This window comes from Pelobates fuscus, chromosome 3 (genome assembly GCF_036172605.1).
Source record: "Pelobates fuscus isolate aPelFus1 chromosome 3, aPelFus1.pri, whole genome shotgun sequence".
Taxonomy (NCBI): domain Eukaryota; kingdom Metazoa; phylum Chordata; class Amphibia; order Anura; family Pelobatidae; genus Pelobates; species Pelobates fuscus.
In genome coordinates, this window is record NC_086319.1 from 7,463,079 (window position 1) to 7,535,167 (window position 72,089).

The window sequence follows — 72,089 nt, forward strand, 5'->3', positions numbered from 1 at the left end:
CTCCCTAGTGCACAAAGTAACCAAACGTACAGGAGACATCTTAACCCCAAAATCACAAGTTTTGAATCCCTTTTTAAAATTCTTCACCATACAACCTAAGGGATCCGGAATCGTTGACTGCGACGCACCCATACTTAACAATGGAACGTCGTCGACAACGAATACTATACACGCGTACTATTCAACAGTCACACCCGTTTCCTCTGGCAACAGCACCACGTGGTACAGTTACCAAGTGAAACGTATACAATAACAATAAACACTCAGGGAATTCCCGTACACACACAGCTGTTACACCAGTCACTATATAATCAATATTATGCCCTTTGGCGTAACTATACAGTCACCCACGCTATAATTCTCTATATACGAATTACCCGTCTATAACACACCCCAGTAACATCGTCTTTTACAAATAGCGGTTACAGTACGGTTAGCATAGGTCAAAGCACAAGTTAAGGTCACAATACAATTATTAGTGGTTATGGTGTTAAAACATGCAATGGACGACAGTGATTAGTACTTATATACAGTGTCAGTAAATATACAGGGTTATGGTACCGTGCACTATAATACAGCAACACACTATTAACACTCTCGCTAGACGGCTGAGCTCGCGCTATCTAACAAGATATACACTTTACTAAAACAATCGTTAACACATTTACAATTCCCAACTAAACTATTGGCCAGTACCTTGAATGGACTACCTAAAAACAATCTACATATGTTTTGGTTAGCCACACTGCCCAATCACCACATATATAGCGAGCTAGAGGACCGAATTTACACAGACGCCTCTTAGTCGCACTATCAAAAGTCTAGTGGGTTCCAAATTTACACGCCTTCCCACTTAGCCCAGATAGGATGAGAGCTAGCGAACCGAATTTACACAGACGCCGCTTAGTCTCCCGGTCTCTCCGACCTAGCGAACAAAATGTACACCCTAGAACGCTAGTCTAGACAAGACACCGGTGTCCGGCTAGGGCTATTTACACCAGAGCCCCGCCTGACTAACAGAATCAAACGGTCTGACTAAAGAGCGTTCGATCGAGCGGTGCGCCTTCGCTCCTTCCCTCCGACAGAGGGGGCAGATACACAGATTCAAAACCCCTTTGGGCCTACCGCACAATCGGTATACCCCTAGTGGGTCCTGCCGTCTAAAACAGCAGTTGTCTTACCTCCTCGTTCCTGAACCTGAGTTCACACTCATCGACGGGGACACCCCAGCACTTCTCACGTAGAGGCCGATGATCTCCTGGACAACGGCCCAGTGGCGCCGAGACGAAGGGAGGTCCACGCAGAAGTTCAGGGGTGCAGCCGTAGAGAACGTGGGCAAAGATAGACCGTCTCACGCCTCTGCCTCTCAGCTACCGTTGAACGATGAGCTTCCCGGCCAATGCACCAAATGATACCGGAGAAACTGACGGAAGCCAAGCACAGAGAGATGGACACAGGTTTCTTCAGGAAGGAAGAGATTCTTTATTGGATCACCGATCGGGACTCAGAGGGACTAGCGTCACCAAAATACCACAAGTTCTGAGCCCCGGACAATAGTGCAGGCTCCTTATATAGGCATATAACTCCTCCCATATTAAGCTCCACCCGCACATTCTCTTAACCAATCAACACAAATAAGAATTAACTTCCTGTTTGACCGCATGGCTTGTCCAGCACAATGGAGGAGGGGAATACTATATCCTGTATTCTTGCACATGCTCCGTACACTACTGATCGTATCTTGCCTCGTGCAACCAACTGATCGATACGTCAGCATATGCACGTACACATGCCACGTGGTAATCTCGGCCTACTAAATTTATTTTTACCGAGATTCCACCACAATACAGGTCACATGGTGACTATATTATTATTATTATACAGGTCACATGGTGACTATATTTTTATTATTATACAGGTCACATGGTGACTATATTATTTTTATTATTATTATACAGGTCACATGGTGACTATATTATTTTTATTATTATTATACAGGTCACATGGTGACTATATTATTATTATTATTATACAGGTCACATGGTGACTATATTATTATTATTATACAGGTCACATGGTGACTATATTATTATTATCATTATACAGGTCACATGGTGACTATTTTATTATTATACAGGTCACATGGTTACTATATTATTATTATCATTATACAGGTCACATGGTGACTATGTTATTATTATACAGGTCACATGGTGACTATATTATTATTATTATTATTATTATACAGGTCACATGGTGACTATATTATTATTATTATACAGGTCACATGGTGACTATATTTTTATTATTATACAGGTCACATGGTGACTATATTATTTTTATTATTATTATACAGGTCACATGGTGACTATTTTATTATTATTATACAGGTCACATGGTGACTATATTATTTTTATTATTATTATACAGGTCACATGGTGACTATATTATTATTATTATACAGGTCACATGGTGACTATATTATTTTATTATTATTATACAGGTCACATAGTGACTATATTATTATTATTATTATTATTATAATACAGGTCACATAGTGACTATATTATTATTATTATTATACAGGTCACATGATGAATATATTATTATTATCATTATACAGGTCACATGGTGACTATATTATTATTATTATAATACAGGTCACATGGTGACTATATTATTATTATACAGGTCACCATGGTGGGTGCTGGCTGTATGTTGTGTGTGTCTGGTGGGTGCTGGCTGTATGTTGTGTGTGTGTGGTGGGTGTCTGGTGGGTGCTAGCTGTATATTGTGTGTGTGTGGTGGGTGCTGGCTGTATGTTGTGTGTGTGTGGTGGGTGCTAGCTGTATATTGTGTGTGTGGTGGGTGCTGGCTGTATGTTGTGTGTGTGTGGTGGGTGCTGGCTGTATGTTGTGTGTGTGTGGTGGGTGTCTGGTGGGTGCTAGCTGTATATTGTGTGTGCTGCATCTCTTACTCAAGCCAAATCTTTTCTAAACATTATCTGGCTCCAATACATGGAGCACATGCCTCAGACTGTGACATCTGTAGTTGCTCCTCATGGTTCCAGTATTCACTGAGTTAGCTGGGAGTCTGCAATGTAATGCTGTAACTTGGTAGAGTGCTCTGGAATTGATTGTCTAATGATATCTGCAAGTGTTGACACGCTGCGCACCAAACACTGTCCTTTCAATAGAAGCGGAAGGTCTAACCTCCCAAATAAACTGCCTACCCAGGTGTGGTGCGATACAAATTCCACATCCCTGAATCATAATACAGTTCAACAATTGATAACACTCTTCAATGATCTGAACTAAATCAATTGTGTAGCATTATCAACGAAAAATACATATTTACTTTGAATAGAGTAATATAGGATTAATTGATCAGTACCAGGAATGTATTTAGTGTGATACATAGCAAGTGGCGTGCAAGAGCGTAGAAAGTGACACAGCCAGTATATATGTCATCGGATTAACGCCTTCACAAAACAGTATAAAAAGACATTTCACAGCATTTCTACAAGATATCAAAACAAAATATAGAACTAGTCTGTACAATGCATGAACTTATATACTGTATTCCATTCTTCAATATTATTGACCTGATACAAAACAGGAACAGTATTCCTAGTGCAACATTATCGCTACAGTTGTGCTCATACCCTTGGAGAATTGGTAATATATGTACCATTTTTAAAGAAAACATGAGTGAGCAGGCAAAACACATTTCTTTTATTTCTTATGGGATTTATATTTAACGGAATAGCACAATGGCAAAAAATAAAATAACATATTAAATTACCCCTATTGATTCTTGTAAGGAAACCAAGGATATTTAAACCTCCTTCGGTAGTTTCCTCCCGAACCGCCAGAGCCTAGTGAATATAGCTCTCCGTTCGGTAGTTGAAGTAGACGAAATCCATACGAAATACAAATAGCTTTACAAGATAATTCCCTTAAAGGACCACTCTAGTGCCAGGAAAACATACTCGTTTTCCTGGCACTAGAGTGCCCTGAGGGTGCCCCCACCCTCAGGGACCCCCTCCCGCCCGGCTCTGGAAAGGGGAAAAGGGGTAAAACTTACCTTTTTCCAGCGGTGGGCGGAGAGCTCTCCTCCTCCGATCCTCCTCTTCTCCTCCCCGTCGGCTGAATGCGCACGCGCGGCAAGAGCTGCGCGCGCATTCAGCCGGTCACATAGGAAAGCATTCATAAAAGCATTCATAACATAGTTACATAGTTACATCTACCGAATGGAGAATGAAGAAATAATAAATAAAAAGGGTAATTTCTTCACAATTCTTAATACTGTGTATTGCCCTCTTTAGCATCAATGACAGCATTCAGTCTTTTGTAATAGTTATCGATGAGGCCCCCAATTCTTGCAGGTGGTATAGTTGCCCATTCGTCTTAGAAAATACCTCCAGGTCATGCAAAGTATTTGGTTGTGATGGCCACTCCAGAACTTTCACCTTTTTCTGCTGTAACCACTGGAGGGTCAACTTGGCTTAGTGTCATTGTCATGCTGGAAAGTCCAAGAGCGTCCCTTGTGCAGAAGAATGTAAATAGTCTGCCAGTATTTTCAGATAACATGCTGCATTCATCCTGCCATCAATTTTCACTAGATTCTCCGTGCCTTTAGAGCTTACACCCCTCCCCCCCAAAACATCAGTGACCCACCACCATCCTTCACAGTGGGGATGGTATTCTTTTCACTAAAGGCCTTGTTCACCCCTCTCCAAACATAGCGTTTATGGTAAGGGTATGTAAACTTTTGGGTGACCTGTTATCATTACGATTTAAAAAGGAGCCAAACAACTATGTGATAATAAATGGCTTCATATGATTTTTTTTTGCACGATCAGTCATATTTTCAAAATAAATGCCAAAATATCAAAAATGTCTGCCAGGCTATACATACTTTTGAGCATAAATATATATCTCTATAATTAAAGGGACACTGCAGGCACTAAAACAATTTCATCTCATGAACGTGGTAAATAGTGCCTGGAGCCCCTGGCGCTGTTCCTCTATTTTGTGCTAAACCATTCTGTGTAGCAGGATCACCGCTAAACCGTGAAGTATGGTAGTGTATTTGCTTATATTCCCCATGTATTCATGAGTACTTGTGTGTTTTACCTGCTCCACATTCGGGAGACCGCATACGAACGCAGCCCGTTCGTCCCCCGAACGGGGACCAGCCCAAAACATCCATTTAGAATGTTTAGTTAGAATGTTCACTCCTTGCTAACGAGATCTAAAAACCACAAACAGCAAGGGAAGCCTCGGTGCGTGGCGGCTCGTTCGTTAGACGAACGCCATCCATGGGGAGCATTCGCGGATTGCTTCCCACCTCGTTCGGCTCCCAAACGAGGACCGTCCCAGCGACCCTTGGAGTGTTCACACCAATCAGAACATTGTCAACTTGCAACAGAAGTGTGATTGTTATACACAACTTGCAACAGAAGTGTGAAACCGCAAGGAAAGTAATTAACCCCTTAAGGACCAAACTTCTGGAATAAAAGGGAGTCATGACATGTCACACATGTCATGTGTCCTTAAGGGGTTAAAGGGAAACTCCAGTGCCAGGAAAACAATTCGTTTTCCTGGCACTGGAGGGTCCCTCTCCCTACTACCCCCCAATCCCCGGTTACTGAAGGGGTGAAAACTCCTTCAGTCACTTACCTGAGGCAGCGGCGATGTCCCTCGTCGCTGTCTCCTCCTCCGCGACGCTCCTCCTGTCCATTGCGTCGGCCGGTGGGCGAGACTGATCCCGCCCACCGGCCGAGGAGACCTAATGCGCATGCGCGGCAATGCCGCGCATGCGCATTACGTCTCCCCATGGGAAAGCATTGAAAAATCATTTCAATGCTTTCCGATGGGGTTTTGAGCGACGCTGGAGGTCCTCACACAGCGCGAGGACGTCCAGCGAAGCTCTAGCACAGGAAACCTGTGCTAGAAACTAGGAAGTGACCTCTAGTGGCTGTCTAGTAGACAGCCACTAGAGGTGGAGTTAACCCTGCAATGTAATTATAGCAGTTTATGAAAAACTGCAATAATTACACTTGCAGGGTTAAGGGTAGTGGGAGTTGGCACCCAGACCACTCCAATGAGCAGAAGTGGTCTGGGTGCCTACAGTGTCCCTTTAATGAGTGCTTCCTTGGGCGGCCGCCGCTCGTATAGACGAGCGCCAGGTCAGGGAGACCCCGAGAATGGAGGCCGTTCATGCCAGTTACCGTTCTGGGGGTCCCTGAGATTGGTAGGGACAATGGCGGTTTGGCGGGCTTTCTGTGCCTGGGAGCCCAGGGGAAGGGAATCTTCCCTGCCCTGGGACTCCCAGGTACAGAAAATCCTGGGTAGAAGACCCCTCTGCCACGGGAAGTGATTATTAATATTAGATTTACCCCCAGGGTGCAGTGATTATAGTGTAACCCTGCGCTCTGTATATTAGATATCACTCTCTCCAGTCATTGCCCAGTTTGGGTTACATTTGGGATAGTTAGAGGATTAATGATATTAATATTAGATTTACCCCCAGGGTGCAGTGATTATAGTGTAGCCCTGCGCTCTGTATATTAGATATCACTCTCTCCAGTCATTGCCCAGTTTGGGTTATATTTGGGATAGTTAGAGGATTAATGATATTAATATTAGATTTACTCCCAGGGTGCGGTGATTATAGTGTAACCCTGCACTCTGTATATTAGATATCACTCTCTCCAGTCATTGCCCAGTTTGGGTTATATTTGGGATAGTTAGAGGATTAATGATATTAATATTAGATTTACCCCCAGGGTGCAGTGATTATAGTGTAACCCTGCGCTCTGTATATTAGATATCACTCTCTCCAGTCATTGCTCAGTTTGGGTTATATTTGGGATAGTTAGAGGATTAATGATATTAATATTAGATTTACTCCCAGGGTGCAGTGATTATAGTGTAACCCTGCGCTCTGTATATTAGATATCACTCTCTCCAGTCATTGCCCAGTTTGGGTTATATTTGGGATAGTTAGAGGATTAATGATATTAATATTAGATTTACTCCCAGGGTGCAGTGATTATAGTGTAACCCTGCGCTCTGTATATTAGATATCACTCTCTCCAGTCATTGCCCAGTTTGGGTTATATTTGGGATAGTTAGAGGATTAATGATATTAATATTAGATTTACTCCCAGGGTGCGGTGATTATAGTGTAACCCTGCGCTCTGTATATTAGATATCACTCTCTCCAGTCATTGCCCAGTTTGGGTTATATTTGGGATAGTTAGAGGATTAATGATATTAATATTAGATTTACTCCCAGGGTGCGGTGATTATAGTGTAACCCTGCGCTCTGTATATTAGATATCACTCTCTCCAGTCATTGCTCAGTTTGGGTTATATTTGGGATAGTTAGAGGATTAATGATATTAATATTAGATTTACTCCCAGGTTGCAGTGATTATAGTGTAACCCTGCGCTCTGTATATTAGATATCACTCTCTCCAGTCATTGCCCAGTTTGGGTTATATTTGGGATAGTTAGAGGATTAATGATATTAATATTAGATTTACTCCCAGGGTGCAGTGATTATAGTGTAACCCTGCGCTCTGTATATTAGATATCACTCTCTCCAGTCATTGCTCAGTTTGGGTTATATTTGGGATAGTTAGAGGATTAATGATATTAATATTAGATTTACTCCCAGGGTGCAGTGATTATAGTGTAACCCTGCGCTCTGTATATTAGATATCACTCTCTCCAGTCATTGCCCAGTTTGGGTTATATTTGGGATAGTTAGAGGATTAATGATATTAATATTAGATTTACTCCCAGGGTGCGGTGATTATAGTGTAACCCTGCGCTCTGTATATTAGATATCACTCTCTCCAGTCATTGCCCAGTTTGGGTTATATTTGGGATAGTTAGAGGATTAATGATATTAATATTAGATTTACTCCCAGGGTGCGGTGATTATAGTGTAACCCTGCGCTCTGTATATTAGATATCACTCTCTCCAGTCATTGCCCAGTTTGGGTTATATTTGGGATAGTTAGAGGATTAATGATATTAATATTAGATTTACTCCCAGGGTGCGGTGATTATAGTGTAACCCTGCGCTCTGTATATTAGATATCACTCTCTCCAGTCATTGCCCAGTTTGGGTTATATTTGGGATAGTTAGAGGATTAATGATATTAATATTAGATTTACTCCCAGGGTGCAGTGATTATAGTGTAACCCTGCGCTCTGTATATTAGATATCACTCTCTCCAGTCATTGCCCAGTTTGGGTTATATTTGGGATAGTTAGAGGATTAATGATATTAATATTAGATTTACCCCCAGGGTGCAGTGATTATAGTGTAACCCTGCGCTCTGTATATTAGATATCACTCTCTCCAGTCATTGCTCAGTTTGGGTTATATTTGGGATAGTTAGAGGATTAATGATATTAATATTAGATTTACTCCCAGGGTGCGGTGATTATAGTGTAGCCCTGCGCTCTGTATATTAGATATCACTCTCTCCAGTCATTGCCCAGTTTGGGTTATATTTGGGATAGTTAGAGGATTAATGATATTAATATTAGATTTACCCCCAGGGTGCAGTGATTATAGTGTAACCCTGCGCTCTGTATATTAGATATCACTCTCTCCAGTCATTGCTCAGTTTGGGTTATATTTGGGATAGTTAGAGGATTAATGATATTAATATTAGATTTACTCCCAGGGTGCAGTGATTATAGTGTAACCCTGCGCTCTGTATATTAGATATCACTCTCTCCAGTCATTGCCCAGTTTGGGTTATATTTGGGATAGTTAGAGGATTAATGATATTAATATTAGATTTACTCCCAGGGTGCGGTGATTATAGTGTAGCCCTGCGCTCTGTATATTAGATATCACTCTCTCCAGTCATTGCCCAGTTTGGGTTATATTTGGGATAGTTAGAGGATTAATGATATTAATATTAGATTTACTCCCAGGGTGCGGTGATTATAGTGTAACCCTGCGCTCTGTATATTAGATATCACTCTCTCCAGTCATTGCCCAGTTTGGGTTATATTTGGGATAGTTAGAGGATTAATGATATTAATATTAGATTTACTCCCAGGGTGCAGTGATTATAGTGTAACCCTGCGCTCTGTATATTAGATATCACTCTCTCCAGTCATTGCCCAGTTTGGGTTATATTTGGGATAGTTAGAGGATTAATGATATTAATATTAGATTTACCCCCAGGGTGCGGTGATTATAGTGTAACCCTGCGCTCTGTATATTAGATATCACTCTCTCCAGTCATTGCCCAGTTTGGGTTATATTTGGGATAGTTAGAGGATTAATGATATTAATATTAGATTTACCCCCAGGGTGCAGTGATTATAGTGTAACCCTGCGCTCTGTATATTAGATATCACTCTCTCCAGTCATTGCTCAGTTTGGGTTATATTTGGGATAGTTAGAGGATTAATGATATTAATATTAGATTTACTCCCAGGGTGCAGTGATTATAGTGTAGCCCTGTAGTCACCCAATGAAAGCTTAGTTTCCGGTTTCACTTACAGCTTCCGGTGTGTGACAGCTTCCGGTATGTGACAGCTTCCGGTCTGTGTGACAGGTCTCTGTGAGTGGCACACCCCGTTGTGACCCCGCCCTTTGGTGACGTTGTGATCAGGCGACTCCAGTGAGTGGACGGGCGGGGGGCGTGGCCGGACTGAGTGGAATTTTCCATCTGAGAAGCTGCAGCTCAGACTGTCTGTCATCATCCTCAGCGAGCACCTACCGGGACCGACCGACCGCCTGGCAACTCTACTCACTGAGTGCCCCCTCACAGACTGTACTCACTGAGTGCCCCCTCACAGACTGTACTCACTGAGTGCCCCCTCACAGACTGTACTCACTGAGTGCCCCCTCACAGACTGTACTCACTGAGTGCCCCCTCACAGACTGTACTCACTGAGTGCCCCCTCACAGACTGTACTCACTGAGTGCCCCCTCACAGACTGTACTCACTGAGTGCCCCCTCCCCCTCACAGACTGTACTCACTGAGTGCCCCCTCACAGACTGTACTCACTGAGTGCCCCCTCCCCCTCACAGACTGTACTCACTGAGTGCCCCCTCACAGACTGTACTCACTGAGTGCCCCCTCACAGACTGTACTCACTGAGTGCCCCCTCACAGACTGTACTCACTGAGTGCCCCCTCACAGACTGTACTCACTGAGTGCCCCCTCCCCCTCACAGACTGTACTCACTGAGTGCCCCCTCACAGACTGTACTCACTGAGTGCCCCCTCACAGACTGTACTCACTGAGTGCCCCCTCCCCCTCACAGACTGTACTCACTGAGTGCCCCCTCCCCCTCACAGACTGTACTCACTGAGTGCCCCCTCCCCCTCACAGACTGTACTCACTGAGTGCCCCCTCCCCCTCACAGACTGTACTCACTGAGTGCCCCCTCCCCCTCACAGACTGTACTCACTGAGTGCCCCCTCCCCCTCACAGACTGTACTCACTGAGTGCCCCCTCACAGACTGTACTCACTGAGTGCCCCGTCCCCCTCACAGACTGTACTCACTGAGTGCCCTCTCCCCCTCACAGACTGTACTCACTGAGTGCCCCCTCCCCCTCACAGACTGTACTCACTGATTGCCCCCTTCCCCTCACAGACTGTACTCACTGAGTGCCCCCTCCCCCTCACAGACTGTACTCACTGAGTGCCCCCTCCCCCTCACAGACTGTACTCACTGAGTGCCCCCTCCCCCTCACAGACTGTACTCACTGAGTGCCCCCTCCCCCTCACAGACTGTACTCACTGAGTGCCCCCTCCCCCTCACAGACTGTACTCACTGAGTGCCCCCTCCCCCTCACAGACTGTACTCACTGAGTGCCCCCTCCCCCTCACAGACTGTACTCACTGAGTGCCCCCTCCCCCTCACAGACTGTACTCACTGAGTGTCCCCCCCCCTCACAGACTGTACTCACTGATTGCACCCTCCCCCTCACAGACTGTACTCACTGAGTGCCCCCTCCCCCTCACAGACTGTACTCACTGAGTGCCCCCTCACAGACTGTATTGAGTATCTGCCAGATTATAGAAAGTGGATGATACCCCCTCAGTAGTGAGTGAGTGCCTAAACCTCCTTAACCCTAGACTGTTCTGACTTTCTCCCCCACCCAGGCTGCCTTGACTAAGGTTTTCCAAGGACTGCCAGGTACTTGCTCCCAAGTCTGACTTGCTCCCAATTCTATCTCATTACGTGTTCCCGTGCCTTGCTCCGTGGCTCCCGCTGTGTGGCCCCTCTGATGGCAAATTATATCCATGTCCCCCCTGGATCTCCCGAGGTTCCCCGACTAGAGCTGACCGTGCTGGAAGCTGGCTATCGGGAAGGTGCAATGAACCTGCTCAAGGAGCTCAGACCCCACTGGAAGCCTGAGGAAGTCACCACACAGGTAATGGGTACTTACCAGGATACCCAAATATTGGCTCTAGGGGTATTGTGCGTGAATCTGGTGACATTCTAGGGGAAATGGGGTCTTTACATTGCTACTTGTTTTTGGCTTTCAGGGTGGTGATTCCACGACCTGGGTGTCTCGTCATGCTCTGACCAAGACTCTCTGACTTTCAATTTGGTGATGTTGTGGGCTCTCTGGCTTTTAGTTTGACTCCGCCACAGAAGTACCTCTGAGTTTTGTCTTTTTATGGGTTTTATTTGCTAAATGCTGCAATGTGAAATAAAAGTTGGATTATACGATGTAGTCTAAAATACCGAATATGTGGTTATTATAGTTGGGTTGGCTAACTTTCCAATTTTTCAGCTTTTCACTGTTTGGCTTAAAGCAGCTCTGAATTTTTTTTTACTGAGGTTCTCACATTGAATGACTGTATTGGAATTTTATTAAAGCTATCAAAGATATCCAAATGGTGGATGTGCAAGTGTACAGCATTGATGTGGAGCTCCAGGAGCTAATGAGGATCCTCTCAATTGAAATGGTCCGCTTCAGATAATCAAATAACTACCTTCCTCGGTTCCCATGAGCCACCAAGCTGTGATGTCATCATCCCCCCGAAAGACTGAGTTGCTTTAAAAGGGTTACTCCAAGCACCATGACCACACACACAAATGTTTAGGCTTCTTGCCAGAGGTGTAAATCCACCTCCTGTAGCATCGTTTGCCAGACTGAAATCAGCGTTCCGGGCTGGTTAATGGAATTTATGTGTATATTCCACACACAGACTTTCATTGGCTGAGAACGCTCCATTGATGCTCTCAGCCAATGAATGAGTGGAAAGATTGGCACCCAGCTTCTGCAATTCACCCGCCATCGAGAGATGCTCAGCACCCGGCAGGACGAAGGTAGAAGCAAACCGTTGCAAAATGCTTCATTAACTCTTTAAAAATAAACCTGTTTCAGGTTCGGGGTTTTATTTTTAGGGATGATTTCAGCTCCCCAGTGTTTGTGTAGGTATGGAAAAATGTTACTGCACATGCTCGTTTAAAGATGAGGATTGCTATTGGATCTGCAAGTTTTAACTGGGTAAATACACGAAGTCTGTCCGTAAAGTATCCAACCATTGTTAATCGATGTGGTGGTGTCTGAAACTGACTGCTTGGCTAATTTGTTCCTTGTGCTTTCTTTAGAATTCTACAAATTTAAAAATTCTGTGTTTTTCTGCAGCTAAAGACATGTTTTGTTTTGCAGATGTCCAGTGAGAGCCACTTGCTTACCTGTCAGTCTTGCACACAATTGCCTAATCGCTGGATACCTACTTTATTTGTCTAGCTCATATGACCTGTCTTGCAGCTGAGTGTATTTAAAGCGAGCTCACTAGTTTCTTGACTCTAAATGGTTTCCTTTAAAGTCAATGAACATCAAAACGTGGTAGAATTTATTCACTAATCAAAACTAATAATTAAGACGAGTCTGTTTTGCTTCCCCAAAATTTTTTGGGGCATCTCGTGGCCGTTTTGTGCATTTGTTCACTAAACAACTAATAGTTGTGAATTGAAAACTACATTGGAAAACTCATGCTAATATAGTCAAGCTGTGACCTATAACAGTTGGAGAATTTAACTGAAACAGCAAAATTTTTTTTTTTTTTTTTTTTTTTTCATTTGCTCCAATTCTTTTTAGTGAACCTGTCTTGTGTTCTGTTTGCTTCACAATATACATAGGAGTCTTGCACTGACACATTAGATTCTGTCTCTGTTCTTTTCTCGTTTAAAGATAAGGATTGCTATTGGATCTGCAAGTTTTAACAGAGTAAATATACAAAGTATCCAACCATTGTTAATATAACGAGACTGGTTTGTGTGACATGGATGTAATCTGGCAGCCATGGAGAGTGGACTGGAATGTGCATGCGTGAACAATGACGAAGTAACTATACTAGTCAGTGGGGGCGCAAAATGACGTTTAGTGAGCATGTGTACTGTGTGTCGTTGCATTCAAAATCTGCCTCAAATTTTGCATTAAAGGACCACTCTAGGCACCCAGACCACTTCAGCTTAATGAAGTGGTCTGGGTGCCAGGTCCAGCTAGGGTTAACTAATTGTTTTATAAACATAGCAGTTTCAGAGAAACTGCTATGTTTATCAATTAGTTAAGCCTTCCCCTTTTTCCTCTAGTGGCTGTCTCACTGACAGCCACTAGAGGCGCTTGCGTGATTCTCACTGTGAAAATCACAGTGAGAGCACGCAAGCGTCCATAGGAAAGCATTATGAATGCTTTCCTATGTGACCGGCTGAATGCGCGTGCAGCTCTTGCCGCGCGTGCGCATTCAGCCGACGGGGAGGAGAAGAGGCGGATCGGAGGAGGAGAGCTCTCCGCCCAGCGCTGGAAAAAGGTAAGATTTAACCCCTTTCCCCTTTCCAGATCCGGGCGGGAGGGGGTCCCTGAGGGTGGGGGCACCCTCAGGGCACTCTAGTGCCAGGAAAACGAGTATGTTTTCCTGGCACTAGAGTGGTCCTTTAAGCTTGAACATTCCTCTGTGGAAACGGTTTGGATGATTCAGAATGCTTTCGGGGACGACGCAATGAATGCAGCGCAAATAAAATCACTAAAGTGACACAGCCCCCCTACAACCCAGATATGGCGCCACACACCCTCTCGCTTTTCCCAAAACTTAAATAATGTTTGAAAGGGAAGAGATTTTAGACCGTCTAGAAGATTCAGGTAAATACGACGAGGCAGCTCATGGCGATTCCAATAAAGGATTTCGCAGAGTGTTTTGAACAGCGGAAGAGACACTGGGAGAACTGTGTGAGGCCCCAAGGTGCCAACTTTGAAGGGGATTGAGGAGTCCTTGTCTAATGTACAATTTTGTCTATTTTTCATATTACATGGCTGGATACTTAATGGACGAACCTCAAATGTACTTTAATGTTGCTGTAGAACACAAAAGGATGGCGACGAAAACTAAACCGGTCTTCCTCGTATCCAATGAGATTAGTGCACTGGCTTATTTGGTGGGTTAGATTCCAGACCATCCCTGTAAAGCTAATCACAGTTTTTTGTTTTTTTTTTGCTAGTGCGTATAAAATACACGTTCATGCTACCATCATACATTATTTGCTTTTATACAGTGCCAGTGTTCTGCATTCTAGCTAACCCGTGCAATAGCAGCACCCTACTTTCTAGCTGAGCCTCGCATCGCCGGCGTCCTGCCTCCTAGCAATGAATGGATACTGGCTATTCAACAGAGCTGGGAATGACTTCAATTACGCTGACTGTTCATTGAGGATAAGTGCTATATCCTGTTTAGCCTGTTTTAATGCTAACTAAAGTGTTACAAAGTCTGATGGTGCTTTATCATATATCTGCCTTTCTGGAGACTTTGCATGCTGGACCACAGCTCTTTCTTCATATCCCTGCATGCGCTCCTCTTTTCCCATCTTGCCACGCAGTGCATTCTCTGCTTCCTGTGTACTCCTCAGGGAGTCTATTAACGTTTAATGCACCCCCAATTTATTCCGTTTCCTTTTTTTTTCTTTAGGGGTATGTGCAGTGAGCTTTAGCCTGTTTTAATGCTAACTAAAGTGTTACAAAGTCTGATGGTGCTTTATCATAAAAACATTTTTTTTAGGCAAATATTACATTTTGATGCCATACAATAAAGAAACTAAGAATACTTGACATTCATTCAGATGTATGATTTGTCATCACTCTTAGTGTACAGGTTTTTGGTAAAACATAACCATTTTAATATGCTGTTGGGTTGTGCTGTATAGTATTGAGATTGTAGAAGAGTGACTGAAATACACGGTTTCATCAAGAAAGCACTTTAAACATGGAATCAGTGAGTTTTACGATCCCCCTAAATCCAGATTTCATACTGAGCTATTTTACGGAGTTTAGGTTGTAAGCTTGCAGGCAAGCCTCTCCAGCTTATTAAAGTTATTTCACACTAGTCTGAGAAGTGTCACCTTTTCACCTTTTTTTTTCTTTGTATATTCTACAGTTTTTTTGTTTTTTTTACCCCCAGAAGTGTCTACCACTACACAGGAATATTGTGAATGTGTTTTTTTGTTGTTGTTGTTTTTTTGCTCTGCCCCTGATCCACCTCTTTGACTGAGATCATCAGAATTGACAATCTCAGCCAATCCAATGTTTTCCTAAGGGTGGACAATGCATCTCTATGGAGAAGGTTGAACGATCTGCAGCGCTGACCCAGGAAGACCCTCTAATGGCCATCTGAGTGACTGCCACTGAGGCAGCAGTGCAAACCGTGCCTTTTCTCTGAAAAGGCTGTGTTTACAGCAAATAGCCTGCAGGGACATTATATAGGCATCAGAACAACTTCACTAAGCTGTATCCCGTACGTTAAGCTGGATCCCATACGTTAAGCTGTAGTTGTTCTGGTGATTATAGTGTCCCTTTTAATAAATAGAATGCTGTACCGAAAAAAATAAATGTAAAAAAATAAATTAAAATAAAACTGTGAAAAAGAATCGTCAGACTTGATAATTCCTGACAGTAAAAAAAATTCACAAAAAGGGGCCAGATTATTCTACACCACTTTAATAAATCTCACAATTGGCAAATAACCCCAAAAATGTTTTTCACTTTGAAAGCTATTCCCGGACTTGATGATGTTTGTTCAGTAAATATCCCAGCCTTCCACGTTATTTGGTTATGTGATTTGCATGGCTGTACCTGGCAAAGACGTGGCTTTCTAGCAGTGTCTGATTGTTATAAAGAGCCTCCCTGCTGATTAGCTGTGTTTTTTAAATAACATATCTCAATCTCACACTGTGTGTGTCAGCTCTGTGGTCTAATAAATTCCCCTTTTATAGCAGATTTGGGAGGTACACTTCCCTCGCTGATAACAGATATTATCGCTCGTTGAATGAGACAATGGCTGCTGAAACTTGAGGGCAGTTGCTCCACCTTTTGTCAAGTTAGGTATTTACCATACGATAAAGTAGACCCTGATTTGTCTTATGAAATGTTTTCAGTGAAATTCCAAGGCCGTCTTTATGACGATTTTATCTTATATGTTCGGGGCTGGCAAAGTCACGTTTAATATATGGATGATGGTTTCTGTGTAGTCATTTGCTACAGAATAGCTTGGTGCTTTTATCAATGATAAAATGAATAGTAAGTGATCTGGGTACAGAGGGAGATTGGAGACTAGACCTGGCTCTGCTATTTCTCTGTTTGTTTTTGCACGTGCTCGCTTTCTGAGATCCAAGCTTCTTTTGGCTCTTTGCCCACTTCCTTCTACACTAAAAGGAATTATCGGACTGTGAGCTCTGTTTAGAAGCAAGTTTTCAATAGAGTCCTGTATTAGTGTTTTTTCTATGACCGAGAAAGAGGTGATGTGATCTGACTAGATTCTGAGCAAATTTTACGTATTTGGGAAATATTCAGTGCTTCGTCACAGGGTTTTGTTTTGTAAGTGTTCCTTAACAGTAGAACTCTGTGTGGTGTATAATTGGGTGTTGAAACGGTTGACTGACAGGTAGACCAGGAGAGATCTCCAACAGACAGTCTACTGGCTCTGCATGTATAGTGAACACCGCGCATGCACTGTGGATTCCTATGGTTACTGACAGCACTGATTGGGGAGTATAGGATGGAAGTGACATCACCCCATTCACACACCAGCATGCTGTCAATGAAACCTTGAAAAGCAATGTGTCTGTTTGGCTCCTAGGAGATGATAGCCCTGCCGGAAACTCTGCAATAAACTGTAGATATTATTCCGGCAACTGCGTGTTTGCCAGCAGTTGCAGGATTTTAATGCTCTCTGAACCCTTGTAGATTAGTTTCGGGTGACTGATTTCTTTTAAAAGGGAAGTAAAAACGTTTTAAATTGGAGACTTCTCAGGGAGAGATCTCTGCCTTGTACGACAGTCATCGACGTTTCCATACACCACCTGTATCATTTCTCGCCAATATGAGTAACATCTCAATGCTTTGTGATAAAGAATTAGGGACTTTGTCCTCAGGGACAATGCTGCACACGTGTTCAGAAATTGGACTCAAGAGGAATCTTGCCTGGTGTATAAACCTGCATATCCTGCGCCCGAATTATCTCTGTACAAACAGATATATCTGACGTGTATCACCTTTTTATAAACCTCCCCCCCTCCCCCCCCCCCTACAATGTTAGTGGATGCTAGTTTCATTTGCATGTACAATGCCTAGTGTTCAGTGATATTCTTAATTCAATTCTTTTTTTTACAGTATTTATTTTGTCTGTAGAATTCTTTTTCCTATCTGATGCACAGTAAAGGATGTCCCTGTCTGATCTCAGTGGTTGCAGAGGGATTCTATGTAGATTGCAACACTTTCTCCCTGCGCACCGAGGTTGACTTGTTGAATGTCAGATGGCGAGGACGTGTCCCTGGGACTGAGCTGGTGGGAGTATAGGCATTCTTCTGCAGGCTCACAAACAAAGAACTTGCATTCTTTAAATGAAAGCTTTGCAAATATATTTTTTAAAAATCTGCAAAACTCAGATTAAATACTTCAATGTCTGTGCAATAATGAGTCTTGTAAGTAAAATTGTCACCTTGTCGCAGGTCTTCAAGGGGAGACTGAGTGTTTCTGGTCCCTCAGACTGGCTGAAGTGCTGAACCTGGCACTGTTATTATGTATCTAAATGCACTTATTCTTATCCTCGCATTTGGGACAGTAAGTAATCAAAGCTTTTGAGAATTTACTTTCCGAGTAAAGTGTTTGTTATGAAGGGTTGTGAAGATAATTATTGGGATCTTTTTCCCGTTGAGATAGCGTAGTTTGTCCATCCTTTATTATTTTGGAGATTATTTTGTGGATGCCAAAAGGATTCTACTATAATAAAGGTGAGGCGGCCATTTCTAGGTCTGTTTTAATCGAATGCACTTGTGGGATTTATTCGCTCAACCCATAATTGTGGGGAGCAAACAAGGGGATTGTACATTTTAGGCCAAAATAATCAAAGAAATTCTCTAGTTCACAATTTTGAGCTAAGCTTTGCAATTCCTTTATCCGTTCTCCAGAATTGACTGTTCTTTGAATAATCCCATTCGTATATCAATACTGTACTTTTATGCAGCTATTTGGCCCAGTTATTAAGATTCCCATGGGCTATGATTAATTGCTGCCTAACTGTTTGAATCTGCTTCTGGTGGCCATCTTGGAGGAGGCAGGATTGACCTCCAGTTAAGTATCTCTTTTGGGTACACATTCACCACTGGTTCTTTCTTTTCAATGTGTAGATTATGTGGACACCTACCCAAAGCTGACACATTACATGGATGTCAATGTTCCTTTTAATGCACTGGCTTTTGGATATTAACATATTTTACTGCTAGTAAGTGTTTCAAATAAAAGTATTTTACACAATCACTTCAAGGGGGGATTGGAGATCTGTATATTGAGCAATTGTAGAACAGGCCATAGGAACAATATCTTTGTTTCCATGGAGCTTGCTCTACTTCCGGACTGTTTCATGCATCAATCCCAGTTTATGGGTTGTAGAGCCCTGTACTGGAGGCACCTAGCATCCCATGTTGGCTTCCCCCAGCTACCGTATCCCAGGCAATAGCACAATGAAGTGTAACGTCTAGAATAATGTCAGTAGCATTTATTGCTTGGTTTGGAGCTGTGGGAGTGGTGTTCTGGATTCCTGGGAAGGTGGTGTATGCTGAAATAGTTGTATGCAGTTTTTTTTCATTCTTCATCTAAACTCTCCTTTGCGTTAGGAAATCTTTCACGTTCTACTACTTGTGTGTTTGTCTTGTGATTACTCTGACTCGTGACATCTGTTTGTCTTCTCAGGTTTTCACAGATGGAATTACAAATAAGCTTATCGGTTGCTATGTTGGTGACAAAATGGAAGACGTTGTCTTGGTGCGAATTTATGGGAACAAGACTGAGCTGCTTGTCGACCGCGAAGAAGAATTGAAAAGTTTCCGGGTGCTTCAATCACACGGCTGTGCGCCCCAACTTTACTGCACCTTCAATAACGGCCTGTGCTATGAATTCATGCAGGGAGATGCCCTGGATCCAGAGCATGTCTGCAATCCTGTTATTTACAGGTACGCAGTGTTTGTTACCCAACCGGCCTTTATTCTGCACTAGCACTCACTTTATAAAATGGAATGCTAAATGTATAGGTTATGCTGGGACGTCGGCAGGGGAGGAGCGAGGGACATCAGACTTGGAATCTGGTAAGTGACAGAAGGGGGGGAACTATAGGGAGCTATAGTGCCAGGAAAACAAATTTGTTTTCCGAACACTGTAGTTTCCCTTTAACAATACTTCTAATACAACACAAAAAGGTGAGCGGCTCACTCTGTGTAAAATGTATAATTAAAAAGAAATGCTTTGTGACTTAGTGCAACACATCAAATATATGGACTATATACAGGGAGTGCAGAATTATTAGGCAAGTTGTATTTTTGAGGATTAATTTTATTATTGAACAACAACCATGTTCTCAATGAACCCAAAAAACTCATTAATATCAAAGCTGAATATTTTTGGAAGTAGTTTTTAGTTTGTTTTTAGTTATAGCTATTTTAGGGGTATATCTGTGTGTGCAGGTGACTATTACTGTGCATAATTATTAGGCAACTTAACAAAAAACAAATATATACCCATTTCAATTATTTATTTTTACCAGTGAAACCAATATAACATCTCAACATTCACAAATATACATTTCTGACATTCAAAAACAAATCAGTGACCAATATAGCCACCTTTCTTTGCAAGGACACTCAAAAGCCTGCCATCCATGGATTCTGTCAGTGTTTTGATCTGTTCACCATCAACATTGCGTGCAGCAGCAACCACAGCCTCCCAGACACTGTTCAGAGAGGTGTACTGTTTTCCCTCCTTGTAAATCTCACATTTGATGATGGACCACAGGTTCTCAATGGGGTTCAGATCAGGTGAACAAGGAGGCCATGTCATTAGATTTTCTTCTTTTATACCCTTTCTTGCCAGCCACGTTGTAGAGTACTTGGACGCGTGTGATGGAGCATTGTCCTGCATGAAAATCATGTTTTTCTTGAAGGATGCAGACTTCTTCCTGTACCACTGCTTGAAGAAGGTGTCTTCCAGAAACTGGCAGTAGGACTGGGAGTTGAGCTTGACTCCATCCTCAACCCGAAAAGGCCCCACAAGCTCATCTTTGATGATACCAGCCCAAACCAGTACTCCACCTCCACCTTGCTGGCGTCTGAGTCGGACTGGAGCTCTCTGCCCTTTACCAATCCATCCATCTGGCCCATCAAGACTCACTCTCATTTCATCAGTCCATAAAACCTTAGAAAAATCAGTCTTGAGATATTTCTTGGCCCAGTCTTGACGTTTCAGCTTGTGTGTCTTGTTCAGTGGTGGTCGTCTTTCAGCCTTTCTTACCTTGGCCATGTCTCTGAGTATTGCACACCTTGTGCTTTTGGGCACTCGAGTGATGTTGCAGCTCTGAAATATGGCCAAACTGGTGGCAAGGGACATCTTGGCAGCTGCACGCTTGACTTTTCTCAGTTCATGGGCAGTTATTTTGCGCCTTGGTTTCTCCACACGCTTCTTGTGACCCTGTTGACTATTTTGAATGAAACGTTTGATTGTTCGATGATCACGCTTCAGAAGCTTTGCAATTTTAAGAGTGCTGCATCCCTCTGCAAGATATCTCACTATTTTTGACTTTTCTGAGCCTGTCAAGTCCTTCTTTTGACCCATTTTGCCAAGGGAAAGGAAGTTGCCTAATAATTATGCACACCTGATATAGGGTGTTGATGTCATTAGACCACACCCCTTCTCATTACAGAGATGCACATCACCTAATATGCTTAATTGGTAGTAGGCTTTCGAGCCTATACCGCTTGGAGTAAGACAACATGCATAAAGAGCATGATGTGGTCAAAATACTCATTTGCCTAATAATTCCTAGATTTTACTAGTAACATGACGTAAAGTCATGATTTTATTAAAGACACGGAGGCGAGTATTATGCATATCTCTTTCTTTATTTCCTCAGCAGCAAAGATAGAGGAATATAAATATTATCAAAAATGAAAGAAAAAACTGTACAGGCATAACGAGTAGCCAATCACATAACAGAGGAAGTAGCTATATAAGTCCTGTGTCTCCCACAATCCCCCTCTTTCTTGCGCAACCGAAGACCAGGTAAGATAAACGATGTCCCACTTGATCCAAACAGGAAACGGGAAACAAAACGAGAACTTCAAGCTAAAAAAGATAGAAAAATATGGTAATTTCCAAACTCAAACTGTAGACTTACCAAACATAAACGTGAGGGATCTACATGAAACATGATGCTGAAATAGAATATATATACATGATTAGAAATCAATATAAAACTGTCAAATCATCCAAGCATGATAAAAACTACACAGTACAAAAAACATGAACTCAATACAGACCCAATTGCCCACGTACTCGTATTGCATCGAAGCATCTCCAATCCCAAATCCACACCGGGAGGGTGGGAGGGAATAATACTCGCCTCCGTGTCTTTAATAAAATCATGACTTTACGTCATGTTACTAGTAAAATCTAGGAATTTTATTAAAGACACGGAGGCTCCTATTATGCAAGTTTAAAGCTGTGCTATCACCTGAGATGCGACGTGTTCAATTGGTCTGAAATAGAAGTCTCTGAAGGTCGACTCTCGGGACCAGTCCGCTGCGCGCATGATGTCCTCTAGGCGGCAACCAACTGTGGATGCCTTCGAGGCCATAGCACCCCTTACAGAATGAGGCGTAAAGACAGATGTGTCTATACCCGCTAGGGATAAAAGCCAACGAATCCAACGCGCCAGCGTCGGAGTCGATACTGGGCGATGAGGAGCCTTAAACGAAATGAATAGGGGATGGCGTTCAGATGAGCGCACCGCACGTGTAGCCTCTAGATAGGCCTTCAAACAATCCACCGGGCAGAGCGCCGGACACAACGGGAATCTAGGATATACGAAGGATTTGGACGCCGACTTAGTTCTCCTAGATATGGTGAAAGTAACGCCATCCGGCGTAAACACAAAGGCACCCCAGTCAAGAGCCCTAACATCGGAGACTCTCTTACAAGAGACCAGGCAAAACAGCATAACCATCTTGGAGGATAGTTGTTTAAGAGTCAAGTCCTGGTTAGGGTACCAATCCGACAGAAAACGCAACACAATGTTGACGTCCCAAAATGTCGAAAACCGCGACCTAGGCGGACGGACGAAGCGAATACCCTTGAGAAGACGGCATACAAAAGGATGTTTGCCGATGGGTACACCTTCCAACCCACCATGACCGGCCGATATGGCCGATCGAAAAACATTGATAGTCCTGTACGCCTTGCCTGAGTCGAACAGGGCTGTAAGAAACCCCAGTATCAAATGGAGAGGGGCAGATATGGGATCCACTGCCCGTTCCATGCACCAATCAGACCAAGACTTCCATGCAGCTCGGTAAGCTGATCGTGTGCCCGGAGCCCAGGCGTTATCGAGGAGCAAGAGAGTCGACTGTGGAACGTCAGGGACAAGCCAGCGTCCCCTGAAAGGAACCATGCTACCAGGGGCAATTGGTGCTGGAGCACCAATTCGTGCGAGTTCCCATCCGGATCCAGAAGGAGGTCCTGGAAGTTCGGCAACAGACGAGGGAAGTCTATGGACAACTCCATCAGACGAGGGAACCACGGCCGTGATCTCCACAGAGGGGTGATCAGGGTCAGACAACAGTCGTGACGAACCAGCTTTGAGATCGTACGAGCGATCATGTTGAATGGGGGAAAGGCATACAGGTGGCCTGGAGGCCATTCTTGAAGAAAGGCATCCGTCGCCACTGCCGCCGGGTCCGGTCTCCAACTGAAGAACCTCGGTAACTGAGTGTTCAGTCGAGATGCGAACAGATCCATCTCGAACCGACCCCACAGCCTGTTTAGGCTTTGGAAGACCGAGGCGTGCAAATGCCAGTCTCCCGAGTCTCTCAAATGTCTGGAGTTCCAATCCGCACCTGAATTGTCCAGACCCGGAATATGTTCCGCCGTCACCGAGACGTTGTTTAGGAGGCAGAACTGCCAAAAGTCCTTCGCCAGCAGAGCCAACATTTTGGACTTGGTTCCGCCCAAGTGATTTATGTATCGGACTGCCGATACGTTGTCCAATTTGAGGAGAACACAACAGTTCGCCTTTCCAGGGGTAAGGCTGCGAATCGCAAAGGCCCCCGCCAGGAGTTCCAGGCAGTTGATGTGTAACGACTTCTCTGCGTCGGACCATCTGCCCCCCGTGGAGATGTCGCCACAACGAGCCCCCCAGCCGTGCAAGCTGGCATCTGATTCTATGACCACGTCCGGAACGGAACCGAAAATTGCTTTTCCGTTCCAGGCTTCCATGTGTGCTAACCACCATACCAGCTCGTCTCTGGACTCCTCGTCCAGACAAAGTCGGGATTCGTATGATCGACCCGAACGTAGGTGTGACCCCTTGAGCCGTTGGAGAGCCCGGTAATGTAAGGGGCCTGGGAATATCGCCTGAATGGAGGAGGCCAGTAGGCCGATGATCCTCGCCAACTGCCGGACTGACAAGTCCGAAGCGCGAAGAGCTTGACGGAGCTCCTTCTGGATGGCTTTTATCTTGGATTCTGGCAAGTACAGGAACTGCCGCACGGAATCCACCTGGAACCCCAGGAACTCCATAGACTGGGCGGGTGTCAGGACCGACTTGTCCCAGTTTACCAGAAAACCTAGGTTCTGTAAGAGGTTGATCGTCCAGTCTAAATGCAACTTCAGGCATTCCAACGACTGTGACATGATCAGGATGTCGTCCAGGTAAATAATTAGTCGAACCCCTCGGGTACGGAGGAACGACACCACCGGCTTCATAACCTTGGTGAAACACCAAGGAGCCGAGGAGAGGCCGAACGGAAGGCATGTAAAACGCCAACGCCGTCCGTGCCAGGTGAAGTGCAAGTAGTCCCTGGATTCTATCGCTATTGGAACCGTGAAGTATGCATCCTTCAGGTCCAATTTGGCCATCCAATCCGACTGTCTCAGGAGGTCTCTGAGACAATGGATGCCTTCCATCTGGAAATGTTGGTAGCGTAGGAAGGCGTTGAGAGGGCGAAGGTTTATCACTGGGCGGACACCGCCCCCTTTCTTGGGTACAAGGAAGAGATTGCTCGTAAAGCCTGGAGTGGCGAACGGCAATTCTTCGATGGCGCCCTTTGAGAACATCTCCGCGACTTCCGCGGAGATCATCGCGTCCTGCTCCCGTGGGAGGGACAACTCCCTGGGGGTATACGTTTGGACAGGCAGGGAAACAAAATCTAGTTGGTAACCCTTTACGCATTGCAGAACCCAAGCATCTGAGGTAATAACTGCCCACCTTGGGTAAAATAAGGCTAGCCTCCCCGCCACCCGAACCTGATCGAGAAGGGAAGAAGGGGTACTCACCATAAGGGCGTCTGCCCGACGACCCACCACGGGGGTATCTAGAGCCCCACGATCTCCCTCTGGCCGGGAAGAAAGGAGGCGTTTTCGGGTCCTGGAGCCCACGAGAGGGGAAAAAGGAACCTCTGTTGGCCCTGAATGAGCCACGGAAACCACGGCCGGGAGGACGGTTCCTGCTACGCCCGGCCCCACCGAAAACCTTGGGCGCGAAGACGCGCTTCATATTAGCTTGCGCCTTGTCAATAGCCGTAAAGGTTTTTACATAGGACCCCATGTCCTTCACAAAGGATGTGCCGAACAACATCCCCTCATCGGCTGAGTCAGGTTCAGCTACGGTCATAGCAGCCAGTTTAGGGTCTATTTTCAAGAGAATAGCCTTGCGTCTCTCGGAAGACATAGCCGTGTTGGCATTCCCCACAAGGCATATAGTTCGCTGGACCCACCCGATGGCCACGTCCATATCTAGAACTGAGTCGCCATTACGGGCTGCCTCGAGGAGCTCGTACAGTTTAGACAGGGGGCCCAGCGTATCCAGAATTTTATCCTGGCACCCTTTTAGTGAGTGATCAAGACCCTTTTTAGGCTTCCACCCAGATTTATTAAGAAATTGGGCAATTTGAGGGTCCACTTCAGGGGTCTTACAGGCAGCGCCAGGGAGGGAGGGTCGTGGGCATTCGGCACGCAATTTATTGCGGCCTTCCTTTGACAGAGGTGTGCGAATCCTCTTAGCCACATACTGGGCGATATGGTCCGGAGGGACCCATTCGGCAGACCGCGGGTGACGCAGGTCGTCCGGGTCAAACAGGGGGTTCCCCTGTGGGTCTAAAAGCCCTTTATCATTATCCCCAGCGGGGTCAGGCACTTTTCTACGGGGGACGGCAGAGGACCCCGAAGGGGTGACACCCGTAAGGGGTTGATCCTCGCCAGACCCGTCCTCCCCATAGGAGTCATATTCCATAACATCGGAATCATTGTCCACACTCCGGTCGGTATCCGACCCATCATCCAGGGCTCTAGCCCGTTTCCACAATCTAGCCTTTTTAGCCCGGCCAGGGGCTCTTGTGCGCGTGGGATGCGCGCTATCTGCGACCGCCAAAGGCGTGTCAGTCATGACAGGCAAAGCCTGCATCGAGGAGTGGGACCCGAGATGTCTAGCCTTTGCCTTCGCCTTACGGGCACCCGGCACAGTCAGGGCAGGGGAAGGGGACCCCGCACCCAGGGGGTTAGGGGCAGCCATAGAAGGCAAGAGCACAGACTGAAGTGACTGGGCAAAGGAGGATGAGACAGTCCCCATAGCGGAGGCAATAGCCTTTTCAAGGGAAGAAGCCATAGTAGCTTCCAACAAGGCCTGGAGTTCCTGAGAGGCCATAGCGCCCTCGGGGTTATCTATCGTAAAATCCCCAGAAGGGACAGTAGGCCCATCTTTGCAATCTTGCATAGTGAGGTACAACAGAAGCAAAATTGAATACTAGAAAAAAATGGGTTGATTAACCCAGTAGAACAGAAAAAAATGGCTAAACCTGATCGTTGGTGTAGCAAGGGGACCCGTAGGAAGGGACCGACCGCCCGGCACAGCAGGGTGAAACGAATGATCGCCCAAAATGGCCGCCGCACGTGTCAGGGTGTGCCCGTGGACCGGCTCCAGGCGGGGGAAGGGGCGCGTGCACCCACCCGCGTGGGCAGCCCGCGAGAGTGGAAAACGAGCACACTCAGTCGCGTCCACAGAGAAAGGGGGCACGCGGCTGAGATAGCGCCGAGAAGCGGCAACAGGGGCGGTATGAGGGAAAACAGCCCGCGGCGGCGGGCAAAGCCCCTAGGGGAAACCCCCAATACACCAACGATGTAGGTACTAGATAGTAATCAACAATAAATAAAAACGACAATAATGAAACAAGCATAAGCAAAACATGAATCACAAGTAGACAAAATGCAATGAGTAGGAGAGCTCAAGTAAAATACTTAGCTGTCTGAGGAAGCAGCAAAGAAAGAGGGGGATTGTGGGAGACACAGGACTTATATAGCTACTTCCTCTGTTATGTGATTGGCTACTCGTTATGCCTGTACAGTTTTTTCTTTCATTTTTGATAATATTTATATTCCTCTATCTTTGCTGCTGAGGAAATAAAGAAAGAGATATGCATAATAGGAGCCTCCGTGTCTTTAATAAAATTCTGCACTCCCTGTATACCATATTCACTTTCCTTCTGATTGTAGCTGAAAGAAACTGCTAGTTAAAAGGTACCTTACGAAGATCTAAGAATTGATTTGTTTTTTGATTTTTTTTTTTTTTTTTTTATGTGAATCCAGGAAAGAAAACCATTTTGCATCACTCCTATGCTGATATACTTGAGCCAGTATCATACGTGCTCATAAAAATGTGAGTGGGATGTGATCAAACTTTAAATCCATTGTATCACGTATACTGTATTGACTGTACTACCCTATATAAGTGTTTGTCTTTCAGCTACAATCAGAAGGAAACATTTTTATATAGGGTAGTACAGTCAATACAGTATACGTGATACAATGGATTTAAAGTTTGATCACATCCCACTCACATTTTTATGAGCACGTATGATACTGGCTCAACTATATCAGCATAGGAGTGATGCAAAATGGTTCTTTCCTGGATTCACATAAAAAAAACTAATCAATTCTTAGATCTTCGTAAGGTACCTTTAACTAGCAGTTTATTTCAGCTACAATCAGAAGGAAAGTGAATATTGTGTGTATGTATATATATTATAATGTTGCACTGAGTCACAAAGCATTTAACTACAAATTTTACACAGCGTGTGTCACCCACCTTTTCATGTTGTATTTGATGTATCCACACTTGTTGAGCAGTTTCACTGGCACTGCAGCCACCTGACTGGTTGTGCAGTGGTCTGAACATGCACTGCTCTCGGATCTGATAGGAGTAATCAAATCCCTCTGCATCCTGGCAAACTCAGAGGTTTTATACTGTGTACCACCAAACCATGGCATGCCGAGTGTCTGTACACTTTCCACGTTTTATTATTGCTGTCTTTATATATGAGAGATACGAAGTCTACCTTTCAACCTTGCTGTTAAAGCCAAACCGTAACACAGGTGGCAGATCTGTAAACTTCACCTCTATATAAACATGAACCCGTACTGAATATAATGTGCCTCTTCGTCTTCAAAAAGAGAAGTGAAACCTCTGGTCACAAGTATTAACCCCTTCATTGGCTAGAGGGATGGATATTTTTCAGTGCTTTTCTAATAAAACACACAAATGTCTGAATAAGCTAATAACATGCTCCACTTGATATGACGGTTTCTCTGGATTTTATACTCCTTGTCCTGGATGTATTCTGGTATTGGGTAAAATACTGGGGGCTGTTGTTACTGTGAATTGCACACTTTCAGTATTGCCAACATAATCCTAAACAGTCAGAAATTCTATAAATGGAGATTCCGCGTCTTAACCCAGGGCGAGATTATAAATGAGCTCACAGTAAAAATGGAAAGAAGTTCTCCTTATAACATATGACCAGTCAAAACGATTTCTTAGAAATCAAAGCTTTAAGCAGACCCCCCATTCTGGAATCTCCATATTCTACAAATGGTGGAAAATGCATGATTTATTTAAATGAAAGGGCACAGGACCCTCGGATTTCTTCCTTGTTGTCGCGTCTGTTTTCTCTGGGATTTAAATGGTGTTTGGCCCAGCTTACAGCCCAGTCCTGAAGGTGATGGAATTAATGCATAGTTGTAATTCAGCCAGTGCTTACACATGGAAATGGCTAGTAAGAAGATTGTGGCGTATTACAATGCTTTACAGTGAACGCTACTCTCCGTTCCTGCCTGACTTTTACTGTGCACTTACATGGAAGGGACTTGGAATCAGCTGGAACCAGTTACCCAGCCACTGACCTACTTTACTTATTTTATGTAATGGTAAATCTGGAATAGTCCAATCCAGTCCTTTTATATGTTTAACACATTGCTATTTTCTTCCTTCATTATTATTTAAATTTATTTTCATGGTGCACTTCCATGCATCCACTGTGTATGTTTTGTGTTTATTAGTGCCAGAAAATGGCTCTCTAATTATGTTATAAAGGCCTGGATAGAATGTGTTGTGGTGGGAGCTCTGGATTACGTGGGTTCACCCCTTTTTATAAAGATATTGCTTTACTCTACAGAAAAGGGATCATCCCTATTCTCACGACGTCCAAAAAAAAGGTTCTCTTCCCCTTTTTCTTTGAAAGGGGCACTGTAAATGATTCATCTCATTGAAGTGGTTATAGACTGTATAACCTTGCATTCAGTGTTAAACAATTTTTAATGTTTTAATACTAATCAAGAGTTTCCAGCAGCCTATCCCCTCTGTGCTGCTTGGACTCCTGAGGAAGAGAATGGATGGGGAGTGTCAGCTGCCTGCTTTTAGCCTGTTACGTGCTGAGCGATTTTATTTATGGTATGAATCGGTATGGCTAGAAGGAAGTGTGTAATCTCTCTTAGCCACACCTCCAGTAGGGGCCGGGGCTGTGGGTGGCTAGAGACACTCATTCAGTGTTCATAAATGGAGGACAGCGCCAGAACACTACAGACACCATAAACACTTCAATGATCTGAATTGGTTGTGGCACCTTTAAATTTTAAAGCTGATGACAAGGGTAGCGATATATTTAATTTAAAGGCCAAAGACTACAGCTCCTTTTAATCCAGGAATGCTGCAGGAACGCAGCACCGACACCAGCCATCTTCCCACCGTCCCATTACTAGTGCGTGCGTGCTTGTGCGGACAGATTGAGCTGAGATGCTGGCATGTAGTATTAAACACGCTCATTCTGCATGTGAAACAAGCTGCTATTTTACAAGATGCGACCAACGTGACCAATAACATCACTCCTGGAATGGGAGTGTCTGCGGTATCTTCTCAGATGTAGCAGCCTGATTGTTGGCTGCTGACTGCACATTCCTTCAAGGAAAGGGCAGGGAAAATGCTATTTCATACTTTAACATTCAATACATTCTGTCTCACATTGCATACTTTATCCCATCTTTTTTATTTCTAAGCAAAACTGTTAATGTTCTTTTCAGGTTAATTGCGCGGCAACTCGCTAAAATCCACGCCATCCATGCACACAATGGATGGATCCCCAAGTCAAACATGTGGTTTAAAATGAGAAAATATTTCTCCCTTATTCCTACGGAATTTGAAGACGAGTTAATCAACGAGAGGTGAGGTTTCCTCGTTCAGTGCCCTGTAATCTTGTCACCCTATCCTTTGGCTTCTTCTCCATCATTTTTTTCGTTAACCACCTTTTTTATTTTTTTTTGTTCCTTCTGGTTTAACCCACAGGTTCCTGCGTCATGTACCAAGTGCACAGGTCTTACAGGCTGAGATGTCATGGCAGAAGGATACCCTCTCCAGTTTAGGGTCACCCGTAGTACTTTGTCACAATGACCTATTGTGCAAGAATATAATCTACAACAAGAAGAGAGGTAGGTCTAGCATGGTCTACCGGCGCAGACTGACATAAAAAAACAAAACTACTTTTAACTGTATTCATCTTTTTGATATGAATTGTGCTCTGCAAGCTTGTCTTTTTTGGTGCTTTGTTCATTCAGTATTAGTATACTTTTTCTATGTGGAAGATATCCAATGCACTATTATCTATAGATAAATTGATGGTTTTCATTTTATTTATCTTTTACATAATCCCCTACCCCAGTGCAACATTAAAGTGGGTACACAGCGGGCATAAGTCACATAATAATTCAGGGGGGAAAAAAACCTACTTGTGTGCCACGGCAGTTTGTGTTTTAAGGTTTATTGTGACAATTCAACACCTGCCATATTTAGTCCTGGTTCCTAAAAGAGTAATGACTCCCCTTCCCATAGCCTGATGTACCCGTAGATGTCGTTAACTGCTTGTCTCTTATTTCTCACTTATTTCTTGTTTTATTGAATAGAAGTATAATTAAGACCCTTGCAAACAAGGACATACCCAACACATTTCTTCTTTTCATTTTGTGGGGGCTGTTTCTCCTCACATACAACTTTTGTTGAATTTGAATTGCTACAAATGCAAACACCATGCAAACCATTGTAACACATATCACACAATGAATGCCAACAGCATAGGGGGAGGAAAGGGAAATGAGAGAACTACTAAAGAGGAACAGGAAATTAAAAAAAAAATGACTCATACCTCTTACCTTCTCAGATAGCAAGCTGTTTCCAATCATTGACTGAACTCTGTGTGTAAATATTACTCTTAGCTTGAGGTTTAAGCTATATTTTTCCAAGTTAATCTCTCTCAAATTGAAGCCATCTAGCAATAATGAAACAATTATTGCACTAATGGAATTAAGGGCTTGAAGACCATTTACTTAGAGAGAGAGAGAGAGTGTGTGTATGTATGTATGTATGTATGTATGTATGTATGTATGTATGTATGTATGTATGTATGTATGCATAAAATAAATAAAAATAAAAATAAAATAAAATATACATAAAATAAATAAAAATGCCTAATCATAATGTCCTGGACATTAGCATTGAGAAAGGGCTGCTGCCTGAAACGTTTGCTGCTTTAACTTTGTCCTCAAATAAATTGTGGCAGCACCTGGGTGTGCACACCTATACTGGATACGCAGGACTCTTATTTGTTTTTTGGTGATATGTATTTTACATGTGCTTATAATCATAAGTCCAGGGCTACTAGTGGGGGCTTACAAGTTTCTCACATCTTCACGCCTTGAGAACTCATTGAATACTCCAAATTTTTTCTAGCAGACTGACTAGTGGTGAGTTAAAATTTTGAGTCCTCCTTATATAACTCCAATTTTACTTGCCACGGTGCATCACAAACATGACGTATATCCCCTGAAGGTGTGCACTCAGTAGACTAACTAAGCGCAAATTAAAGGAATACTCCACGTACTATAAGAACTTAATTGGATTGAAGATATGATTCCAGGGGTTTCCTGGGATCAGCTTACTTTTAGTTAATCCACCCTCCGAGCACCATAACAACATAATTGAAGTTAAGTTGTTATGGTGCAAGAAGCCCCTTTGCTCGTTATTATCTTTTAGGGGTTATATCGTTCATGAAGTTGGCTCCCCAGTGCTGATTCTTCCTGTAATATCCACATCCTCGAATTCTGATCTAGGATACGGCCTGCCGCCAGGCAGAGTTGACACTAATTGGATTAGAGTGGTCAGACAACATTCTGAACCAATCATTACCTCCCGTTCATTAACAAAAAACACCAAAAAAAAGGGTATATACTTTTTCTTTTTACGCTTGTTGGCTGAGGCGGTAAACAAGGTAAAACTATCCCTGTTACCAGCTTTTACATAAGTTTTTATTCTGTGGCCATTTAAAGTGGAACGGTCATTTTCTGCCAACTGCCCCTTAAGCAATGAATATATATTTTATCGTTGGAGGAATTAAATTATTTCTACGTCATTAACCAACAGCTCAGCTCCTTTACACCACTAGCACCATCTCGTTGGGTCTGTGGGCATTACACTGATGTGCCTGCTCCCACCAATCCTGGGAACACTTCCATAATTTGCAATGTGTGCATCAATTGCTATATTCTCTTAACCCCTTCTTTACCAGAGGGTAGGATAATCCCTTGGTAAGCAAACAAATTAGTATAGTTTAAAAAACATATACCACCGGGGGCGCCACAATCACACACGTGTGAATATATTTACCATATGTTGGACACAGAACGTCATGTAAAGAGATAAAAGTAATACAATATATAGTGAAGTATTTAATGATACAAATAAAAATGATAAAAAGATAAAAAGTCACACTCACAAATGTATTGGCACAATAGGGACATACGTCTATATTGTGCTGTAAAAGCTTGTCAGCCCCTTCTTGGGCTAAAATCCCCTTTGCAAGGTTGCAGTAAAGGAGTTTAAGCATGCGTGGGATAGGCATAAGGCTATCCTAACTATAAGATAAGGCCAGGGACTAATGAAAGTATTACTAGATGGGCCGAATGGTTCTTATCTGCCGTCACATTCTATGTTTCTATGATCCAATCTTCCAGATACAGTGGTGGTCAGTCTGTGTGTAGCTGAACTCCAGATCTGTGATATGGTCCAATACAGTCTGTGGGGGTGCTGGCAGGCTTCAAACCGCTCGACGCGTTTCGCCTTACCGACTTTTTCAAGAGCTATACTAATTTGTTGGCTTATATTGTTTGGGATTGGGAGTGATCCCTTATTTGGAGTGGCTAGCCTGCACTATTATAAGCACTTTTGTTCCCACTTACTGCCCCCTAATCCCTTGGTAAGACTGTACTGCGGGTGACTGCTTTCTCGTGGAATGAGACCATCTAGTGCTTGCTTACTCTGCAGATATTTTAGTGTGTTCATTAAAAAGGGTCCCCTGCAGCCACTGGTGGACTGTACAATTCAGGCTTTTATTCTCTGTTGTAGCTGTGCAGTAAATAACATGTTTGCCATGGCCACAATTTACTTGTCTTCACAAATGTGGTGCCCAGGATTATATTATATAGGTTTAATCATTGTTATTTATTCATTAAGCTGTGCTGGGCCTCAGTTGGATCAATTTGCCTGATTTAAAATGGATTAGTTTTTGATCTATATAGCAAAACTAATTCCGTATCCATACGAACACCGTATCTTCAGAAGGATATTGATACCTTAGAGAGAGTTCAGAGAAGGGCTACTAAACTGGTTCATGGATTGCAGGATAAAACTTACCAGGAAAGGTTAAAGGATCTTAACGTGTATAGCTTGGAGGAAAGACGAGACAGGGGGGATATGATAGAAACATTTAAATTCATAAAGGGAATCAACACAGTAAAGAGGAGACTATATTTAAAAGATTACTTTACTGAGAGGGTAGTGGATGCATGGAATAGCCTTCCAGTCGAAGTGGTAGTGGTTAGCACAGTAAAGGAGTTTAAGCATGCGTGGGATAGGCATAAGGCTATCCTAACTATAAGATAAGGCTAGGGACTAATGAAAGTATTTGGAAAATTGGGCAGACTAGATGGGACGACTGGTTCTTATCTGCCGTCACATTCTATGTTTCTATGTCCTTGCAGTCTCTGCTTAATTCTGCCATTTAGGAGTTAAATCACCTAAATCACTTATGCAGCCCTAGTCACAACTCCCATAACTGTGACTGACACAGCCTGCAAGAAAACAAAATGGATTAATCTTCAAAAAAAGATGTAAACTTGCTTTAGAAGTTTTTATCTACTGTTCTGTAAATTTGCATTTTAATCATACAATGGAGGCTCCTGCAGGCTATGGAAGGCTATTAACAGAGCAGAACAGAAATAAATTCTAAATTAAACAGAATTTGCAGCAAAGGAAGTGTAAACATTAGATGACTCTTTACAGGAAGTGTTAAGGAAGGCTGTGTAAGTCGCAGGGAGGTGTGCCTAGGGCTGCATAATCAAAGTGATTTAACTCCTAAATGGCAGAGAATTGAGCAGTGAGACTGCGGGGGCATGATCTATGCACCAAAACTGCTTCATTAAGATTAAGTTGTTTTGGTTCCTATAGTGTCCCTTTAAACCAGGCTTCCCCAAACTCCAGCCCTCCAGATGTTCCTGAACTACAACTCCCATGATTCTATGAATGAAAAAGGCTGAGAATCATGGGAGTTGTAGTTCAGCAACATCTGGAGGGCCGGAGTTTGGGGAAGCCTTCTTTAAACCAATGTAGGTGTACTCTGTATAGATTCAGGGGCACAGTCTCCCCAATTCTGTACATGTGCACATCCCAATGAACCGTGGTGCACACCTATTATTACATTACACAGAGCATTACTGACTCTTACAGCAGCCTCCGGCTGTGAAAGGGCCTCTCAATAAAGCTTACTTGTTAAAGTGAAAGCTGTCAATGATTACAGAAAATACTGACCTCCACACTTTAAGTAATCCATTTATAGAGGGCTTTCTGCAATGTGGTTAGATAATAAATTAATTTCTTTAAAAGATTACATAGATTACAATTATTGCTTCTAGAGGCTGCTTAGCTGAGGAGTATTAAACAGTTGGCAAGTTTCTATGATAAACGTTGCATTTCATTGAGTAGATTTTTTTTTTTAAATGCTCACAGAACAATGTAGCTAACTTCAGCTTGATCAGGAAGCACGTCTGTTAAACGTACATTTACATTAATACTGTTAGAACAGGTCAGGTTTCCACCCTTTACATTAATACTGTTAGAACAGGTCAGGTTTCCACCCTTTACATTAATACTGTTAGAACAGGTCAGGTTTCCACCCTTTACATTAATACTGTTAGAACAGGTCAGGTTTCTACCCTTTACATTAATACTGTTAGAACAGGTCAGGTTTCCACCCTTTACATTAATACTGTTAGAACAGGTCAGGTTTCCACCCTTTACATTAATACTGTTAGAACAGGTCAGGTTTCCACCCTTTACATTAATACTGTTAGAACAGGTCAGGTTTCCACCCTTTACATTAATACTGTTAGAACAGGTCAGGTTTCCACCCTTTACATTAATACTGTTAGAACAGGTCAGGCTGCCACCCTTTACATTAATACTGTTAGAACAGGTCAGGCTGCCACCCTTTACATTAATACTGTTAGAACAGGTCAGGCTGCCAGCCTTTACATTAATACTGTTAGAACAGGTCAGGCTGCCAGCCTTTACATTAATACTGTTAGAACAGGTCAGGCTGCCACCCTTTACATTAATACTGTTAGAACAGGTCAGGCTGCCACCCTTTACATTAATACTGTTAGAACAGGTCAGGCTGCCACCCTTTACATTAATACTGTTAGAACAGGTCAGGTTTCCACCCTTTATATTAATACTGTTAGAACAGGTCAGGTTTCCACCCTTTATATTAATACTGTTAGAACAGGTCAGGTTTCCACCCTTTACATTAATACTGTTAGAACAGGTCAGGCTGCCACCTTTTACATTAATACTGTTAGAACAGGTCAGGTTTCCACCCTTTACATTAATACTGTTAGAACAGGTCAGGCTGCCACCCTTTACATTAATACTGTTAGAACAGGTCAGGTTTCCACCCTTTACATTAATACTGATGTAGATTAATTTAGAAATAAACAAATATGTTTAAATGTCTATCTGTTCCTGTCCAAATCTGAGATGATTAAATTGCGTATACGCAGAAGTAAGCTCACACTGACACATGGAGTTCAGGTTAAAAGCACTTCAGAAAATTTAATACAATCTGGTTGGAAAACAGTTGTGCAGATCTTTTTAAAAGCAAAATGACATCATCATTGAATATCAGATAATAACAAATAAACATCATTGATTGGATTAAACATTATGTGACTAACTTCGTGTCCACCCACCAATATTATTAATTGGCTCAGGGGTTTGAGTGACCAGCTAGGTGTCCTCCCACCGGGAGGTGGTATTGTTCTGGACAAGGGTGTGGACAGAAGGCTCAGGCGCCATCTTTCCCAGCATGAGGTTTACTCGGTGGAAAGGGGGGCTTGAGCGTCATTTTACACAGTCAGTGATATCAGGCCTCATGTCCAGGTGCAAGGTCTCTTATGAATAGAACATTTCATTACTACTGTGTTCTCGTGGCCTTCAAACTATACTATCTTACAAGTCCTAAGGAGTAGCCGGCAAGTCTTAAGGAGTAGCCAGCACCTCCTGGTACTTGTCCTTGTAGGAAACACGGTCTTTGTCTACTGTATTAATTGGGTTGGGAAATTCAGTCACGTAAGGTAGTTTTAAAATGAACAAGTTAAGTCATGAGGACAAAATGGAGGATTTGAAGAAGTCAGGTTAGGAGGACAAAATGGAGGATTGTCACAATATAAGGTTAAAATGGAGTTAGTACAATAATTCAATACAAGTACAATAATAATTTTTAATAATTCCACATCAATACTGTTAGAACAGGTCAGGCTGCCACCTTTTACATTAATACTGTTAGAACAGGTCAGGTTTCCACCCTTTACATTAATACTGTTAGAACAGGTCAGGCTGCCACCCTTTACATTAATACTGTTAGAACAGGTCAGGCTGCCACCCTTTACATTAATACTGTTAGAACAGGTCAGGCTGCCAGCCTTTACATTAATACTGTTAGAACAGGTCAGGCTGCCACCCTTTACATTAATACTGTTAGAACAGGTCAGGCTGCCAGCATTTACATTAATACTGTTAGAACAGGTCTGGTTTCCACCCTTTACATTAATACTGTTAGAACAGGTCAGGCTGCCAGCCTTTACATTAATACTGTTAGAACAGGTCAGGCTGCCAGCCTTTACATTAATACTGTTAGAACAGGTCAGGTTTCCACCCTTTACATTAATACTGTTAGAACAGGTCAGGCTGCCAGCCTTTACATTAATACTGTTAGAACAGGTCTGGTTGCCATGTTCTGAATGCTCTGTAAACGGGCTCACCTTGTTCCTTGATATATTGGGGTGAAATGGAAAAACACAGAGTACAATACGTATAAAGAGAAATGCACCTAGACATGCAAACTGCAAAATCTCATCTGTTTCATGATAATGTTTCTACCTGCATGTTTGTAGAGGGAGTTTCTATCTGTATGTTAGCGAATAGAATGTCCTTTTTGTTGTTGGTTAATGTTATGTTTTTTTTATTTTAGTATTTTTTGCATTGTACCCAGTTTTTGTGGGATGAGTATGAATGCGGTGGGCTGTGGGGCTATGATCTCAAACAAAGGGCCATGGTGGGCCAATGGTTTTCACTGTGGGATATAACATGAGTCTGACAGCTGGAGGTCACAGGAAATTTCTTAGAGTCCCAGAGAGCCTGTGGCAAGCAGATCCAAAGAATCAGTTCTGTGAAATCACTATTGCCGTGTACTCTAAGGTGCCAGCTGTCGGTTAAAATGTTTGCCTTACTCTGTATTTGTTTGTGCAGGAATTGTGAAGTTCATTGATTATGAATACTCTGGGTACAACTATCAAGCGTATGATATTGGAAACCACTTCAATGAGTTTGCAGGTAGGTATTTCATTGACTTGTCTGTTTTTGTGTTTCTTCTCTATTCGGCTGGTCTGTAGGAGGGTTAGAGGGTAAGTTTATATACAGAAATCCAGTGGTAGAGACTGGTAATGATTGGTTGCCTCTACAACCGTTACATGTAAAGTATATTGTAATCTAGTGACTGCGTGGATTGCTTCATGTACAGAGATTCAGTGTATGAATGATGGTTACGTGTAAAGTATATTGTAATCTAGTGACTGCGTGGATTGCTTCATGTACAGAGATTCAGTGTATGAATGATGGTTACGTGTAAAGTATATTGTAATCTAGTGACTGCGTGGATTGCTTCATGTACAGAGATTCAGTGTATGAATGATGGTTACGTGTAAAGTATATTGTAATCTAGTGACTGCATGGATTGCTTCATGTACAGAGATTCAGTGTATGAATGATGGTTACGTGTAAAGTATATTGTAATCTAGTGACTGCATGGATTGCTTCATGTACAGACATTCAGTGTGAATGATGGCTACGTGTAAAGTATATTGTAATCTAGTGACTGCATGGATTGCTTCATGTACAGAGATTCAGTGTATGAATGATGGTTACATGTAAAGTATATTGTAATCTAGTGACTGCATGGATTGCTTCATGTACAGAGATTCAGTGTATGAATGATGGTTACGTGTAAAGTATATTGTAATCTAGTGACTGCATGGATTGTTTCATGTACAGACATTCAGTGTGAATGATGGCTACGTGTAAAGTATATTGTAATCTAGTGACTGCATGGGTTGCTTCATGTACAGAGATTCAGTGTATGAATGATGGTTACATGTAAAGTATATTGTAATCTAGTGACTGCATGGATTGCTTCATGTACAGAGATTCAGTGTGTGAATGATGGTTACGTGTAAAGTATATTGTAATCTAGTGACTGCGTGGATTGCTTCATGTACAGAGATTCAGTGTATGAATGATGGTTACGTGTAAAGTATATTGTAATCTAGTGACTGCATGGATTGCTTCATGTACAGACATTCAGTGTGAATGATGGCTACGTGTAAAGTATATTGTAATCTAGTGACTGCATGGATTGTTTCATGTACAGAGATTCAGTGTATGAATGATGGTTACGTGTAAAGTATATTGTAATCTAGTGACTGCATGGATTGCTTCATGTACAGAGATTCAGTGTGTGAATGATGGTTACATGTAAAGTATATTGTAATCTAGTGACTGCATGGATTGCTTCATGTACAGAGATTCAGTGTATGAATGATGGTTACATGTAAAGTATATTGTAATCTAGTGACTGCATGGATTGCTTCATGTACAGAGATTCAGTGTGTGAATGATGGCTACGTGTAAAGTATATTGTAATCTAGTGACTGCATGGATTGCTTCATGTACAGAGATTCAGTGTGTGAATGATGGTTACATGTAAAGTATATTGTAATCTAGTGACTGCATGGATTGCTTCATGTACAGAGATTCAGTGTATGAATGATGGTTACGTGTAAAGTATATTGTAATCTAGTGACTGCATGGATTGCTTCATGTACAGAGATTCAGTGTATGAATGATGGTTACGTGTAAAGTATATTGTAATCTAGTGACTGCATGGATTGCTTCATGTACAGAGATTCAGTGTGTGAATGATGGTTACGTGTAAAGTATATTGTAATCTAGTGACTGCATGGATTATTTCATGTACAGAGATTCAGTGTATGAATGATGGCTACGTGTAAAGTATATTGTAATCTAGTGACTGCATGGATTGCTTCATGTACAGAGATTCAGTGTGTGAATGATGGTTACATGTAAAGTATATTGTAATCTAGTGACTGCATGGATTGCTTCATGTACAGAGATTCAGTGTATGAATGATGGCTACGTGTAAAGTATATTGTAATCTAGTGACTGCATGGATTGTTTCATGTACAGAGATTCAGTGTATGAATGATGGTTACGTGTAAAGTATATTGGAATCTAGTGACTGCATGGATTGTTTCATGTACAGAGATTCAGTGTGTGAATGATGGTTACGTGTAAAGTATATTGGAATCTAGTGACTGCATGGATTGCTTCGTGTACAGAGATTCAGTGTGTGAATGATGGTTACGTGTAAAGTATATTGTAATCTAGTGACTGCATGGGTTGCTTCATGTACAGAGATTCAGTGTATGAATGATGGTTACGTGTAAAGTATATTGTAATCTAGTGACTGCATGGATTGCTTCATGTACAGAGATTCAGTGTGTGAATGATGGTTACATGTAAAGTATATTGTAATCTAGTGACTGCATGGATTGCTTCATGTACAGAGATTCAGTGTGTGAATGATGGTTACATGTAAAGTATATTGTAATCTAGTGACTGCATGGATTGCTTCATGTACAGAGATTCACTGTATGAATGATGGCTACGTGTAAAGTATATTGTAATCTAGTGACTGCATGGATTGCTTCATGTACAGAGATTCAGTGTGTGAATGATGGTTACGTGTAAAGTATATTGTAATCTAGTGACTGCATGGATTGCTTCATGTACAGAGATTCAGTGTGTGAATGATGGCTACGTGTAAAGTATATTGTAATCTAATGACTGCATGGATTGCTTCATGTACAGAGATTCAGTGTGTGAATGATGGTTACGTGTAAAGTATATTGTAATCTAGTGACTGCATGGATTGCTTCATGTACAGAGATTCAGTGTATGAATGATGGTTACATGTAAAGTATATTGTAATTTAGTGAATGCATGGCATTACGTTGGATAAGTCTTCCTGTCTGTCTCTTAGGAGTGAACGAGGTGGACTACAGTTTGTATCCTGACAGAGAGCTGCAGCAGCACTGGCTGAGATGGTATCTGGAAGCTTATAAAGAGTACAAAGGATTTAGTACGGAGGTTTCAGAGAAGGAAGTGGAGATACTTTACGTACAAGTCAATAAGTTTGCTCTGGTGAGTAGCTGTAATTATCTTCACATTCTGGGTCTGTCCGTCATTATAGGAACCAACCGGAATCTCCTTTTTGGAGAGAACCCTCTTCATACTGTGTATATATGTAGATATCATACAAGGGATCCTCTTCATACTGTGTATATATGTAGATATCATACAGGGAACCCTCTTCATACTGTGTATATATGTAGATATCATACAGGGAACCCTCTTCATACTGTGTATATATGTAGATATCATACAGGGGACCCTCTTCATACGGTGTATATATGTAGATATCATACAGGGAACCCTCTTCATACTGTGTATATATGTAGATATCATACAGGGGATCCTCTTCATACTGTGTGTATATGTAGATATCATACAGGGAACCCTCTTCATACTGTGTGTATATGTAGATATCATACAGGGAACCCTCTTCATACTGTGTGTATATGTAGATATCATACAGGGGACCCTCTTCATACTGTGTATATATGTAGATATCATACAGGGAACCCTCTTCATACTGTGTATATATGTAGATATCATACAGGGGACCACCCTCTTCATACTGTGTATATATGTAGATATCATACAGGGGACCCTCTTCATACTGTGTGTATATGTAGATATCATACAGGGAACCCTCTTCATACTGTGTATATATGTAGATATCATACAGGGGACCCTCTTCATACTGTGTATATATGTAGATATCATACAGGGAACCCTCTTCATACTGTGTATATATGTAGATATCCTACAGGGAACCCTCTTCATACTGTGTATATATGTAGATATCATACAGGGAACCCTCTTCATACTGTGTATATATGTAGATATCATACAGGGAACCCTCTTCATACTGTGTATATATGTAGATATCATACAGGGGATCCTCTTCATACTGTGTGTATATGTAGATATCATACAGGGAACCCTCTTCATACTGTGTGTATATGTAGATATCATACAGGGGACCCTCTTCATACTGTGTATATATGTAGATATCATACAGGGAACCCTCTTCATACTGTGTATATATGTAGATATCATACAGGGGATCCTCTTCATACTGTGTGTATATGTAGATATCATACAGGGAACCCTCTTCATACTGTGTGTATATGTAGATATCATACAGGGGACCCTCTTCATACTGTGTATATATGTAGATATCATACAGGGAACCCTCTTCATACTGTGTATATATGTAGATATCATACAGGGGACCACCCTCTTCATACTGTGTATATATGTAGATATCATACAGGGGACCCTCTTCATACTGTGTGTGTATATGTAGATATCATACAGGGAACCCTCTTCATACTGTGTATATATGTAGATATCATACACGGGACCCTCTTCATACTGTGTATATATGTAGATATCATACAGGGAACCCTCTTCATACTGTGTATATATGTAGATATCCTACAGGGAACCCTCTTCATACTGTGTATATATGTAGATATCATACAGGGAACCCTCTTCATACTGTGTATATATGTAGATATCATACAGGGAACCCTCTTCATACTGTGTATATATGTAGATATCATACAGGGGATCCTCTTCATACTGTGTATATATGTAGATATCATACAGGGGACCCTCTTCATACTGTGTATATATGTAGATATCATACAGGGAACCCTCTTCATACTGTGTATATATGTAGATATCATACAGGGAACCCTCTTCATACTGTGTATATATGTAGATATCATACAGGGATCCTCTTCATACTGTGTATATATGTAGATATCATACAGGGAACCCTCTTCATACTGTGTATATATGTAGATATCATACAGGGAACCCTCTTCATACTGTGTATATATGTAGATATCATACAGGGGACCACCCTCTTCATACTGTGTATATATGTAGATATCATACAGGGAACCCTCTTCATACTGTGTATATATGTAGATATCATACAGGGAACCCTCTTCATACTGTGTATATATGTAGATATCATACAGGGGACCCTCTTCATACTGTGTATATATGTAGATATCATACAGGGGACCCTCTTCATACTGTGTATATATGTAGATATCATACAGGGAACCCTCTTCATACTGTGTATATATGTAGATATCATACAGGGAACCCTCTTCATACTGTGTATATATGTAGATATCATACAGGGAACCCTCTTCATACTGTGTATATATGTAGATATCCTACAGGGAACCCTCTTCATACTGTGTATATATGTAGATATCCTACAGGGAACCCTCTTCATACTGTGTATATATGTAGATATCCTACAGGGAACCCTCTTCATACTGTGTATATATGTAGATATCATACAGGGAACCCTCTTCATACTGTGTATATATGTAGATATCATACAGGGAACCCTCTTCATACTGTGTATATCTGTAGATATCATACAGGGACCCTCTTCATACTGTGTATATATGTAGATATCATACAGGGAACCCTCTTCATACTGTGTATATATGTAGATATCATACAGGGGATCCTCTTCATACTGTGTATATATGTAGATATCATACAGGGAACCCTCTTCATACTGTGTATATATGTAGATATCATACAGGGGACCCTCTTCATACTGTGTATATATGTAGATATCATACAGGGAACCCTCTTCATACTGTGTATATATGTAGATATCATACAGGGGATCCTCTTCATACTGTGTATATATGTAGATATCATACAGGGAACCCTCTTCATACTGTGTATATATGTAGATATCATACAGGGGATCCTCTTCATACTGTGTATATATGTAGATATCATACAGGGATCCTCTTCATACTGTGTATATATGTAGATACCATACAGGGAACCCTCTACATACTGTGTATATATGTAGATATCATACAAGGAACCCTCTTCATACGGTGTATATATGTAGATATCATACAGGGGATCCTCTTCATACTGTGTATATATGTAGATATCATACAGGGACCCTCTTCATACTGTGTGTATATGTAGATATCATACAGGGAACCCTCTTCATACTGTGTATATATGTAGATATCATACAGGGACCCTCTTCATACTGTGTGTATATGTAGATATCATACAGGGAACCCTCTTCATACTGTGTATATATGTAGATATCATACAGGGACCCTCTTCATACTGTGTATATATGTAGATATCATACAGGGGACCACCCTCTTCATACTGTGTATATATGTAGATATCATACAGGGGACCCTCTTCATACTGTGTATATATGTAGATATCATACAGGGAACCCTCTTCATACTGTGTATATATGTAGATATCATACAGGGAACCCTCTTCATACTGTGTATATATGTAGATATCATACAGGGAACCCTCTTCATACTGTGTATATCTGTAGATATCATACAGGGAACCCTCTTCATACTGTGTATATATGTAGATATCATACAGGGGATCCTCTTCATACTGTGTATATATGTAGATATCATACAGGGAACCCTCTTCATACTGTGTATATATGTAGATATCATACAGGGAACCCTTTTTATACTGTGTATATATGTAGATATCATACAGGGAACCCTCTTCATACTGTGTATATATGTAGATATCATACAGGGGATCCTCTTCATACTGTGTATATATGTAGATATCATACAGGGGACCCTCTTCATACTGTGTATATATGTAGATATCATACAGGGAACCCTCTTCATACTGTGTATATCTGTAGATATCATACAGGGAACCCTCTTCATACGGTGTGTATATATGTAGATATCATACAGGGGATCCTCTTCATACTGTGTATATATGTAGATATCATACAGGGGATCCTCTTCATACTGTGTATATATGTAGATATCATACAGGGACCCTCTTCATACTGTGTATATATGTAGATATCATACAGGGACCCTCTTCATACTGTGTATATATGTAGATATCATACAGGGGACCCTCTTCATACTGTGTATATATGTAGATATCATACAGGGGATCCTCTTCATACTGTGTATATATGTAGATATCATACAGGGGATCCTCTTCATACTGTGTATATATGTAGATATCATACAGGGAACCCTCTTCATACTGTGTATATATGTAGATATCATACAGGGGACCCTCTTCATACTGTGTATATATGTAGATATCATACAGGGACCCTCTTCATACTGTGTATATATGTAGATATCATACAGGGGATCCTCTTCATACTGTGTATATATGTAGATATCATACAGGGGACCCTCTTCATACTGTGTATATATGTAGATATCATACAGGGAACCCTCTTCATACTGTGTATATATGTAGATATCATACAGGGAACCCTCTTCATACTGTGTATATATGTAGATATCATACAGGGGATCCTCTTCATACTGTGTATATATGTAGATATCATACAGGGACCCTCTTCATACTGTGTATATATGTAGATATCATACAGGGGATCCTCTTCATACTGTGTATATATGTAGATATCATACAGGGGATCCTCTTCATACTGTGTATATATGTAGATATCATACAGGGAACCCTCTTCATACTGTGTATATATGTAGATATCATACAGGGACCCTCTTCATACTGTGTATATATGTAGATATCATACAGGGGATCCTCTTCATACTGTGTATATATGTAGATATCATACAGGGAACCCTCTTCATACTGTGTATATATGTAGATATCATACAGGGAACCCTCTTCATACTGTGTATATATGTAGATATCATACAGGGAACCCTCTTCATACTGTGTATATATGTAGATATCATACAGGGGATCCTCTTCATACTGTGTATATATGTAGATATCATACAGGGACCCTCTTCATACTGTGTATATATGTAGATATCATACAGGGACCCTCTTCATACTGTGTATATATGTAGATATCATACAGGGGATCCTCTTCATACTGTGTATATATGTAGATATCATACAGGGAACCCTCTTCATACTGTGTATATATGTAGATATCATACAGGGAACCCTCTTCATACTGTGTATATATGTAGATATCATACAGGGGATCCTCTTCATACTGTGTATATATGTAGATATCATACAGGGAACCCTCTTCATACTGTGTATATATGTAGATATCATACAGGGAACCCTCTTCATACTGTGTATATATGTAGATATCATACAGGGAACCCTCTTCATACTGTGTATATATGTAGATATCATACAGGGAACCCTCTTCATACTGTGTATATATGTAGATATCATACAGGGGATCCTCTTCATACTGTGTATATATGTAGATATCATACAGGGAACCCTCTTCATACTGTGTATATATGTAGATATCATACAGGGAACCCTCTTCATACTGTGTATATATGTAGATATCATACAGGGAACCCTCTTCATACTGTGTATATATGTAGATATCATACAGGGGATCCTCTTCATACTGTGTATATATGTAGATATCATACAGGGAACCCTCTTCATACTGTGTATATATGTAGATATCATACAGGGGACCACCCTCTTCATACTGTGTATATATGTAGATATCATACAGGGGACCCTCTTCATACTGTGTATATATGTAGATATCATACAGGGAACCCTCTTCATACTGTGTATATATGTAGATATCATACAGGGGACCCTCTTCATACTGTGTATATATGTAGATACCATACAGGGAACCCTCTTCATACTGTGTATATATGTAGATATCATACAGGGAACCCTCTTCATACTGTGTATATATGTAGATATCATACAGGGGACCCTCTTCATACTGTGTATATATGTACAGATCATACAGGGATCCTCTTCATACTGTGTATATATGTAGATATCATACAGGGAACCCTCTTCATACTGTGTATATATGTAGATATCATACAGGGGACCCTCTTCATACTGTGTATATATGTACAGATCATACAGGGATCCTCTTCATACTGTGTATATATGTAGATATCATACAGGGGACCCTCTTCATACTGTGTATATATGTAGATATCATACAGGGGATCCTCTTCATACTGTGTATATATGTAGATATCATATATGGGATCCTCTTCATACTGTGTATATATGTAGATATCATACAGGGAACCCTCTTCATACTGTGTATATATGTAGATATCATATATGGGATCCTCTTCATACTGTGTATATATGTAGATATCATACAGGGAACCCTCTTCATACTGTGTATATATGTAGATATCATATATGGGATCCTCTTCATACTGTGTATATATGTAGATATCATACAGGGACCCTCTTCATACTGTGTATATATGTAGATATCATACAGGGGACCCTCTTCATACTGTGTATATATGTACAGATCATACAGGGATCCTCTTCATACTGTGTATATATGTAGATATCATACAGGGAACCCTCTTCATACTGTGTATATATGTAGATATCATACAGGGGACCCTCTTCATACTGTGTATATATGTACAGATCATACAGGGATCCTCTTCATACTGTGTATATATGTAGATATCATACAGGGGACCCTCTTCATACTGTGTATATATGTAGATATCATACAGGGGATCCTCTTCATACTGTGTATATATGTAGATATCATATATGGGATCCTCTTCATACTGTGTATATATGTAGATATCATACAGGGAACCCTCTTCATACTGTGTATATATGTAGATATCATACAGGGGACCCTCTTCATACTGTGTATATATGTACAGATCATACAGGGATCCTCTTCATACTGTGTATATATGTAGATATCATACAGGGAACCCTCTTCATACTGTGTATATATGTAGATATCATACAGGGGATCCTCTTCATACTGTGTATATATGTAGATATCATACAGGGGACCCTCTTCATACTGTGTATATATGTACAGATCATACAGGGAACCCTCTTCATACTGTGTATATATGTAGATATCATACAGGGGATCCTCTTCATACTGTGTATATATGTAGATATCATACAGGGGATCCTCTTCATACTGTGTATATATGTAGATATCATATATGGGATCCTCTTCATACTGTGTATATATGTACAGATCATACAGGGATCCTCTTCATACTGTGTATATATGTAGATATCATACAGGGGATCCTCTTCATACTGTGTATATATGTAGATATCATACAGGGAACCCTCTTCATACTGTGTATATATGTAGATATCATATATGGGATCCTCTTCATACTGTGTATATATGTAGATATCATACAGGGAACCCTCTTCATACTGTGTATATATGTAGATATCATACAGGGAACCCTCTTCATACTGTGTATATATGTAGATATCATACAGGGAACCCTCTTCATACTGTGTATATATGTAGATATCATACAGGGGATCCTCTTCATACTGTGTATATATGTAGATATCATACAGGGGATCCTCTTCATACTGTGTATATATGTAGATATCATACAGGGGATCCTCTTCATACTGTGTATATATGTAGATATCATACAGGGGACCCTCTTCATACTGTGTATATATGTAGATATCATACAGGGGACCCTCTTCATACTGTGTATATATGTAGATATCATACAGGGGATCCTCTTCATACTGTGTATATATGTAGATATCATACAGGGAACCCTCTTCATACTGTGTATATATGTAGATATCATATATGGGATCCTCTTCATACTGTGTATATATGTACAGATCATACAGGGATCCTCTTCATACTGTGTATATATGTAGATATCATACAGGGACCCTCTTCATACTGTGTATATATGTAGATATCATACAGGGGATCCTCTTCATACTGTGTATATATGTAGATATCATACAGGGACCCTCTTCATACTGTGTATATATGTAGATATCATACAGGGGATCCTCTTCATACTGTGTATATATGTAGATATCATACAGGGACCCTCTTCATACTGTGTATATATGTAGATATCATACAGGGGATCCTCTTCATACTGTGTATATATGTAGATATCATACAGGGAACCCTCTTCATACTGTGTATATATGTAGATATCATATATGGGATCCTCTTCATACTGTGTATATATGTACAGATCATACAGGGAACCCTCTTCATACTGTGTATATATGTAGATATCATACAGGGAACCCTCTTCATACTGTGTATATATGTAGATATCCTACAGGGAACCCTCTTCATACTGTGTATATATGTAGATATCATACAGGGAACCCTCTTCATACTGTGTATATATGTAGATATCATATATGGGATCCTCTTCATACTGTGTATATATGTACAGATCATACAGGGATCCTCTTCATACTGTGTATATATGTAGATATCATACAGGGACCCTCTTCATACTGTGTATATATGTAGATATCATACAGGGGATCCTCTTCATACTGTGTATATATGTAGATATCATACAGGGACCCTCTTCATACTGTGTATATATGTAGATATCATACATGGGATCCTCTTCATACTGTGTATATATGTAGATATCATACAGGGACCCTCTTCATACTGTGTGTATATGTAGATATCATACAGGGAACCCTCTTCATACTGTGTATATATGTACAGATCATACAGGGGACCCTCTTCATACTGTGTATATATGTAGATATCATACAGGGAACCCTCTTCATACTGTGTATATATGTAGATATCATACAGGGGATCCTCTTCATACTGTGTATATATGTAGATATCATACAGGGAACCCTCTTCATACTGTGTATATATGTAGATATCATACAGGGGATCCTCTTCATACTGTGTATATATGTAGATATCATACAGGGAACCCTCTTCATACTGTGTATATATGTAGATATCATACAGGGAACCCTCTTCATACTGTGTATATATGTACAGATCATACAGGGGACCCTCTTCATACTGTGTATATATGTAGATATCATACAGGGAACCCTCTTCATACTGTGTATATATGTAGATATCATACAGGGGATCCTCTTCATACTGTGTATATATGTAGATATCATACAGGGAACCCTCTTCATACTGTGTATATATGTAGATATCATACAGGGGATCCTCTTCATACTGTGTATATATGTAGATATCATACAGGGGATCCTCTTCATACTGTGTATATATGTAGATATCATACAGGGACCCTCTTCATACTGTGTATATATGTAGATATCATACAGGGGACCCTCTTCATACTGTGTATATATGTAGATATCATACAGGGGACCCTCTTCATACTGTGTATATATGTAGATATCATACAGGGAACCCTCTTCATACTGTGTATATATGTAGATATCATATATGGGATCCTCTTCATACTGTGTATATATGTACAGATCATACAGGGGACCCTCTTCATACTGTGTATATATGTAGATATCATACAGGGGATCCTCTTCATACTGTGTATATATGTAGATATCATACAGGGAACCCTCTTCATACTGTGTATATATGTAGATATCATACAGGGAACCCTCTTCATACTGTGTATATATGTAGATATCATACAGGGGATCCTCTTCATACTGTGTATATATGTAGATATCATACAGGGAACCCTCTTCATACTGTGTATATATGTAGATATCATACAGGGGATCCTCTTCATACTGTGTATATATGTAGATATCATACAGGGGATCCTCTTCATACTGTGTATATATGTAGATATCATACAGGGACCCTCTTCATACTGTGTATATATGTAGATATCATACAGGGGACCCTCTTCATACTGTGTATATATGTAGATATCATACAGGGGACCCTCTTCATACTGTGTATATATGTAGATATCATACAGGGGACCCTCTTCATACTGTGTATATATGTAGATATCATACAGGGAACCCTCTTCATACTGTGTATATATGTAGATATCATATATGGGACCCTCTTCATACTGTGTATATATGTAGATATCATACAGGGGATCCTCTTCATACTGTGTATATATGTAGATATCATACAGGGGATCCTCTTCATACTGTGTATATATGTAGATATCATACAGGGGATCCTCTTCATACTGTGTATATATGTAGATATCATACAGGGGACCCTCTTCATACTGTGTATATATGTAGATATCATACAGGGAACCCTCTTCATACTGTGTATATATGTAGATATCATACAGGGAACCCTCTTCATACTGTGTATATATGTAGATATCATACAGGGAACCCTCTTCATACTGTGTATATATGTACAGATCATACAGGGGACCCTCTTCATACTGTGTATATATGTAGATATCATACAGGGACCCTCTACATACTGTGTATATATGTAGATATCATACAGGGAACCCTCTTCATACGGTGTATATATGTAGATATCATACAGGGAACCCTCTTCATACTGTGTATATATGTAGATATCATACAGGGAACCCTCTTCATACTGTGTATATATGTAGATATCATACAGGGAACCCTCTTCATACTGTGTATATATGTAGATATCATACAGGGAACCCTCTTCATACTGTGTATATATGTAGATATCATACAGGGAACCCTCTTCATACTGTGTATATATGTAGATATCATACAGGGGATCCTCTTCATACTGTGTATATATGTAGATATCATACAGGGAACCCTCTTCATACTGTGTATATATGTACAGATCATACAGGGGACCCTCTTCATACTGTGTATATATGTAGATATCATACAGGGACCCTCTACATACTGTGTATATATGTAGATATCATACAGGGGATCCTCTTCATACTGTGTATATATGTAGATATCATACAGGGATCCTCTTCATACTGTGTATATATGTAGATATCATACAGGGAACCCTCTTCATACTGTGTATATATGTAGATATCATACAGGGGACCCTCTTCATACTGTGTATATATGTAGATATCATACAGGGAACCCTCTTCATACTGTGTATATATGTAGATATCATACAGGGAACCCTCTTCATACTGTGTATATATGTAGATATCATACAGGGACCCTCTACATACTGTGTATATATGTAGATATCATACAGGGGACCCTCTTCATACTGTGTATATATGTAGATATCATACAGGGACCCTCTACATACTGTGTATATATGTAGATATCATACAGGGGATCCTCTTCATACTGTGTATATATGTAGATATCATACAGGGGATCCTCTTCATACTGTGTATATATGTAGATATCCTACAGGGAACCCTCTTCATACTGTGTATATATGTAGATATCATACAGGGAACCCTCTTCATACTGTGTATATATGTAGATATCATACATGGGATCCTCTTCATACTGTGTATATATGTAGATATCATACAGGGAACCCTCTTCATACTGTGTATATATGTAGATATCATACAGGGGATCCTCTTCATACTGTGTGTATATGTACAGATCATACAGGGGACCCTCTTCATATGTTACATGTTAACCTGCCTCCTTTTGGTCTCCGCAGGCATCTCATTTCTTTTGGGGTTTGTGGGCTCTGATTCAAGCAAAATATTCCAAGATTGACTTTGATTTTCTTGGGTAAGTCCTGTAGCAACATGTATTTTACACTTGGCATGAACCTTAAGTTTTGTTCTTCATGTGAAGTAATGAGGCACTCAGGGAATGGCGCCTGGTCTGCAGGGACACTGGCAAACTTTTGAAAATCTAGAAAACAGAATTAGACTGGGCTCTACATCAGAGACCCTGCAGAAATAAAATCTCCTATATTTACACATGGCTTATTCCATGTGTCAATAAACGGCATGTATGACATAATCAAAGCACTATAAACCAAGCCCCCTGACTCGTGCATTAGGTAACTCCTCCTCCACCCCTATTGGTGGAATTGACTGTTTAATGTGAAGCTGTGATTGGTGGAACTAATGCGTCTTCGGCTACATGTATCACATCTCTGGCTGAGAAACCAGTGCCACGATACCCTCAGTAATACAGGTCAGTAAAATGCAGTGAGTGACCGTTTCATTCACCAATTGGAGATAAAAGCAGTATCTGTTGATGGTGAAGTCTGTGCTCTGCTTCAGTTATCGCTTAACCCCTTAAGGACACATGACATGTGTGACATGTCATTATTCCCTTTTATTCCAGAAGTTTGGTCCTTACGGGGTTAAACACTGTAAAAGTTAATTTTTAAAACTCATGGAGGTTTTGTTTAATATAAACTTTTTGGAATATAAGACACACCCAAATATTTTGAATTGAAATTTAGAAAAAGGGGGGGGAACCAACAATAAGTTAATGTCTTAACCTGTTTAGTGTCTCTTATTACCCCTTTGTTGTCTCGTGCATGCTCTGAACCCCCTCCCCCCCCTTGTAGCTATAACCTGTTGTTCTACTATGGTGTCACGCACTGTGGGTGAGGATTTCCTTTATCTTCTAACTGGTCTGGCAGGAAGCTCTCACTGCTCTCCCTGTCTCCGGTCAGACCTTGGAAGGATAAAGAATATCTCTATCCCTGTCTGGGAAAAGTACGCAAAGTGCCAGGCTGGAGGAAGGAATTACCTGGGTGCAGGTAGTTTTTCTATCCCAAATTTCGGGGTAAAAATGGCTCCCTATATTGTGAAAAATATGTTAACCGTTTCCATGAGGTCTGTCTTGCCATGTAAGTAGCTAAGCTAAAAATGGTCCGTGTATGTTAAAATCAACCCTTTAATCTGTACAATAAGTTCTGTAAGATTTATCCAGACAGTTCTTTTCTGTTTAAATTCAAAATGTTTGTTTTATCTATTGATAATGGTCTTTGAAACCAAATCTATAATTTCTACATTGTGAATCTAATTCGTAGTAAATTGATTTTATTAAACCATATGCAACATTGAGGAGGTTACTGTTCTGGTGCAATATTTACTGTTCTTGTTTCTTTCAGGTACGCTATCGTGAGACTTAACCAATATTTCAAAATGAAGCCTGAAGTAACTGCGCTGACCGTCCCGAAGTAATGAGGCAAACTCCATGCGTTGTCCTCGGTTTGTTTATATTTTCCTGAGGACCAGTTTGGAAACTTCTCGTAAAATGTCTTTTTGTCTAGTCTTCTGGATCATGACGGCTGTCTCGCTCTGTGCTTGGCCCCTTTTGAGCGTCCAAATGAGGTGCTCAGAGCTCCGGCATTGGAAGGTTTAAATATATTTTAGATGAAAAGCTTCTGTTCTGGAACAACTGTCACAAATGACTCCTGGAGGCTTTTTGTATTTTTTTTTTCTTATTTTCTGTAAATGTCTAACTTTTAATTTCCGATTCATGATGTTATGACTCGTTACATCAATCTTACTTACAGGTGTTTTTATTTTATTTGGTCAAATCATTTACTGCACATTCTGACTGTTGATCTAGTTCGTGTGTCTGTTGCTCAATCGCCATATTGGTGTCCTTACAGTAAGGCCTAACTTTCAGATACAGTACGTCAACGGGAAAGGTCGAACGTTCAGATTTTGGTAAATGATTACCTGTGCATCTCTGACCACAGGGTTGATGACCTCATAATTATCCATTTTCTTTTTTTTATAACTGGAATTCCACCACTCCTCAGCTCCTCGGGGGTGGAAAGTCTACGATTTGGGCTTTGCAGGGTTCTTTACATTCTACTAGGTCACCACCAACTAGCTTAGTCTAAATGAACCTTTAATGCCCAAATCACACAATATTTATTTTTGAAAGTATAAGATTTCCACTGGAACACTAAGTACCCCCAAAATATACGTTGAACCACTAACACATGCATCCCTGACAAGCAGCGAGAGCACACCTTTGCACAGCAGGTTATTAAGCCTGAAATTCAGAAAACTCCACAATGTTAAGATCATCCAGCGCTGTCTCCAAACAATTACTTGTAAATCTTGATTTATCCATAAAAACCCTTTTCATGGGCTCAGGGAGACAGACCATCTCTCAGACAGTGAAAGGGCCATTCCTGAATTGGAGACTGTTCGCAGTTCTGCTGTATTGGTTTAATTTTGTCGGACCGTTTTCAACTTGGTGAAAAAGCTCCTCGTAGAACTACTGTACAATGCTTTTAGTTCCTGTTTTGTATCTGCTGTGCCTACAATGGCTTGTAAAACACATTGTGTGGTGGTCCAGCCGTGTTAGTGCTGTGCTTGTTGCATGTTGGGCAGACTCTAATCACGGTATATACCTGGAGACAGATTAATCCTTCATATCTGAGAGCGTGGCTGTGTATTGTGTTCGTTTTTACTCCTTTCACAGCAAAGTATGATTTTAGTGATGCATGAGCCTTTCCAAATGTTAATATTATAAGTGTCAATGAAATGTATTGTTGGTTAACAGGAAGATAAGGGGTTTATTTACTAAACAGTAAGTTAGTATGATGTTTCCAAACTATTATACATTGAAAAATGATTTGCGCAAGCAGTTTGCTACTGGGTTCCATCTACTAATTTTATTTTTAAATATATGATTACTTTCTGTTTTAATTTCTCGGTTTGATCATCACTTACTGTTTAGTGAATAAACGTTTATTTACTTCCTGAATTTTCCCACAGATAGAAAATGTCAGCAAACTGTGGGAATATATTTTAAAGAACACTTGTCACATTTTCCGTCTGTGTAGTCGGCTGTGGCAATGTTTGTTTACCTATTATTTAATGCTACACTGGGAACAGGACAGGTTTCTAAGAAAGGTTTTTCAATGTTTTGTGTCTTTTTGCAGCCATGTTGTATTGTGCACTTTGCACAGAGCAGAGTCTGATGCCTTGCGCAGTTTTCAGTAACGGGTATGCATCAGCAAGATGTTTCTGTAAATCAAATAACCCACCCATTTCATGTGGCCTGGCTGTGATATGACCTTACAGGGCTCCTTGGATTGCACAGAATAATGTCAATTGTGCAGTACTGCCTTTTGCAACACGTTCCTATGTAATCTAAGTATCTTCCACTCGCATGTAGCATTTTGTAAATACAAAACCAGTGTAAATATGTGTAAATTATACAGTAGATCTGTTTTACTCATGTCTTCTGTAATGCTTTGTATTTTGTTTTTTTTGTTTGTTTTTTTAATCTATTCTAAAACCCTAAAATCTGTGTTTCTCACTGCGTGAGAGAAAAAAGGCTTCTAGTATAATCAGAAGTGAAACCTGGCCAGATTTCTATCTTCTGTGATTTTGTAAAATGTTTATCAGCACTTTCTAATGAGTTATTAAGCTAATTTAGTAGAAACAGATATAGTGAGCGTTTTTAAAGCACTTTAGGCGCAGTGGGAAGGCCCCTTTGGCAAGTCTTGGCCCTGCATCACAGCTGTAATAAGACAAGAAAGGAATGCGTTTCTAATACACAGTTAGAGGCAAAAATCTATGCTGGAAGCCTTACTGTGTTTTCTGTGATTAAAAAAGGTTTTAATCCAAAATAGACAATATAAATATTAAAACGTGATCAGACTGGCCAACATATCACTGTGTGTAATTTTCTTTAATTGTTCATTTTAGAGCTGACGCTTACCCTTCAAACAGTGCGTCAGATACCTGAGTGAACGCCACAATATTCTCTCCGCTCTATTGCTTTAAACGTGCATTAGAAGTTACATAAGATAAATAGTTTTCTCATTTTTCAGATCTCAATATTATCTTAGATGCTTCAAGTGTCTAATTTATAAGATGGTTTAAAATAAATATATATTTTCGTGTCACTCGGACTGCTCTGACAGTGCATGGCACTGAAGCATTAAGCAAAATCAATCAGGCTGGTCCCAACATCAGCCGAGGGTATAGGACAGACTGATGCAATGTCTGGATCCCCAGGTCTCAGAGTCCCTCAAATTAGGGATATTTGAGGGACTGACACAGTATCTGGATCCCCTGCTGTCTGAGTCCCTAGTCTTAAGGATATATAAATATAGTGTCTGAACACTCTGGATCTTCTAAATCTGTTTGAAATCAGATTTGTGGAATGGACATGACTGAGTATCTGTGTACAATTATCTATAATGTGAATACTGACCAAAGACACAGAAATCGAGCACTTTGTTCCAAACGTTTACTGTATCTGATAAACTAGCTGCGTGTCCCTTCGGTTAGATTATACAAACTGTGAATATAGAGTTATTTAAAACATGGATTGCAGGATTTTGGGTCCATTGAGAGGCTCTGGTTAGTCATAGTGAATATCATTGCAGTTATACCTACTGTTGTAATAATAAATTACTGCTACCAAGTGCATTTACTGATGTTTATATGGTACGCGAGACAACTGTTTTTGTTTGTGTGGGTGTTATTTTTTCTTTGTTTTTCAGGAAAATAATGTTTCAGGTGTATATCCATAATGCAGGGTAGAGGGCCTCTGCCAATGAAATTCTATCAACATTGGTGGAGATTTATAAAACTGAGATCTGAACACTTCTGCAAAGTTGCCAATGGAATGTTCCTGCAGATTCCGCTGGATTCCGTGGTGATTGACCCACTTATAATGCTTTGCAGGATTGTGGTCTGCGTCTTGCTTGGCATTACTCTTTGATCTGCTCCACCTGTCATTGTCTAGGACACTGGTGTCATTACTCCAGGTGTTTATATTTGGCCAAAGATGAGGATAGTAGTCCACTAAAGTTGGAGTGCAAATTGTTCATTACTGTCCTACAGGAAGCAGCGGGTACTGCAGAGCTCACAATTAACAGAACCTCTCTGAGCTGGGCACTCTTACAGTATAACCTCTCTGAGCTGGGCACTCTTACAGTATAACCTCTCTGAGCTGGGCACTCTTACAGTAGTTCTTTAATCTTCTAGGGTCTTTGCATAGGGTGAGGAGACCCCTGAAGGGGACACACCTTTTCAGTATGCAGCAACCCTCTATTCAGAGCTCCTAGTGTGTTGTCACAGAGAAGACCATTAGAATAATAAGATCAGTCCTTTTATTTCTCCCATGGATAGATTATTTCAGGTGTGGATTCAAATGCTTTTGATTTAGACGAATCAATTTGTCTGTGGAGTGGTTGGGGGGGAAAAGGGGTTTAATGTCTGAGAGAACCACATGGACGACACAAGACTGGGATCCTATGTATTCACAAGGCGATGTCGGATTCCCTCAGCTGGCGCTAGTGATGGCTACGGGAATTAACAAAACTTGACATCTGAAGCTCTGCCAGTTTCAAGTTTTGTAATCTTAAGGGACACCATAGTCACCAAAACAACTTTAGCTTAATGAAGCAGTATTGGTGTAGAGCTCATGTCCTCTGACATTTACAGTCCCAGTCACATCTCCCTGCATACAACTTACACAGGCTTCCCTAAACACTTCCTGTAAATAGACATCTAATGTGTACACTTTATTTATTGCAAATTCTGTTTAGTTTAGAGTTTTTATCTCCTGCTCTGTTAATGGCTTTCTATTATTCCTTTCTGGACCCTGCAGGAACATCCTGTGTGTGATTAAAGTTCAATTTACAGAGCAAGAGATAAAAACTTCCTAAGTAGATTACCATCTTATTGAAAATGAAACCAATTTCTTTTAATGGAGAGTGTGTCAGTCACAGCCAAGGGAGGTGTGGCTAGGGCTGCATAAACAGAAACAAAAGTGATTTAACTCCTAAATGGCAGAGAATTGAGCATTGAGACTGCAGGGGCATGATCTATACACCAACACTGCTTCATTAAGATGACTATAGTGTCCTTTAAATATATGCCAACGTAGTCCCTGCTTTATCTTTTGACTACGAAATCAATGAGTATTTCATAAAGATTCTATCGTTCCGTAATACTCTGACACTATAATGTGGTGACAGCTGCTTTGTCTGTTTTGTGTAACTGGAAGTGGGCCAAGCTTCCCATTACTAATGTCGAGTCTAGCGTGAGGCAACAATCAGATCAATTCCTTGTGCTCTGTGACATTGGGGGCGCTTGAGACATAGTGTATCAGAGCTGGCCAGGCACACCTTCAGTGTTTATCAAATAAAACCGATTATGTGGCTATTCCCAGGGAGAATGTAACGTGTGAAGGCCCTACTTGTGTTTGCTTGTTGATTCTGCTTATTTTGGAATAATTTGGGTAAACGCTATTCTTTGTACACTGACCTGTGACCATTTCTGTCAATGAATGAAGGAATGTACTGTTACCGCAGTTCAATCTGTAAATATTCTTCTAACTGATAATTATAGTAATAAAGTTGTATTGGTATGGCACCCTCTGCTGGTCATTTGGTTTATTGCTACTCAATAACATTAGAAAATCTAATTTGAAACTGGTTGAAATGGAATCATCGTAGGTAAGTGCGACACTAATAAAAAGTGACATTCTAGACCTAACATTCCATCCAGTTTTCATTCATGTCTTTCTCCACATTCAGCAGTCTGTTTCGTACTGGAATTGCTGATGGTTGAGATAAACGTGTGTTGGTTTTGACCTTGCAGAATCCCCCGGCCTCCTTAAGCCATTTTCAAGCATGCATAGTGTTACTGGCAGGTAGTTTTTGCATTGCACTTGTTTGTATGTTGGCCAAGGTGCTCAGAATATCCTTCTAAATGCAGGTTGGATCAAGCTGCAAAATTGGACTTATCTCTCATTGGCGGCACCTTCAGCCTCCTCTGTGACGTCCTCACCTTGTGTTAGTGAAAACTTAGCTGGGCTTTTTAAAATGTATTTTATTTTTACTGTCACTCTAGTCCGCTTTACGAAATACAACCTTCCCAAATCCTCCTTTTGCAATGACTGCCCATTGTTACTGCAGTTTGCCTGACTTTTCCACCCTGGTTATTGACCTCGTCCTCTGGAGGAGGCTGAGGTATTCTCCCAGTTTTCGAAGAATGAGCAAGCGGGTTCTTTGTCCTATTATGGACTAGTTGTAAATCAGAGGTTAAATTTTTTTTTTTTTTTTTTTTTTTTTTTAAATGATACACAGACTGGTTATTGATGGGAAAGTAAACCGTGGAGAGAAATCAAAGTACTTACAAATGTTTTGACCTAAATAGCTCAACTGCAGGACTTCTCCCGGGCGGCTCCCTTCCTATGGAATAACCTGCCTACCGCCATCAGACTCTCCCCTAGTCTTGCATCTTTTAAGAAGTGCCTTAAAACCCATCTCTTTAGGAAAGCTTATGGCCTACAAGACTAACCCTTACCTCACATACCTGTCTCTTGCCCTCTCCTAAAGGGCAGCCCACCTTATTTGAGTGTAAATTCCTGTCCTAATGTGTTTTACACCCCACCTCCTATAGAATGTAAGCTCGATCGAGCAGGGTCCTCTTCAACCTATTGTTCCTGTAAGTTTATTTGTAATTGTCCTATCTATAGTTAAATCCCTTCTCATAATATTGTAAAGCGCTACGGAATCTGTTGGCGCTATATAAATTGCTATAATAATAATAATAATAACTGGAAATATGTGATTATGGGTTAACCCTTTCAGTGAATAACCCTATATGTTTCCTAATGTAATTGATGTTTCCAGAACTCTGGTCTGTTATGACCTTTTCCCCAGACACGCTTTATTTTACCAGTTCTGGCTTTACAGCTACATTATTATTATTTTATTATTTATATAGCGCCATCACATTCCGTAGCGCTGTACAATGGGTGGACTAACAGACATGTAATTGTAACCAGACAATTGGACGTACAGGAACAGAGAGGTGGAGGCTCAATGAGCTTACATGCTAGAGGGAGTGGGGTATAGTGACACAAAGGGTAAAAGTAGGGGTAATGAAATAGGTTGCTAGAAAAGTATTCACTGAAAACTACTTAGGTGTTTTTTTGTTTGTTTGGTTTTTTTTACAGTTCCTGGAGAGGTATGGAGGGTGGGCATGAAAAACTGGTAACAGTTTAATTGATTCGCTTTCTTGAAGTGAGTTTCAATGATTTTTTGAATGAGTGGAGACTGGGTGAAATTCTTACGGAGAAGGGAAGGGAGTTCCACAGAAGAGGTGCAGCCCTGGAAAAGTCTTGGAGGCGAGCGTTAAAGGTGGGAGCACGGACAGAGGATATACGTAGGTCTTTGGCAGAGCGTAGGGTCCTTGACAGGACATACTTGTGTATTAGGGAGGATAGGTAAGCTGGAGCAGCATTATGTAGGAACTTATAAGCAAGCACCAGAATTTTAAATTGAGCCCTATATTTAACTGGAAGCCAGTGCAGGGATTGACAGAGCAGGTAGGTGTGAGAGGTGTGGGCGGACAGGAAAATGAGCCTCGCTGCCGCATTCATTATAGATTGCAGCGGTGCAATCTGGGAACATATAACACCACTGAGAAGAGTATTGCAGTAGTCCAGGTGAGAGAGAACAAGAGCATAGACCAACAACCTTAGCCGCATCTGGGGTTAAATAGGGGCGGATGCGCGCTGTTTTTGAGATGGAAGCGACCGGATTTGACGATTGATTGGACATGAGGGGTGAAGGAGAGGTTGGAGTCAAAAAGAACACCCATTCATAGGAGTGATGGTAGCGCCGTTGACATGGAGGGAGACAGACACGGGAGTAGTAACACTTGAGGGAGGAAAGACCAGAAGTTCTGTTTTGGACAGGTTAAGTTTAAGGAAGTGGGCAGCCATCCATTTGGAAATCGAAGAGAGTCAGTCAGAGACACGAGTCAAGATGGGCGGAGAGAGATCAGGAGAGGACAGGTAGATTTGCGTGTCATCCACATAGAAACGATAACGGAAGCAAAAGGAGCTGATGAGTTTACCAAGGGAGGCAGTGTAGATAGAGAACAGTAGGGGACCAAGGACAGAACCCCCCAAGATGCCGACAGAGCGGTTAGGGGGTAGGAGTCAGAGAAAGAACCACTGAAAGAGCGCTGGGAGAGGTAGGAGGAACACCAGGAGAGAGCAGTATCCCGTAGACCAAAGTTACGTAGAAGGCGAAGAAGATGATGATCAACAGCGTCAAAGGCAGCAGAAAGATCAAGGAGAATTAGGATAGAGTAATGGCCACGAGATTTAGCAGCAATTAGATCGTTGGATACTTTGGTCACAGCCGTTTCAACAGAATGACCAGTGCGGAATCCAGACTGAAGGGGACAAGCAGAGAGTTGGTTTCGAGAAAGTCATTCTGGTGTACACAACTCTCTCGAAGGATCTTGGAGGCAAATGGCAGTAGCGAGATGCGGCGGTAGTTGGATGGGGAGTTGGGATCAAGGTTGGGCTTTTTCAGAATTGGGGTTACAGTTGCATGTTTGAAGGGTGAGGGAAATGTGCCAGAGGAAAGTGAGAGATTGAAAATTGTAGCGAGGGGAAGAGCAAGAGAGGGAGACAGTGTGCATGAGATATGAAAGAATAGGATCGAACAACATCACAAGTTGTTTAATATTTCAAACAGCTGCTTCTTCCAATCATTGGGAAATAACCTAATATTCAATATTTATCAATACATTGTCTGTACTCAAACCTTTACCTGTGTCAATGCAATCAAAAGGAATACAGCTTTGTATGCTATTCCTGGCTATCACCCTCACTGCCTCATTCTTCACTTTATTTACTTACCTGATCCTGGCGCAGGGTCGATGCTCTGCCCACTACGACGTCCTGTGACCAGCGGGCACTAATGCGCATGTGCATTAGACCTCCCTATAAGAAAGCATGAATCAATGCTTTATGTGGAAAAATCTGACCCTGGATGTGCTCACGTGGGTGACAGATGTCGAGGAATTGCGATTAGTACTTCCGATGCTTAATCCATTCAGCCCAGGACTAGATGGCCTCACTGCTCTCTATTACAAAACGTTTTGTAGCAAACTACTAACCCATCCACTGAGTCAACACATTGTTTAAAGGATACGAGCTTCCCCCAGAGCTGTTAATGGCTGACATCTGCCTAATCCCCAAACCCGATAAAGACCTCATATATTCTAGCCACTGCCGACCAATCTCTCTCCTCAATACTGACCTAAAAATCCTGACCAAAGTTTTAGCAAACCGTCTAAACCCATACTTGGAAAAACTGATACACCCAGACCAAGTAAGCTAAATTTACAATCGACAAGCAGCAGAAAAAACACTGGAAACAATTGATTTAATCTGGTACGCGCATAGAAAGACTTCCACCGGCTTTGATCTCACTCAACGCCGAAAAGGCGTTCGACCGATTACTATGGCCTTTTCTATACGTGGTGCTAGAATACATAGGCTTTCTCTGTAACTTACAACACACATATCAGCGCTTAGCAGATATTCCCCTATATTATATAGTGAGGAAAAGACCAAATAAAATACTCAAATAATGAGAGTCCCAAAGTCAATAAATAACTTGCAAATAAGGATATCTCCAAGTGGTGGAGAATATGATAATCATTGTAGAGTGTTCTTATGTATTTGCACGGTTATTCTGAATCCAATCCGGGTGCAACTGTGTCCACCTTAAAATAGAAGGAACACAAATGTAGTGTAACACTGTAAACTTTATTGTCCCTTTAGCGGACCACCTGGTAACCCGACCGGTTACCTCCGCTAATTCGCTTCCTTCAGCTGATCAGGAACCATTTAAAATACAGAGAGACCCATTTCCCCCCAGTAACTGGACGAGACACAGTTCTGGAGGTACAACTCTGACCATCTTTATTGAAAACAGGCTTCTTTTATGCACAGATCCCTGCAGGGGGTTTCCATTCATTCAGTACAAATTCCTCAGTCCCAGGCTGGTGGGGTTTGGCTTACAGCAGATAACCATCTCCCGCCCTGGGAAATACCAACTGGATAATAGACACATTAAAACATAATACAGGGGGGACACTTGGGGGCTCCACGACCCTGGAAGGGAAGGGGTCACACATATCAGACACATATCACTGATTAGCCCTGGGGCTATCGGATGTACAGAGCCTGAGAAGTCATTGTCTAAAGTCTGGGGCCTGAGGCTCTGTATCATCCCCGAAATTAGTTCCAGGGAGTTGCTTGGTTTAGTCCGGTGAATTCAAACTTCGCGCCTAAACCAAGCAACAACCAGTCAGCTGAAATGACGCAAACCAAATCGTGCCAATCAGCGCACGGGAAGGAGAGGAATTTTGCCGCCCAATCTGAAGAAAGGGCGCAAAACTCTGTTGCACCAATTAGCGCTGGGGGAGGAGAGGGGTTTCGCCACCCAATCACACGAAAGGGCGCAAAACCCCGTTTGGAAGGTGCTTCTTCTCTGATTGCCCCGCAACGACCAATCAGCGTTCCCTCATGTCGACCAATCAGGAGAATGGCGCAAACCCAGTTTGAAGGGGAGCGCCTTCTCCCATTGGTCGGCACGGACTTCCAGGCGGCCAGCGGGGACTCTGCGGCTGTGAAGCCTACTCACAGCCCCAAGGTCCCTGCTGGGCCTCACATCTCTCCTTCTTTAGGAATAGGTTGCAGGGGTGGGGAACCTTCGGCTCTCCAAATGTTTTGGACTACACCTCCCATGATGCTTTGCCAGCATTATGTGTGTAAGAGCATTATGGGGGATGTAGTCCACAACATCTGGAGAGCCAAAGGTTTCCGGGGGTTCTGGACCACCCGTGCCCCAGAAGATATCCCCACCAACATCATGTACCTGTCCCTGGAGTCCTGGGGCAAAGCCCCCTCAAGGGAAGCGTCCCTCTTTGGGAACCGAACACTCCTGGTGGTCACCAAAGTGAATGCTACCCCGGGCGGCCACCCAGGGCAGCGCTCATTGATTACTTCCCTTACAATTTCACACCAATGGTGCAAGCGCAAACGTTTGGATTAATTTGTGGGAACGTTCTAATGGGGGGTATATTACACACTTAAAATAAAACTACATTGGGAAACATACATTTTATAATGGGGAATCTATGAACATAGAACAGGGCAATTCACCACTGGACAGACCGCGGTCCCGTCACATTACCCCTTAAAGACTCTTTGTGGAACTCTTACACAAGTTATGGTGGTATTTATTTCTAACAACCACAATCAGGAATTGGTGCTGTTACAGTGAACTAGTCTATAGATAGACCAATCTTGTGAACTCGAGCCGCTGCAGACCTCTTTCACCTCTGAAGGACGCCAACTTAAGGTGCCGCTGAACCTGCTCCCAATGTCTCCAAGTTAAAATTGGCGCCAGGCATGATCTACACATTTCGCCCATAAGTTCGGGCTTTTTACGGAGAACGTCAATTCCCTTAAAGGTATATCGTCCAAAAAAAAGACTGAGTTTGCTCACGGAAAACTCAGCAGATCCATACATTCAAATAATTACAAAGGGGTATGATACAGTTACAAATTCTGAATATAAGCAGTACGGGGGACATGAATATTTAACACATTTAATATTTAGCTTCTCACATGTATATCCACCATTATATTCAACATATAATATAATACATTAAAAATAAAACACATATGTATTTAGTGCTAGAGATCAGTGCAACATAAGGCTCTGGGCAATTCATAAGCTGATGATTCCCCATATCGTAAACGGAAATAGAGATTTAAAATAAGTGATATAGAAAAAATCTATAGAACACATCCAAGAAATAAATCTAAATAGAATTGCAATTAAAAGTTAATTACAAAATTAAACATCACTTCATTCTAAAAAAAAAAGTTAATAAGATATATTCTATTTAAAATGAGTAACAGTCTTCTAACTATTTGAGTTGTACTATATTCGTATTTTCAAACTCTGCATTCAATCCTAAAGGGACCAAAGATTTAAGACTATGAATCCAATATGTCTCTCGATACGTTAGACTTTTTATTAGGTCACCTCCTCTCTATGGTACTTTAACCTGTTGGATCCCACAATAGGTCAGGGAGGCTGGACTACTGGCATGATATGTTTTAAAATGGTATGATAATGTGTGATTTTCAAATTGTCTTTTAATATTATAAACATGTTCTCCCAATCTAGTTTCCCTGTAACATCATGAATATACTCATGGGACAATATAACTCCCCTAAAGGTCACCTATAGCTACCCAACGTTGATGCCCTTTCACCAGGGATGTCCATTATCTCCACTGTTACTCACACTCTCCATTTATCCTTACTGCAAGCTATACGCCTCAATGTGAATATCAATGGGGTAAAGATCAGAGGAGATGAATACAAAGTCGCGGAATAAGGCCAACCCATTGAACTCACTGTGTGAGACCCTGACCTTAATCAACCAATATACAATGCTATCAGGATACAAACTATATTTAACAAAATCGAAACTCAATCGCAATTGGTAACCTCTTGGTACCGAACATCTGCACTTCTTTTCATCTTAGAAGAGGGGGGGGGACAACCGACTTGTTTTCCTGGCACTAGAGTGCCCTGAGGGTGCCCCCACCCTCAGGGTCCCACTCCCGCCCGGCTCTGGAAAGGGGAAAAGGGGTAAAACTTACCTTTTTCCAGCGCTGGGCGGGGAGATCTCTGCATCTGATCCTCCTCCGTTCTGCCCCGTCGGCTGAATGCGCACTCGCGGCAAGAGCTGCGCGCGCATTCAGCCGGTCGCATAGGAAAGCATTTACAATGCTTTCCTATGGACGCTTGCGTGCTCTCACTGTGATTTTCACAGTGAGAATCACGCAAGCGCCTCTAGCGGCTGTCAGTGAGACAGCCACTAGAGGATTTGGGGGAAGGCTTAACCAATTTATAAACATAGCAGTTTCTCCGAAACTGCTATGTTTATAAAAAAAATGGGTTTAACCCTAGCTGGACCTGGCACCCAGACCACTTCATTAAGCTGAAGTGGTCTGGGTGCCTAGAGTGGTCCATTAAGGTACATTATAGTATATGTACCTCTTTAATGGAATAACAGGGCTGTTTAAAAAAAAAAAAAATGTACATTGATGTGGGGTCGGTGTATCCTTAAAAATTCCCCTTTAACCCCTTCAGGACGGAGTCAATAGTGCACGTTCTGATCAAAACAAAACGTAAACAAAAACTGGAATTTGCGCTATATGTCTGTTCACCCGTAGTTCCCCTCTTTCAAATTATATGCACCCACACTTATTATATATCATTTTGTTCAGGAGAAACAGGGCTTTAAGCTATCATTAACTATTCATATATGGAACATAATTTATTATGAATAAAACTTAAAAAAATGTGAGAAAATAAGATTTTTTTAAAAAAATTTGCATTTCCGTCTGACATTTTAACTGTGAATGTCATAATACTGTTAGGTTTTACTGCACAAAAATGCACATATTTGTAATCAGCGATGTCTCACGAGTACAACAGTACCCCCCAAGCGAACGGCACTTTTATGGTCTATATTATTGTTGTAATATGTTTTACTGTTTTAAAACACTAATATTTGTGTTTAGTGAAGTCTCCCGAGAATAACAGTACCCCCCATGTACAGGGCGGGCATGCGCAGTAGCATCGGCGTCGTGAAGTTACTATTGTGCATGCGTTAACCGCCGGGCTCTTAAAGCGATATCGCGCCAAAATTTTAAAAAACTGGAATCCTATAAAAGAACGCTCTGGTGGGGTTTTCAATGTTCTGGCTGAAGTTTGGAACAGTTTTGGTGTGTTTAAGGCTGCCCTAGACTAAAATCTTGATACATAAGGTATTTTTTTTTTCCTCTTTCTTCTTATATATTTGTATTCTACTGTTCAGTTATATTTGGAATGAATAGGATAACAAAAATTTTTTTTTTTTGTTTAAAATAGATGGCTTCTCACTTTGCCTCAAGATCTGTATCTAGAAAACATAGGTGAGCCTCATATACATTTATCCTTTTAAAGGGAGGGGGTAAAAGAGTGCCACTATGGACCAAAAATATATTATTGTTAAAATGGCCTTTTTACAGCCCGAGTAATCCAAAAGATGAATCACCAAGAAAGCATAAAGAAAAAACGAATAGGTGTGTTAACTGCAATCAAATTGCACCCAGTGGAAGAAACTTATGTCAAGATTGTCTGACAGAAGCCGCTGAAGTAAGGGAGAGAAGAAAGTCTCCAAAAACAGAACTGAAAAAATGGATTGCAGAGGCAATTGCAGAAGGGTTTAAATCCACAAGCAAGATGTCCTCATCTAAACGCCTGAGAAGAGAAGAAATCCCCTCTGAGTCAAATGATAATATGGAGATGGAGGATATATCGGACGAAGAGGAAGGTGAAGTTAACTATGCCTCCAGAAATCTGGATGCGAAATCTGTTGATAAACTGATCAACATAATAAGAGAGACCCTGAGATTCCCAGAAGAAGAAACTGAAATAAAGGAATCTGATAGATATTTTGAGGATTTGAGAGCTAATAGACCTACCTTTCCAGTACACTCTATCAATCAAAGAGATAATTTCCCAAGAATGGCAGAAACCAGAGAGAAAATATATCCGTATTCTAAATAAGATTGCAAAACCTGGAATTCTGTCTCCAAGATTGATGCCACAGTCATTCATATGGCAAAGAAGACAGCCCTTCCTATTGACTCCATGGCTTATTTGAGAGAACCTATAGAGAAAAGGCTAGATGCCAGCCTGATAAAGTCATACCTGGCGTTGGGATCTGCGCTACATCCAGCAGTAGCATTAACAACGCTGCCAAGAGCCTTCAAAGTATGGCTAGACAACTTAGAGGAGGATATCGCCAAAGGAGTTCGGAGAGATCATCTTCTGGAAGGACTGAGAGATCTGAAGTTGGCGACAGAGTTTTGCTCTGAAGCATCTCTGGATGTTACCAGAATGGTGGCAAAAAGCATGGGCCTGTCTATAGCAGCAAGAAGAGCATTATGGCTGCACTTCTGGGGAGCAAACTACGCTTCCAAAGCGTCCCTGTGTGCTCTTCCATTTCAAGGTGATATCCTATTTGGAAAGGTCTTGGATGAAGCTATTTATAAGGCAGCAGATGGTCGAAAAAGCCTTTCTTCCGCAAGTCAGAAAATATGGTTCTACAGCATGGAAAGATAGACGATACAAAAACCGTGCCTTCCATGAAAGCAGGACATATAAACCTGGGAAAGAGTATTCAAGATCCAATTGGAAAAACACTCAGCAAAAATCTGGCAGAGGAAGAGGAGCAAGACAAGGGGAAAACTTCTGAACGTGTGCCGACCCAACCAGGAATTACAGGAGGAAGACTGCATCTCTTTTATCCTGTCTGGGTCAGAAGTGTGACAGACTCCTGGGTCCTATCAATCTTGGCCGAAGGATACAGGTTAGAATTCGAGGCCATTCCAACAAAGGATGTGTTTACCCAGTCGCGGGTAGCAAAAGGAGAAAAAGAGAAAGCTATGAGGGACTGCATCTCGAAACTCCTAAAAGAACAGGTGATAGAATATGTTCCAAAAAGAGAACAAAGAAAGGGTCACTATTCTACGGTTTTTCTAGCCACGAAACCACAAAAGAAGTGGAGACTTATCCTGGACTTGAAGAAGTTGAATTCAAAACTAAAAAGAAAAACATTGAAGTTAGAATCCATTTCGACTCTTGTACCAAACATCAGTATGGGGAATTGGATGATGTCAGTCGATTTGAAAGATGCATACCACCAGATCCCAATCAACATATGGCACCGAAAGTTCCTCAGATTTTGTGTATTTGGAAGACACTACCAGTTCAAGGGACTTCCATTTGGACTAAGCCTGGCTCCGAGAACATTCTCAAAGGTACTCATCGCATTAGTAGCAGTAATCCGAAAGAAAGGGATAGAGATATACCATTACTTGGACGATTTTATGGTTATAGGTCCATCTAGCCAAAGGTAGCACTCCACACTCAGTTGGCCGTAGAAATCCTCGTGAACCATGGTTGGAAACTGAACCTGGAAAAAAGTATGATGGTTCTCTCTCAGAATATTATATTCCTGGGGGCTGCCATAGATACAGTAATCGGTCGAGTGAATTTGTCTACAGAAAGAATGGAGAAGATTCGGATGAAGATCAGGAACCTTCACTACAAGAGATGCATTACAGCAAGGGAATTCATGAGCCTTAAAGGATCTCTTACATCGACTATAGGATTGGTGAAATGGGCCCAGTGGAAGATGCGTCCCATCCAAATGCAGTTTCTAAAGGAATTCAAGAAACAAGAGGGCGACTGGGATCAAAAAATTCCTATTTCTCAAAAAACAATAGACGACCTGACTTGGTGGGAGAAAACCAAGAACTTATCCTTTGGGTTTCCCTGGAGGATCCACCATGGAAAACAGTTACTACAGATGCAAGTCTCCAAGGATGGGGTGCGCATTTAGAAAAGGAATGGATAAAAGGCACATGGTCACAGAGAGAGAGCAAGTTGCACTCGAACATAAGAGAACGAAGAGCAATATTCTATGCCCTGCATGGATTTTGACACAATTTAATGAATTCTTGGGTGAGAATCCAAACAGACAACAGGGCAGTAGCCTCATATGTAAACCGACAAGGTGGAACCAGAAGCAAGGCTCTATTGCGAGAAATATTTCCATTGATGGAATTTGCTCAAAACAGTCTACAGGGCCTGAAAGCAGTGTATCTTCCAGGAAAAGAATATGTTCTGGCAGACTATCTGAGCAGAACGAAGATTCAATCAGGAGAATGGCAATTAAACCCAGAGGTATTTCATCAGATATCGTTAAGATGGGGCACACCCCAGGTCGATTTGATGGCTTCATATCGGAATGCTCAAGTCCCGAAGTATTTTTCCCTAAAGGCAGAATATCAATCAGCAGGACAAGATGCCTTTTCCCTTCCCTGGGACTTCGATCTGGGGTATGCATTCCCTCCCCTGCCGATGATTCACAGATTGTTGAGGACAATTCGGAACGGAAGACAGTGATTGCTATACTTCCAAGTTGGCCGAGAAGACCGTGGTTCCCACTCCTGAACAAAATGTGCTTAGGTCCTCCATGGCCTCTTCCTCAGAGAGCAGATCTGTTAATACAAGGTCCAGAGATGCATCCCAATCCAAACCAATGGAAACTGGCGGCTTGGCTCTTGAAAAGCAGAGACTTTTAGAGCAGGGATTACCATGGATTACCAGAGCCTGTGGTGAATACACTGTTAAAATCCTGGAAAAAGTCCACCTCCGCGTGTTACCACAGCATATGGGATATATTTCGATTATGGACAGAAAAGAAATCCAAGAATTTCCTACAGCCTTCAAAAATAGATATTCTGGAATTTCTACACGAAGGTCTGAAGAAAGGGCTAAGCTTAATCACTTTAAAAGTGCAGTCATCAGCCTTGTCTGCTCTGTGTAACACCTCTGGGCATCAGACCCTATCATTGCGAGGTTCTTTAAGGCAGCTATACGCGTAAGACTTCCATCTAGAAACTATGCTCCTCCTTGCGATCTTCCTTTGGTGCTGGATGTTTTGTCAGACTCCCCCTTTGCTCCGTTGGATGAGTTGGGTATAATTAATCTGATGTACAAGACCTTGTTCTTGGTGGCAATCACTACGGCTAAAAGAATGTCTGAAATTCAAGCCTTCTCCAGTGATCCGAATCACGTTCAGGTTTTCCATGATAGAATTATCCTAAGACCTAGAATGGGATTCCTATCTAAGGTGGTTTCTCGTTTTCACTTGGCACAGGAAGTGATTCTACCGTCTTTTTACCAAAACCCTTCTTCAGAAGCAGAAGTTAAATTCCATCAGTTGGATGTGAGGGAATGTGTAATAAAATATATAGAGGTCTTTAACCTATTTAGAAAATTGCAGCAATTTATTTCTTATCCCTTCAGGATACAGAAAGGGAGAGGCGGCATCTACCGCTACTTTAAGGCGTTGGGTTTCAAACACCATAAAAATGGCATATAAACTCAAGAATCTGTCTCCTCCGGAAAAAGATAAAGACCCATTCTACCAGAGCATTGGCCACCTCCTGGGCTAACTGGGCAGAGGTTTCTTCTGACGACATATGCAGGGCAGCCACCTGGTCGTCACCTACAACCTTCATCAAACATTACAAACTGGATGTGGTCTCTTCCTCATCATCCTTCGGTAGAGGGGTTTTGTCCTCAGTGAATCTCTCATGAATAAATCTCTTTTGCAGCAAAATTATTGGGGTCTCGTTTTTATTCACCCTCCCTTTGCTGCGGAGCTTGGGTATTACCCATTAGTGATGCTGCCATGAATGGCCAGGAATACAGAAAATGTTCTCCATACTTACCGCAATTTTCTTTTCCTGGCTATAATTCATGGCAGCATCAGCAACCCTCCCATATTTTTTAGCTTAATACTAGACTGTGGGTTAGAGGGAGGAGGGACCTTTTATGCCTACAGTCTGGTTATAATTGATCAATTGTTTCTTGTCCTGTTCCTGTTAGGGGCGGAGCTAACCCATTAGTGATGCTGCCATGAATTATAGCCAGGAAAAGAAAATTATGGTAAGTATGGAGAACATTTTCTGTATTTCTATTCAGATACATACAAAAAAAATACAAAAAAGTTTTTTTTTTTTTTTTAATTCAAATATATAAAAATGCATGAAGAAATGCCTAACAAACATCAAAACAATGGCTGAAGTGGGATGGCTGAAGTGGAAGGGAGAAATTTGGACTTAAAAAATTCTAAAAATATAAAAATGTAC

At 41.4% G+C, this 72,089-nt stretch overlaps 1 protein-coding gene across 2 annotated transcripts; it reads left to right on the forward strand.

Annotated features, from left to right (window-relative positions):
- The first annotated feature begins 11,015 nt into the window (after positions 1–11,015).
- On the forward strand, positions 11,016–55,688 carry ETNK1 (ethanolamine kinase 1). Of its 2 annotated transcripts, XM_063446672.1 has the most exons (9): positions 11,360–11,435; positions 18,014–18,125; positions 19,254–19,513; positions 29,952–30,092; positions 30,214–30,356; positions 37,780–37,863; positions 40,649–40,809; positions 52,178–52,251; positions 53,597–55,688. In XM_063446672.1, exons 2-9 carry the CDS (start codon positions 18,084–18,086, stop codon positions 53,667–53,669), a joined length of 978 nt encoding a protein of 325 aa, XP_063302742.1. In that variant the 5' UTR covers positions 11,360–11,435; positions 18,014–18,083; the 3' UTR covers positions 53,670–55,688. The 2 variants fall into 2 exon arrangements, with proteins under 2 accessions (XP_063302741.1, XP_063302742.1); XM_063446671.1 differs by lacking the exon at positions 18,014–18,125 and having other exon boundaries at positions 11,016–11,435.
- Positions 55,689–72,089: the final 16,401 nt, after the last annotated feature.

Bases quoted from the DNA above. Each gene is read 5' to 3' on its own strand.
- ETNK1 (XM_063446671.1), top strand. From the start codon at position 11,289: ATGGCAAATTATATCCATGTCCCCCCTGGATCTCCCGAGGTTCCCCGA. The intron at 11,436-19,253 runs GTAATGGGTACT...TTGTCTTCTCAG, and splicing joins CTGAGGAAGTCACCACACAG to GTTTTCACAGATGGAATTAC. The intron at 30,093-30,213 runs GTGAGGTTTCCT...TTTAACCCACAG, and splicing joins GACGAGTTAATCAACGAGAG to GTTCCTGCGTCATGTACCAA.